Genomic DNA, 60,948 nt, shown 5'->3' on the forward strand with positions numbered 1-60,948 from the left:
TGGAAATTTACTTTTTTACTTCATCGTTGCGTCGCTCTTTAGTCTTTGGGTAAAAATTAAAAGTACACTAACAGTACAGATTAGTAGTTAACTTTTTTTTACATCACAAGCATGTTTATGACACATGTTTCAATAGTTTTTTTCTACACAGGAGTAGATTTTTTCAATCATTAAATATGATATTAGGCCTAGATAGACTGTTTCTAAACTACAGTTAATTATCTCTAATAGTTGCGATGAGTGAAATGAAGCCCGCCCATTTAATCGATGCCGAGAAAATTGCTTCCAAGTTAATGGCACCATCTTTCAAGATATCGAGATGTAAATACGTAAAAGAACCCCCGGATCAGCATCAAGAGTAGGTTGGAAAAATCGCCATCCTTCCGCGGCACGACAGCATGGAAATCTCGCGTGAATATTAATTAGCGCTGAATCGCAGACCGCTTCGGGGTTTTTTCTCCCCTACGCCGGGCTCGTGCACGGGAAAATGTCAAGGTTATAAAATCTAAAGCTACCTCCATGGGTTGGTGGAAAACCCCTGCGGGTGGAAAATCTCTCCACAACGGCAAGAGCAAAAAAAGACCAAAAAAACACACTTCCAACATCAGAGGGACGGTGTCACCGTTCGTACATGCGTGCGTGCGTGAGTGTCGTACCAGCTACCTCCTCTTTCCACCCCACCATTTTCACCCTTTTTCCACCCACCAGCGAATGGTACTGGCGTATAAATCAAACACTCGGCGACGGAAACGGTGGCGGCCGATTGTCCGCCCCAACGGTTGTGCCACCAAGACCTTGAGGCGCTATGGCGCTGCCGAGCCGGGAAAGCCGAAAAAAAAATGATGAAAAAGAGCAGAGAGCGAAGAAACAAAAAACAAGATCCATTCTGCACGCACGCCGACGGACGCGTGGGACTGGTGTTTTGTCGCGGAAAAGCTAGATTTATAGAAAACTCCATCCCACATCCCGATGGCAGCCCTCTGATGAGCGGACCACAATAACAGGCCACCCCGTTGGTGGAGAAACGCGCGATTGGAAGCCGCTGCCCAATTTGTTGAACTATCGGGCAAATATTTGTCCAAAACCCCGGCCTGAAACGCAACGTAATGAGAACCCACATGGGTCGCTATTGTGCAAACACTTGACAGGCGGATGGACGATGAATGTCGACGGTGTGATAGGCCTGGTGACAGCGCGCCTCTGTTATCGTTCTTCGGGAGTCGACCAATGCGCGCTCCTGTCACCGATAACGAGCCGTTGTGTGCCGTGTAGGTTTGTCACGGATGGGATATTGTAGGCTTGGTGGCTTACCAGTACTTTGGTGGTGCTGCCCTAGAATGAGGCTTGTACGGGACGAATGGATGGTACTTCGAAGAAGCTTTCCGTAGAAGGATCGTATCTTTCCAAACGTGCTTTATCAATGAGAACTTTCAAAACAACTTCACCGATATAGCACACGCTTGATTCCTTTTAGATACTATCTAAATTTAGTTGAGCAATAACATTGTCAACGTGTCTCAAATTTATCCGAACAAGGCTTCAATTTGAACAAGCTGCGTTTCCTAAACTCGTACCCTAAAAATCTCCAAGATTTTGGAGGAAAGAATCTAATAAAATCTGAACATTTTCTGCATTCCAACCAGTTGATGATGTTCAAAACTCCTTATCCTGCGGAAAAACTACTTGTTTATAACAAAAACAAGAAGACCATTTCCGTACAAAGGAAAATAATGCTCAAAAAAATAGGAATAGTTGAGACATTGTTTGGCAATTTTGTCCCGAAGCGCCTGCGTTGTGACGAAATTGCGCCGAATTAGAGTGCATATCCAAACGTAGCTCTTCCACATGTTGAAGGCCTATCACACGCGATGCTGTCGGCGATGATGGAAATGGTCGCGACAGCCAGCACGAAGCAGCTCGTATAAAATTATATTTAAAACATCATTCCGACGCCATCCATCCTCCGAGCGGAATCGCTGTTCCCTACCGAGAAAGCGTCTGTTTTCTTGTATGTTTTCGGGGGGTTATGCTGTTAATCGCTATTTGCCACAAAGGCGCCTGGTTTAAGAAGAAAACAAGAGCACTAACCGCAACCTTGCGTGGGTTACACGCAGCGTACCCTGTGGAGCAGTGACATTGAACGTGAGAACGACGCAGATTAACAACAAACCACCGGAGTACGGTGTTCGGATGGGTGAACAGTGCGCCTCAGTTGCTATCTTCCCTTCGTGCAGGTGTTGCTGATGTGATGTACAATTGCGAAACTCCTAAAGGGCTAAACCAAGGCAGCGAACTGGACACACAAGCGTAAACCTGTCAGAGAAACATGAACGCGCCATCTTGGTGCCAGTGAGACCCAAAATTCCTTCTCCCTTCGAGCATGACGCGATTCGGTTCACTTGGCTCCATTCAACCGGGAGCAGCCGCGTGAGCTGACCGGAAGTGTGCGCTCGCGCGTGTGTGTGTGTGTGTGTCTGGTCAGTGTGGACAGTGGAAAGTGACGTCATCATGCGGATACTCTTCCAGAACGAGCCGGTGTACGGTAACTACGAGGATTCAGGAGTCGCTACTAGTGCCGATGCGCACTCGCTCGTATTTGATGAACCTGTGACGCCTCCACCAGGAGATGGCCCTACGGGTACGACTCATCCGAAGGCCTCAAGGACGTCTGGTGCGGGGAAGGTCGCTGGATCGCCACTCGGAGAACTAGAAACCCTCGCAAAAGCACTAGCACAGTCACAAGGTGCGGTCCTTTCGGCATGTGGTGAGGTCGGTAAGGGTTGCAGTAGGGTCTCGCAACGTCCCAAAAAGGGCATAAAGGACGAACAAGGTGAACTACAGCCGAAGGTGAAGGATGAAGGCGAAAATGAAGATGACGACGATGAGGAGGAAGACGACGCCGACGAGGAGGAAGAAGAAGAGGAGGAAGGTGATGAGCGTCAAGGGGAGGTGGGTGAGCGGGGACATTCACCCACGCTACCTCATCTGTTGCTACACCACCACCATCACCATCACCTGCCGCATCAACAGCGAGCTTCAAGCCGTATGTCGAATACAAGCACGAGTACGATCAAGCAACACTACTACCCGGAAGGTGGCTGGGGCTGGATCGTCGTCCTTGTCGGTGTTCTGGTGCATGTCCTGACGCACGGACTGCAAACCGCTGTTGGTGTGTTGATCCTCGCAGCTGGGCGTTGCTATCGTGTCGAGTCAATCGCCCTAACAGGTGAGCTGCTTCTGCAGAAAGTGTTCAGGGAGGTATCAAAGGAAGATCAAATCATTCAGCTGTGTTGTAGCAAAATCCCTTAAAAACTGTTTCTTCTTCTCGCCTCCCAAACTTCGAACGACGTCCTGGCAGCATCTCGCAGGCGTTAATAAAAAACAACTAAGGGCGCCATTTTCGCTGCTGTAGTGGGGAAAATTTTTGATTACTTTCGCAAAGTAATCACATTGCCATAATTTCTCTCACCCCTCCATTGAGCCGGCCACGATTTGGTTGGATTTTTCCCATTTCCTTCGATTTCCCTGACCATGGGAGTTTCCTCGCAGGAATCTGCAAACTGTCTGTTTTTCCCGAGATGGGGAGAAATTTTCCATTTGCGAAACGATGACTGGTCGAAAAGCTAGCCTCTTCAACACTCCTCCCTCACCCCTTTTCTCCCCCGTGTAGTGCCGTCCTAAGCGTGCGAGATTTTCCGGACGCATTTTCCAGCACAACACACGGGAAAGCGACGTGTTAGCAGAACTTTCGGAAAAGCCCCGGGCTGGGTTCTGGTTTCGAGCTTCGGACATCACCCGATCCCGATCGGTGTATCGAAAGTGGTGCAAACTAAGCCGCTAGAAAGAGAGCCACCAAATTGGTATCGCATAATGCATAATTGTGCACTGGACCACCCAGGGTTGGAAAATCGTAGCATGCGAGCGATGAGCAGAAGTTAGCCAGTTGCAGGAATCTGTTTCGTTCAGGCCAAAATTAATATTCTTACCGCAAGAAAGCTCCCATACATCCACCAAATTGATCCATGTTGACCAAAAAACCCACCATTCCTTTTCCACGAGTTTCCGGTTGCTGCCTGGCTCCATCATCATTCGCACCAGTTCACCCAAAACCGCTCCGCTTGGGCATTCACCAACGAAACGGCCCGTGTAAATCGATGCAATTTATTTCACTGCCTTCTGCGCGAGCAAGCGCAGGCTTTCACATTCGGGTTGCGCAAATTTACGGCGAAATTTCCCCCCAAAAAAACAAGCACCAGCGCTATCTGGCTGCGTCTGGGACACGTTCGATTCTGCTGCTCTAAACCCAACCCCCGATGTGCGGTGCTTTTCATGATGAAAATTAATTTCAACCACCCTCGAAACCCGTTCATTGTGTTGCGAAGCCGACAATTTGTGACCGGGCTTTATGCGCCGGAACCGGAACGGTAAATTACAACTGGCGTCCCTGTTCGGGTACAATCTCACGCCGGTCTGGGGTCTCGTTTTCGGCACAAGTGCATAAATTTGCGACCGATCAGGGCAAGACAAATGGTGTCGTATTATTTTTTTGCCCTGCCTCCGCTCACCACGCCTCGTTTTTATCCTACCCGCGTCAAATAAGCGCATCCGTTCACGCTAGCACGCTCTGGAACGAACGCAACCAAACCGCGCACAGTACGCAGCCAGTTACACGGCACGAGCCACCAGGCGTCTCCATGTGGTGCTGCTTGATGCTACTTTACGATAATTGTCACATTCTGGACCGGTGCCGCGTGCGGTTTGCCATTTCAGCTAGTCCGCTTCGTTGATTTATCATTTGCTGCCATCGTGTCCCTGCTTCATGCAGGGTTTCTGTTTGATTTTTTGCTTGCTCCCATTCGGTGCCGGAGTAACGGAAACAAGGGAAGCATGAATTTCCATTCCCACTTGCGGCGGCACGTAAAGTATGCGATCATCAGCACCAGTGTCAGCGCGCGAGTGTCCCTGCGTGGAGGAAAGCCAACGTTAAGCCCATCGCCGTTTTTTTTTTACTTTTTTGTACAGACCTCCAAAACGCAAACGCCACGTGCCGCAAAGAAATCCTCGTAAGTTGTGGCTTTTGGGGGCGCCGAAGGATATAAAAAACACCCAGATGGAGGAAAGAGAAAAGAGGGAATGAAATTTAGCTACCATCGTGCTGAATTATGGCGTCAATCGAGTGTTTCAACCGGTGGTGGCATAACGCGCGCGACGCTGGTTAGACGTTTGAACGTCCAAAAGGTTGAGGGATAGGGTGGCAAAATAAGGGTGGAGGATTTACTTTATGGACGACACAGGAGACGGGTGCTGGCAGTAATATATTACACGCTTCAAGCGCTCATACATACATGCATGGGTGCTAAATTCATAATCTCTCTGATCGTCTCAGAACCAAACGCGCTCTGTGCATCTACGAGAAGCTTTTTCTGGTTCGGTGACGTACCAACAAGCAGCACTCTAATGTAATTAAACGAAGAAAGAATCGAATGACTTTCCCCAGGACTGTTAAAAGGGATCATAAATTTGGTGAAATATATTTAGAAATTATGTTCATGTGACGACATGTACGAAATGAATAATTAACGTTTCAAACGATTTTTAGTGAATTTTGAAAAAAAAATTATTTCAACCTAACTTTCCTTTACAAATTGCAGCAACAATAGATTACATTCTAACCAAATCATATAGCTGTAAAAGCGAGCACCAACGCTACCATATGCTGCTAAGTGTTGGCCATAATCTCTCTACACTCTGTTGATCACATGTGTGTAAAATGACACCATTATTTCTTTTAATGGTATTTTACCATACGTTTCTTTTCGCTTTCTCACTAGTGAACCGATTTGTGCATTTGTTTTAATTTTGTGTACAACGTATTATCTACTTTTACTGATATTGTAAAAGCCGCTTTAAAATAAACTTAAGTTAATTTATAATCTAAGCTGGAAAGTTGCTGTAAAAATCTGTAGCATAGCGGCTACTTTCCATTCACATCGAACTCGTTGCATATGGCCTGGCCAACACTTAACACTCTATCCCGAGCAAACTATTTCATCGACCACTTTAGCTGTCCACCCTAGCAGCCTGTTTCATTTTCTCCCCTTCTTTCGTAAGTACACGGCACACATAAAAATCGTAACGCGTCCCGGAAATGGGCGCACCTCCACGACCAGATACGGATCACATTTCCACCGTTCGCTGTTCCATCGGCGGTGGAAAACTCTGCTAAGCCTCGGCACCATTTCGACGCGACATATGGCCACGCTGTCATTAGAAGCGCATCGGTGAAAAGTTCATAACCAAGCCCAGCGAGATAGCTCGAGGGAAAATGTCCAACTCGGACGGCAGCGATTAAGCTGGAAAATAAAAATTAAAAACATAAAACATATCCTCCTTTTCCTTTCAATCCCCCCTACTAGGTGGCCGGGAAAACCAGCGCATCCTGAAACGGGCGGTGTATAAAAGTTTTAATGGCTTTTTTGTCGCCCCCTGGCCTGAATGGCCGTCACAAGGGGGTGGCTTTTTATGGACACTCGCTGCTATGTTTGCCGTTTGCCAAGTGTGTCGGTTTGAAATTGTCTTCAACACGGATTGCATTGATTTCCTTCCTTTTTTTTGTACCTCGGGATGAAAGCTGGACCGTATGTAGAAGGCAATGGTAGAACCCTCTGAAATGGCGGCGTTTCGATGGATCAGATTAGAAAGACATGGCCGTAGCATGTCTCCATTGCAATTTTCCACGAGCACATTAACAGTTGTAGCGTTTACTATCACTCCGGACAGCCTCGGAAGCACATGTTGTGTATCAGGTCAGTCCAAGATAGGATTCTGTTCGATCTACTTCAGCTAATTCTACCGCTTTCAAGCGTAACAACATCGTATTCCGTTTTATTCCCACAAACTACGAATTCTCACCGCCAGTCAATCAACTTCCGTGTGATGGCCGCGACAAAAGTGTGTGCTCAGCATTATTAACTCATCATTGCTATCTGCGCCACGATTCATCATGTTCGTCTGCGGATTCGCCATAAATCAACGCTAATCATTCGCGAATACATTCGCTCGTATGTGCAAAAACAAATAAATCCCGTCGCGTGAAGGGCGCGCATGAAGCCGTACCAAGCAGACAGAGACCGGGAAAAATGCCAGGATGCGAAGGATGAAGCCGTATGATGAGCTCCGGCGCCTCTTTGTGCAACGTCGGTATGGGTTTGGGAAGCGCAATAAAGAAAAAAGTTCGGCACATTAATACTCGCCGGCACATGGCGGGAGCACGGTTATGACAACTTGTAACAGTAAAAAAGATCTGATTGTGAGACAACGCTGCGAGTCGCGGGCGAGAACAGCTGCTTGGTACAGAATCCGAGCCATCCGATACATGATTTATGTGAACTGCATGGCGCCACTCAATGGGATTGGATTATCCAAGGGAAATAGGGAGAAAGGGTAGAGAAAAGAAGCATATCACGAGCTACTTTGGGAGTTTGTTCCAGCTGACGGGTGCTTCATCTGCGTGATGTTCGTGGTGCTCATCTACAATTATACAAAATTATCATGCTTTTTTTAGTTTATATTCTTGATTTAACTATTTATAGATTACCATATTTCGAGTCATACTTTAAGATGCAAGAGAATGCCACAATTTCAAGGATCTATCCGCTTTTTCCGCTTGATTTAAAGGCACAGAACTGAATCCACCAACCGCACTAAATTTAACCTTCCTTGTACATTTCTCATGTCCTTCTACAGGATGGCTGGGCGCACTGTCGACCGCTGTTGCTCTCTTCATATCACCTATAACCATCGCGGTATGCAAGCGAAAGTCGACACGCCTCACAGCTGTCATCGGCGGGTTAGTAACTGCCCTCGGTTGCCTGTTCACGTCATTCGCCTCCCAGTTCCACCAGCTATTCTTCAGCTACGGTAAGTGCGCCGATAATTGAAAGTAAATCATCAACAACACCACTTAAGTGCAACACACGCTCCTTTGCACGTTCGCACAGGTGCCGTCGTAGGTGTTGGTGTTGGTATGACACGCGACTGCTCTACACTGATGGTGGCGCAGTATTTTAAGAAGCGCCGAGAATTCGTCGAGATCTTCATCGTATCCGGAAGCGGGCTCGGCATCGCCGTCATGTCCGCCTTCATCAAGTCAGCGATCGACGCGATCGGATGGCGACTAGGGTTGCAGGCCGTCACTGGGACCGTGTTCATCACCTTCATTCTCGGGACATGCTACCGGTCGGCATCGCTGTACCATCCACAAAGGCGCGCTATCCTTCACTTGAAGAATCAGAAGCGCAAGATCAAGGACAAGAACAAGCACGACGATCGGCCACCCTTTTTCGACTTCAGCACGCTACGCAGCAAAACCGTCCGCATCCTGCTGGCGTCTACTGGTATCGGGTGAGTACTTCATAACGTCCAACACCTGCCAAACAACTACTTCGTTATCTAATCGATCTGTCTTTGCAGTGCGTTTGGCATCAACACTCCTATCTTCTACCTAGCGCATGAGGTGCAGAAAGACGGCATTGGAGACAAGGTGATGATCCTGCAGATCTACCTCGGACTAGCCTGGACACTCGGATGCACCGCGTTCGGACTGCTGGTCGTTCGAAACAGCGTCGAGTGCCGGATCGCTCGTCAGTACCTCTGCCAAACTGCGATCTTCATGTGTGGTGTTTGCATTCTCGCCCTCACCGCCGTCCACGGTAACTACCACGGGTACGTCATGTTCGTCTGGATCTACGGCATCTTCTGCGGCGGGTATCACTACTCGCTCAAGATGTACACCTACGAGAAGGTGCGGGCACGTAACTTCGCTCGTGCCTGGGGCTTCGTGCAGTTCGCGCAAGCCATCCCGATTGCACTCGGTGTGCCCATCTCAGGTTACATGAACGAGAACGGTTCCGGTACTGCCGGTTACTACTTCAGCTCCGGCTGCGCCATCGTTGGCAGCGTGCTGATGTTCCTGATCGACTTACATCGGCGGTCCGTGTCACGCCATAAACACACCAGGTACACAACGGTACACAACACCCTACACCGAGAAACCCGCTAACAATACCTTCTCTTCTATCCTACATAACCAGGGCGAATGGAACACGCCACCTGTGTGTTTCGGAGACGTGTCCTCAGCGGCGCAAGCTGTCATTCTCGCAGGAACCGGACAATGAACCGGGCATCATCACTGGCAACACTGCCATGATGATTGGTCCGGAGCTGCTCATACCACCGCTCAGCGATGGTATCGTGGAACCGATCAACGGTCTTGACAAACCAGAGCTCACCTGCATCTCTGAGGAGGGCATCGCTGACATGGACCTGCCCGACAACTTGCTCGACGATCTCGACTATGTCGGTGATTGTATCACCTCTTGCAACAAGGTGCGTTTCGGCGGGCGGTCTGTACTTCTGCGAATGTGTGGGGTTTTTTTTTCCACAATATACTAACACCTTTCCTTCTACCATTGGCTGTCATGGTTCACCCGGACAGGTGGAAAACTATCTCATGCTGAGTGAGTTCGAGAACAACCTCAGCGCCGAAGTTCCTATCCTACTGGACAAGCGCGGCCGTCGGTTGTCGCTCTCAAAAACAAAGGCCCTGCTAGGTGATGGGCGGCTTCTGGCCGGGGCAGGACCACCCTACCAACACCACCCCGAGTGTCCTGCCGAACACGCACCGGGGACAATAGTCGCACCACCGACCACCGGTCCAGACGTCAACGGGACGGACCCACGGCTCACCCTGTTACATCCTCACCAGGTACATCACCACCACCATCACCAGCATCACCAGCATCACCATCCGCAGCAGCAACACCAACACCACCAGCCGGTCAATGGCGATCTGGCCAAGAACCTGCCACTGTTGGTCACCAAATCCGACGTCGCCCCACAAAACACGATCGGTGGTGGAGGTGGTGGAGGAGGAGGAGGTCGAAGCGGTGGGGACGCTGGTGGGAAGCAGACGTCCGGGAATGGGAGTGGCGGTGGAACCGGCCCAAACGCCCTCCAGCCCCAGCAGCACTGCAGACTGAACAGTAAATGGCGCCCGAGCCAGCAGGTCGGTTTTCTCAACAACCGCGTTATATCTGTGATCGATGAAGCCTCAGTTTAGAGCGAGCGAGCGAGAGAATGCGCGAACTGGAAGACGAAGAAAAAAAGGAAAAGAGATGTGAACGATGAAGGACGAGGTGTACCAACTCTGGCGAGGAGAGTGCGCTTGGCGTAGAAGGACCCGCAGGACTTGAAGGAGTAAATGTTTAGTAAGCAACTATCAGATTGCCAGGTGTTGGTGGATGGGGTTGGGGTGCAGATGAACGCGGGCACACACATACACCACCCATAAATCGATCCATTTGTACATAGTGCTGACGTGCCCCTCCGAGGTATACTTCATCGATGTTTGCTGCTGCCGCACGATTTATTTGCGAGGCGTTCATCTTCCCGTTTTTTTCTGGTTCTTTTCGGGCGTTATTAACGCTTTTCTTTTAGTTTATTTTTCTGCGAACGAGCGACGGCCCCAGAGCTCCCGCAGGCTCTGAACGGGTTTTCGGTGCCATCCTTAAGCCTTGCGGCCGCTTCTGTCGGTACGATTGGCCTGCCTCTCCTCGGCCGCTCCACGGTTCCGAGTACGGAAAAGGACCGCCCGGAACTATTTGTTTTTTTCTTTTCTTTTCCTTCGCCACTCAATTTACCAAATGATGCTATAAAGTAATCGACTGTTAGAAGTTGCATAGGTTCGCGTACGCGGGGCGTACGGGTGGGGGTGGGGATGCACCCTGCTCTCACCTGTTTCTGCCCACACCGCCCGCTCGCCATGCACGAAGGAGATCGTGTAAGATAATTTATATGTAACGCTATAAACGGCCGTTTATAATCTACTCTTATAGTGCATATACTGATGTATACAAACCTATTCTATATCCATACTGTGTGGGGTATGCTATAACCGCGGGTTATTAGACCGAACCATCGCCAGCCTACTACTCCTCTACGAAAATCCGCGTCAACTGACAGCTAACAGTCCGTGGAGCCGATAAAGAGGGTGAAATAATGCACCCCAAAAACACACAGTGCTATATGCAGCCAAAATGCAACACCGTTAGTGAAATGCACCCGCAAATACTGATGGAATTGTTTTAATAAAAACCAGATAAAGCCATAACATTTACGTTTTTCTTGTGATTTACTACTTACGTGCAAGCGAGAATACTCTCTGTATTTTGGGTTTCTTTCCAGTGTTTAACAACGCAGAGAAACGGAACAACGAGCGCATCATTCTGTAGGTATCATTCTATTTCCTTTGCAAAAAAACATTTTCTATGTATAAACACGAGGAAAGAGGAGACAAATCCGAAACAGAAAACCGTGTACCTAGTGAAATACTTATTTAATAACTAATCGAAGAGCAGACCCTCGCTTAGCTGTTGGAGTTGAAAAACGGGTGGTATTTGATCCGTTTGCAAGATTTTTTGTTTATGTTTTTCGCTTTTATAGCTCGTTATGCGAACAGCGATAATATTCTACGTAAAACTATTCTTAAACTGTCCTGCTTATTATGCTTCTTCTGCCGCATTGCCGTTAGTATTGCGTGACATTTTGATCTAGGGAAAGAAGGGAAAGCATGCCTGTTTCGCTGCCAGAATATACAGTGGCACTATATTTACACACGATTTCGTCTTAATTGTGAGAAGTTTGCGAATTTGCCTTAGAGTACTACGAAAGAACCGAATCTTCATTCAATGCACTTTTTTCTCATTTGCTATACTAATAGCCAATACAAATTGTTCAAAAATGGAAGTTATTTAAAAACAAAACAGTTTTTTTAAGTAATTTAAAGTTGGTAGCCAGTAGAGTAGTTGAAAAGAAAAATAATAGTTGCTAGCGTTACTTGCTTGCTTGTCCGACACTGTGAGCACTGCTTAGCGGTTTATTGGCCTTTCCCAGTATTTATTTCCAACCAGAGGTTCTCTGACGCCTGCTCAATCCGTTTTTATCCATCTGCTACATACGGAAGCCGTAAACCAATGATGCGTATGTCAACAGCGAAGGATTAAGATTGAATATTAGAAAAAGGTCCTGAGGTTTATACTTCTTTCTTTCAAGACGAGAAAAAAATCTTCTTCTTTACTGGCCCGCTCTCAATTGAGCACATCTTAACGACATGGCCTACCTTGCTATGTTTAGCCAAGGTTTTCATGACTTTTTTAATTACTCGTAGTAGCTAGACAGTCAGTCCTGCGTACGGGGGGGGGGACAGACGAGACGAGATTCGATACCGTACAATCGTGTGTTTGTCTCGCACGCTAACGCTTCGGCTATCAAGCACCTCAAAAAAAAAGAATCTTATTCCCACCCAGAAAAAAAATCTTATAAGCAGTATTGTTATATAGCAAGAAAGACTAAAAACAACAGAGAACTCGAGAACATATGCTCGTTTTAACAGGTTGCAGATCGACAACCTCAACAATCAGATCGTAATCACAATTTCGTTTTTGTATAGACGAAGTCCAATTTAACAATGTCCAAACTTACTTACTTACTTATCAGGCGCTACAACCGCTTGGCGGTCTTGGCCTGCTCCAGGAGAAACCAGAACCGCTCGCGGTCGAGCGCCGTCGTCTGCCAAAACAACAATGTCCAAAACACCTTGTAAAATTGAACGAGAAGTACCTGAAGTAGTTGCACCTACTTCGAGGAACCCACGTCGAAGACAGGGGAGTGCGTCCAGAAACAAGACGTGGAGCGAAACTCCGTCGTACTGTTTTAATTTATTTCGTTTGTATTAGATTAAGGTATCTGTTGTTTTACGTAATAAACTATTTATAACGATACAGTCTAAAAGAGAAACACAACAGTGGCGACGAGAAAAAAAGTAAAATCGTGAGCGTGCTACTAGATCGAATTAAATCAGCAGGTTAGCTTCACTCTTATCTGCTTCTACAATGGCGAACAAGAACGAGCGCCCGTCATCGCGCAATGCCGACGCGCTAAGTGATCAATGCATGACCGTGGGATTTATTGAAGAACTATTTCGGCAGCAGCAAGGTATGTTCATCCGTCTTCAAGAAGCGTTTGTGAATGAACATGGTCATGAACATGAACATGAACATCAAATGAACATGAACAAAGTGCTGAAAATTTTTGCGCAAAAAGAAGAGGCAGAGTACGAGCTGCGGAAGAGGCAAGTAGCGTGTTGGCTATGCGGTGAGACGCATTACGCACGACAATGCGATGCCAAAAGTTCCAAGTGCGAGAGAACCAGGAAAACAGGACATCGAACAGGGTTCTGTTTGTCCGCAACACGCTACGGAAGCGTGAGACGCTCCATAAAGATGGTGTCACTATTTGGTGTTGAAAGCAACCCAAAGAGACAGGTGACCGTTACAATGAATGAAGTCAAGGTAAAGTTGATGGTAGATTCAAGCGCCGACATGAGCGTGGGATTTATTCAAGAACTATTTCGGCAGCAGCAGAGTATGTTCATCCGTCTGCAAGAAGCGTTTGTGAATGAACATGGTCATGAACATGAACATGAACATAATCATGGCCATGAACATCAAATGAACATGAACAAAGTGCTGAAAATTTTTGCGCAGAAAGAAGAGACAGAGTACGAGCTGCGGAAGCGGCAAGTAGCGTGTTGGCTATGCGATAAGACGCATTACGCACGAAATTGCGATGCCAAAAGCTCCAAGTGCGAGAAAACCAGGAAAACAAGACATCGAACAGGGTTCTGTTTGTCCGCAACACGCTACGGAAGCGTGAGACGCTCCATAAAGATAGTGTCACTATTTGGTGTTGAAAGCAACCCAAAGAGACAGGTGACCGTTACAATGAATGAAGTCAAGGTAAAGTTGATGGTAGATTCAGGCGCCGACATGAGCGTGGGATTTATTCAAGAACTATTTCGGCAGCAGCAAGGTATGTTCATCCGTCTGCAAGAAGCGTTTGTGAATGAACATGGTCATGAACATGAACATGAACATAATCATGGCCATGAACATCAAATGAACATGAACATCAAATGAACATGAACAAAGTGCTGAAAATTTTTGCGCAGAAAGAAGAGACAGAGTACGAGCTGCGGAAGCGGCAAGTAGCGTGTTGGCTATGCGGTAAGACGCATTACGCACGACAATGCGATGCCAAAAGCTCCAAGTGCGAGAGAACCAGGAAAACAGGACATCGAACAGGGTTCTGTTTGTCCGCAACACGCTACGGAAGCGTGAGACGCTCCATAAAGATGGTGTCACTATTTGGTGTTGAAAGCAACCCAAAGAGACAGGTGACCGTTACAATGAATGAAGTCAAGGTAAAGTTGATGGTAGATTCAGGCGCCGACATGAGCGTGGGATTTATTCAAGAACTATTTCGGCAGCAGCAAGGTATGTTCATCCGTCTGCAAGAAGCGTTTGTGAATGAACATGGTCATGAACATGAACATGAACATAATCATGGCCATGAACATCAAATGAACATGAACAAAGTGCTGAAAATTTTTGCGCAGAAAGAAGAGACAGAGTACGAGCTGCGGAAGCGGCAAGTAGCGTGTTGGCTATGCGATAAGACGCATTACGCACGAAATTGCGATGCCAAAAGCTCTAAGTGCGAGAAAACCAGGAAAACAAGACATCGAACAGGGTTCTGTTTGTCCGCAACACGCTACGGAAGCGTGAGACGCTCCATAAAGATAGTGTCACTATTTGGTGTTGAAAGCAACCCAAAGAGACAGGTGACCGTTACAATGAATGAAGTCAAGGTAAAGTTGATGGTAGATTCAAGCGCCGACATGAGCGTGGGATTTATTCAAGAACTATTTCGGCAGCAGCAGAGTATGTTCATCCGTCTGCAAGAAGCGTTTGTGAATGAACATGGTCACGAACATGAACATGAACATAATCATGGCCATGAACATCAAATGAACATGAACAAAGTGCTGAAAATTTTTGCGCAGAAAGAAGAGACAGAGTACGAGCTGCGGAAGCGGCAAGTAGCGTGTTGGCTATGCGGTGAGACGCATTACGCACGACAATGCGATGCCAAAAGTTCCAAATGCGAGAGAACCAGGAAAACAGGACATCGAACAGGGTTCTGTTTGTCCGCAACACGCTACGGAAGCGTGAGACGCTCCATAAAGATGGTGTCACTATTTGGTGTTGAAAGCAACCCAAAGAGACAGGTGACCGTTACAATGAATGAAGTCAAGGTAAAGTTGATGGTAGATTCAAGCGCCGACATGAGCGTGGGATTTATTCAAGAACTATTTCGGCAGCAGCAGAGTATGTTCATCCGTCTGCAAGAAGCGTTTGTGAATGAACATGGTCATGAACATGAACATGAACATGAACATAATCATGGCCATGAACATCAAATGAACATGAACAAAGTGCTGAAAATTTTTGCGCAGAAAGAAGAGACAGAGTACGAGCTGCGGAAGCGGCAAGTAGCGTGTTGGCTATGCGGTAAGACGCATTACGCACGACAATGCGATGCCAAAAGCTCCAAGTGCGAGAGAACCAGGAAAACAGGACATCGAACAGGGTTCTGTTTGTCCGCAACACGCTACGGAAGCGTGAGACATAAAGATGGTGTCACTATTTGGTGTTGAAAGCAACCCAAAGAGACAGGTGACCGTTACAATGAATGAAGTCAAGGTAAAGTTGATGGTAGATTCAAGCGCCGACATGAGCGTGGGATTTATTCAAGAACTATTTCGGCAGCAGCAGAGTATGTTCATCCGTCTGCAAGAAGCGTTTGTGAATGAACATGGTCATGAACATGAACATGAACATAATCATGGCCATGAACATCAAATGAACATGAACATCAAATGAACATGAACAAAGTGCTGAAAATTTTTGCGCAGAAAGAAGAGACAGAGTACGAGCTGCGGAAGCGGCAAGTAGCGTGTTGGCTATACGGTAAGACGCATTACGCACGACAATGCGATGCCAAAAGCTCCAAGTGCGAGAGAACCAGGAAAACAGGACATCGAACAGGGTTCTGTTTGTCCGCAACACGCTACGGAAGCGTGAGACGCTCCATAAAGATGGTGTCACTATTTGGTGTTGAAAGCAACCCAAAGAGACAGGTGACCGTTACAATGAATGAAGTCAAGGTAAAGTTGATGGTAGATTCAGGCGCCGACATGAGCGTGGGATTTATTCAAGAACTATTTCGGCAGCAGCAGAGTATGTTCATCCGTCTGCAAGAAGCGTTTGTGAATGAACATGGTCATGAACATGAACATGAACATAATCATGAACATGAACATCAAATGAACATGAACAAAGTGCTGAAATTTTTTGCGCATAAAGAAAAGGCAGAGTACGAGCTGCGGAAGAGGCAAGTAGCGTGTTGGCTATGCGGTGAGACGCATTACGCACGACAATGCGATGCCAAAAGTTCCAAGTGCGAGAGAACCAGGAAAACAGGACATCGAACAGGGTTCTGTTTGTCCGCAACACGCTACGGAAGCGTGAGACGCTCCATAAAGATGGTGTCACTATTTGGTGTTGAAAGCAACCCAAAGAGACAGGTGACCGTTACAATGAATGAAGTCAAGGTAAAGTTGATGGTAGATTCAAGCGCCGACATGAGCGTGGGATTTATTCAAGAACTATTTCGGCAGCAGCAGAGTATGTTCATCCGTCTGCAAGAAGCGTTTGTGAATGAACATGGTCATGAACATGAACATGAACATAATCATGGCCATGAACATCAAATGAACATGAACATCAAATGAACATGAACAAAGTGCTGAAAATTTTTGCGCAGAAAGAAGAGACAGAGTACGAGCTGCGGAAGCGGCAAGTAGCGTGTTGGCTATGCGGTAAGACGCATTACGCACGACAATGCGATGCCAAAAGCTCCAAGTGCGAGAGAACCAGGAAAACAGGACATCGAACAGGGTTCTGTTTGTCCGCAACACGCTACGGAAGCGTGAGACGCTCCATAAAGATGGTGTCACTATTTGGTGTTGAAAGCAACCCAAAGAGACAGGTGACCGTTACAATGAATGAAGTCAAGGTAAAGTTGATGGTAGATTCAAGCGCCGACATGAGCGTGGGATTTATTCAAGAACTATTTCGGCAGCAGCAAGGTATGTTCATCCGTCTGCAAGAAGCGTTTGTGAATGAACATGGTCATGAACATGAACATGAACATAATCATGGCCATGAACATCAAATGAACATGAACAAAGTGCTGAAAATTTTTGCGCAGAAAGAAGAGACAGAGTACGAGCTGCGGAAGCGGCAAGTAGCGTGTTGGCTATGCGATAAGACGCATTACGCACGAAATTGCGATGCCAAAAGCTCCAAGTGCGAGAAAACCAGGAAAACAAGACATCGAACAGGGTTCTGTTTGTCCGCAACACGCTACGGAAGCGTGAGACGCTCCATAAAGATAGTGTCACTATTTGGTGTTGAAAGCAACCCAAAGAGACAGGTGACCGTTACAATGAATGAAGTCAAGGTAAAGTTGATGGTAGATTCAAGCGCCGACATGAGCGTGGGATTTATTCAAGAACTATTTCGGCAGCAGCAGAGTATGTTCATCCGTCTGCAAGAAGCGTTTGTGAATGAACATGGTCACGAACATGAACATGAACATAATCATGGCCATGAACATCAAATGAACATGAACAAAGTGCTGAAAATTTTTGCGCAGAAAGAAGAGACAGAGTACGAGCTGCGGAAGCGGCAAGTAGCGTGTTGGCTATGCGGTGAGACGCATTACGCACGACAATGCGATGCCAAAAGTTCCAAATGCGAGAGAACCAGGAAAACAGGACATCGAACAGGGTTCTGTTTGTCCGCAACACGCTACGGAAGCGTGAGACGCTCCATAAAGATGGTGTCACTATTTGGTGTTGAAAGCAACCCAAAGAGACAGGTGACCGTTACAATGAATGAAGTCAAGGTAAAGTTGATGGTAGATTCAAGCGCCGACATGAGCGTGGGATTTATTCAAGAACTATTTCGGCAGCAGCAGAGTATGTTCATCCGTCTGCAAGAAGCGTTTGTGAATGAACATGGTCATGAACATGAACATGAACATGAACATAATCATGGCCATGAACATCAAATGAACATGAACAAAGTGCTGAAAATTTTTGCGCAGAAAGAAGAGACAGAGTACGAGCTGCGGAAGCGGCAAGTAGCGTGTTGGCTATGCGGTAAGACGCATTACGCACGACAATGCGATGCCAAAAGCTCCAAGTGCGAGAGAACCAGGAAAACAGGACATCGAACAGGGTTCTGTTTGTCCGCAACACGCTACGGAAGCGTGAGACGCTCCATAAAGATGGTGTCACTATTTGGTGTTGAAAGCAACCCAAAGAGACAGGTGACCGTTACAATGAATGAAGTCAAGGTAAAGTTGATGGTAGATTCAGGCGCCGACATGAGCGTGGGATTTATTCAAGAACTATTTCGGCAGCAGCAGAGTATGTTCATCCGTCTGCAAGAAGCGTTTGTGAATGAACATGGTCATGAACATGAACATGAACATAATCATGAACATGAACATCAAATGAACATGAACAAAGTGCTGAAATTTTTTGCGCATAAAGAAAAGGCAGAGTACGAGCTGCGGAAGAGGCAAGTAGCGTGTTGGCTATGCGGTGAGACGCATTACGCACGACAATGCGATGCCAAAAGTTCCAAGTGCGAGAGAACCAGGAAAACAGGACATCGAACAGGGTTCTGTTTGTCCGCAACACGCTACGGAAGCGTGAGACGCTCCATAAAGATGGTGTCACTATTTGGTGTTGAAAGCAACCCAAAGAGACAGGTGACCGTTACAATGAATGAAGTCAAGGTAAAGTTGATGGTAGATTCAAGCGCCGACATGAGCGTGGGATTTATTCAAGAACTATTTCGGCAGCAGCAGAGTATGTTCATCCGTCTGCAAGAAGCGTTTGTGAATGAACATGGTCATGAACATGAACATGAACATAATCATGGCCATGAACATCAAATGAACATGAACAAAGTGCTGAAAATTTTTGCGCAGAAAGAAGAGACAGAGTACGAGCTGCGGAAGCGGCAAGTAGCGTGTTGGCTATGCGGTAAGACGCATTACGCACGACAATGCGATGCCAAAAGCTCCAAGTGCGAGAGAACCAGGAAAACAGGACATCGAACAGGGTTCTGTTTGTCCGCAACACGCTACGGAAGCGTGAGACGCTCCATAAAGATGGTGTCACTATTTGGTGTTGAAAGCAACCCAAAGAGACAGGTGACCGTTACAATGAATGAAGTCAAGGTAAAGTTGATGGTAGATTCAGGCGCCGACATGAGCGTGGGATTTATTCAAGAACTATTTCGGCAGCAGCAAGGTATGTTCATCCGTCTGCAAGAAGCGTTTGTGAATGAACATGGTCATGAACATGAACATGAACATAATCATGAACATGAACATCAAATGAACATGAACAAAGTGCTGAAAATTTTTGCGCATAAAGAAAAGGCAGAGTACAAGCTGCGGAAGAGGCAAGTAGCGTGTTGGCTATGCGGTGAGACGCATTACGCACGACAATGTGATGCCAAAAGTTCCAAGTGCGAGAGAACCAGGAAAACAGGACATCGAACAGGGTTCTGTTTGTCCGCAACACGCTACGGAAGCGTGAGACGCTCCATAAAGATGGTGTCACTATTTGGTGTTGAAAGCAACCCAAAGAGACAGGTGACCGTTACAATGAATGAAGTCAAGGTAAAGTTGATGGTAGATTCAGGCGCCGACATGAGCGTGGGATTTATTCAAGAACTATTTCGGCAGCAGCAGAGTATGTTCATCCGTCTGCAAGAAGCATTTGTGAATGAACATGGTCATGAACATGAACATGAACATAATCATGGCCATGAACATCAAATGAACATGAACAAAGTGCTGAAAATTTTTGCGCAGAAAGAAGAGACAGAGTACGAGCTGCGGAAGCGGCAAGTAGCGTGTTGGCTATACGGTAAGACGCATTACGCACGACAATGCGATGCCAAAAGCTCCAAGTGCGAGAGAACCAGGAAAACAGGACATCGAACAGGGTTCTGTTTGTCCGCAACACGCTACGGAAGCGTGAGACGCTCCATAAAGATGGTGTCACTATTTGGTGTTGAAAGCAACCCAAAGAGACAGGTGACCGTTACAATGAATGAAGTCAAGGTAAAGTTGATGGTAGATTCAGGCGCCGACATGAGCGTGGGATTTATTCAAGAACTATTTCGGCAGCAGCAGAGTATGTTCATCCGTCTGCAAGAAGCATTTGTGAATGAACATGGTCATGAACATGAACATGAACATAATCATGGCCATGAACATCAAATGAACATGAACAAAGTGCTGAAAATTTTTGCGCAGAAAGAAGAGACAGAGTACGAGCTGCGGAAGCGGCAAGTAGCGTGTTGGCTATGCGGTAAGACGCATTACGCACGACAATGCGATGCCAAAAGCTCCAAGTGCGAGAGAACCAGGAAAACAGGACATCGAACAGGGTTCTGTTTGTCCGCAACACGCTACGGAAGCGTGAGACGCTCCATAAAGATGGTGTCACTATTTGGTGTTGAAAGCAACCCAAAGAGACAGGTGACCGTTACAATGAATGAAGTCAAGGTAAAGTTGATGGTAGATTCAGGCGCCGACATGAGCGTGGGATTTATTCAAGAACTATTTCGGCAACAGCAAGGTATGTTCATCCGTCTGCAAGAAGCGTTTGTGAATGAACATGGTCATGAACATGAACATGAACATAATCATGACCATGAACATCAAATGAACATGAACAAAGTGCTGAAAATTTTTGCGCATAAAGAAAAGGCAGAGTACGAGCTGCGGAAGAGGCAAGTAGCGTGTTGGCTATGCGGTGAGACGCATTACGCACGACAATGCGATGCCAAAAGTTCCAAATGCGAGAGAACCAGGAAAACAGGACATCGAACAGGGTTCTGTTTGTCCGCAACACGCTACGGAAGCGTGAGACGCTCCATAAAGATGGTGTTGCGTATGCAACGGTTTGTATTAACATTGTAACTTATGGTCTGGTTTCGTTTTTTGGTGTCCTAAATAAATGTAGAGAACGGAAATGGAAAAGGCCCGAAGAACGAAACCCGAAATAAGCAAAGTCGTAAAAAACGCAATAAGATCATAAATGTACAGCGTAAAGAGCACAGGACACACTTTTCGCAAAGTTTCGCAAACTTGTTCGCAAAGGGAAGCTACGAATTCGGAAGAATCATTCCCTTGCCTTCCACTTAATCTTCGCGAGAGATTTAAGAATCGGCGCTCCTTCGCACGACCGATTCGTACGGCGGGATAAAACCCGGTTTTGTTACCCCGTAGCGTAACAAATGGTGGCTCCAGAGAGGAACTACAAACATCTCGCGCGCGGTTTGTAGTTCTTTAGATCGAATTTGCGATCAAGTGAAGTGTACTATCACCCGAAGTATAGCAAGTGAAGTGTGCTATCATCAAAAAAATAGCAAGTGTTCGTACAAACTACTAGAACGCCGAATTGCGTGAAGTGATCTCGGAAGTGTAGTACATGCAGCTCCAAAGGTGGACTGGCATATCAACGAACAAGCAGTGGTCAATTCGGGAGCGATCTACAAGGAAGACGCTATTGTGTTGTTACCAGAATACGGACAACACGTCAAGTGCCGCAAAGGTGTCACAAGGTGTACCGCGGGCGTTCCCAAAGCACCGCAAACAATCGACTAGGGTCGGTAAGTTTGTCATAAGGGCTGCTAGTTTCCAACAAGAGGGAAACAAGGAAATCCGAATTCAACGGAATTCGGATCAGGTAAATTAGTTAAGCAAATACTAAGGGTGATTAAGTTTGAAAGTACGAATATGTCGTACCAGTATAAACCAAACAAAAGGGGTGCATGTAGGATGTGCCAAGAACCCGATGAAAAGGACGGGTATATGGTAGAATGCTCTGAGTGCGACAGATGGTTTCATCCGTCGTGCGTTAAACTGAGCAGGAAACCAACCAAGGATGAGAATTTTCTCTGTCCGAAGTGCATAGCGATTGGTAATGAAATCAATCGCTTGCAACAAGCTGCGCAACAAGCTACGCAACAAGTTTCGAGCGGAAAAGGACAAGATTCCACGGAAGCTTTAGTGGAAAGAATCTGTCAAGGTCAGCAGAAGCAATTACAAGAATTAACAAAGGTCTTAGGTAGGATTCATGTGAAGGAAGAGACTAAAGACTTAGATTGGACGATTTTTTTAAAACGACAAGCGTTGATGAGTTTGCCGAAATTTGGGGGAAACCCCAAGGAATGGCCGAATTTTTACAAGGCATTCTACAACAACGCAGGGGGCATTCAACAATCTTGAAAATTTGAATCGCCTGCAACAAGTGTTGTATGGATCGGCATTAAGAACGGTCCAATCACTTATGTTAGATTCGGAAAATATTCCGATAATTTTGGAAAGACTGGAAGAAAATTATGGCATTCCAGAACTGGTCTATAAGGAGTTATTAAAAGATCTCCAGAAAGTCAAAAAGGAATCAAAAAACGTTGTAATTGAAATGGCTGAATGCTTAGAAAATTTAGTTATCAACGTAACGATTTTGAATCAACCAGATTATCTGCGTGACCATAGGCTTGTTGAAGAACTAGTAAGGAAATTGCCTTACAACTTAAGAGTTAAACGAATTGAGTATGTTTTAAACGCCCCTGAACGCTTGAAAGTTCAAACGTTAGACGATTTAAGCAGATGGATGAAACCATATGCGAAAACATATATGGCGTCAACGGAAGAAACTCAACATAAAGCCAGTGTTAATATACATAACCATCAGCAAAGAAAGAGAGTTGATTGCCAAATATGCAAAGGCAATTATAGGTTTGCTGTTTGTTTCAGGTTTAACAAACAAAAGCTGTTCCAAAGATCAGAAACGGCAAGAAAGCATAATATATGTTTTGGTTGCCTTGACTCTACAGTCCATACCATGATTAACTGTCCTAAGACAGAAGCTTGCGGGATTGATGGATGTGTTAGCAAACATCACAAAATGGTACACTCCAAAAGCTACAGACCTTACAGAGCAAATAACCACGAGGGCGTAGAACAGGTTGTGGAAAATATTAGGGAAATAATATTGCATGAATTAATTTAAATTGGCTAGGTAACGTTACATGCATGAAATCTTTCAAAAACAATAACTGCACTAGATCTCTTTTGACAATCGACACCGAGCAATGTAAAATGAACGTAAAATGAACTATGTAAAATGAACTCTCCTGACAAACGAATAAACAGTAGCAAACAGAACAGCGCCAAGGACACTCAGTTTTTACACGATCACGGTAACGGTAAATTTTCCGAATATCACAGCCAATACATTAGTGAGAATTTCTCACATTTTGGTCCTTCGAACCGGATCGTGATTTCGGAAGTTTACCTTTTCATCGCTCTGAATCAAGAGATCGGTACAACGCTCTGCATCAAGAGCCAATCTAGCAACACATCGTTCGCGTCGTTTACCGCCATCACGTATCGCCCTGCACCAAGGGCAACGACCTACGATAGTGCGCCATCGCGATTCAAATTTTGCGTCAAAGTACTTTCGCGTCGGTTTTCGTTTCGTGTGTTACTGCTGTGTTACTCGTTCATATCATGGACAAAAAGATTAAAGCCTTTCAGCTTAAGAAGAGAATTGCTGTCGAAAATATTTGTGCGATTGAACGGTTCCAGGCGCAGTTTGCTGGAGATGACGCCGAGCAAATTCCGGAGGCGTTAGAAGGCCTCGAGAGACACTATACAGATTTCTTCGCCGCGATAGCGAAGTTGGAGGAACTCGACGATAGTAATGAGACGATCGAGTCATGCATCATGGAACGAATCAATATCGAAGAGCGGTATAGGAAGATAAAATCTTTCTTTCGGAAACATCAACATAAGGAAGAAGGTGCTGTGAACGAGACTACAGGGTTGACCTCTTCCACGTTTGCGTTTGGACGGCCAAATACAGCACACCTTCGTCTTCCAAAGATCGAGTTGCCGACATTTGATGGAGACCAAACAAAATGGTTAACGTTCCCCGACCGTTTCATCGCGATGATCGACGCTTTGCCGGAGCTTCCATCGATTACAAAGCTCGAATATTTATTATCGTCACTGAAAAGAGATGCGGCACTTCCTTTCTAGCACACACCGTTAACAGCAGACAACTATTCAGTGACGTGGGCCGCGCTTCTTAAAAGATATGACAATCCGCGTTTACTCGTTCGTGAATATTATCGTAAACTACACTATCTTCCCGGAGTGCAATCGGAGTGTGTGGACAAACTAAGAAATCTAGTGGACGAATTTTCGCGATATGTGAGCGGGTTTGCGAAGTTAAATGAGCCGGTAGATTCATGGGACACGCCGTTTTCGAACATGCTGCTCATGAAGTTAGATCGTGCTACTCTCCTCGCGTGGTAAAAGCATTCGGTACACTTTACGCGGGACAGGTACACAGACGTGGTACAATTTGTTCAAGACCGAATCCAAATCCTAAAATCAACGAACAATTTCGCGAGTGATACAGTCGATAGTTCGAGAAAGGTGGCCGGCACCTTTCGTGCACCACCTCCACGTCGGTCGATCGCTAACGCAGCATCTTTGCGATCCTCTCCGCCCGGTATGATAAGTTATCAGTGTCCCTTGAAATGAGTGGACGGTCACGCTCTCCGAAGCTGCCCAGTATTTTCTGGGAAGGACGTACAACAGCGTCGGGAAATTGTTGCATCAAAGCAGCTGTGCTGGAATTGCCTGAGTGCTGCTCATCAAGCAAAGGCTTGCAAGTCGGATTATTCAAACGTGAAATAAACATGAAATGGAAGAAAATAAATCAAACATGTTTTTTCAAGTACTGCCAGTAACTTTAATGAATAGAGGTCAAAAGGTAAAAACTTATGCATTTTTGGATACAGGATCATCAGTCACATTAATGGAAAATGAAACCGCAAAACAATTGAATTTGACGGGAAAAAATGTGCCGCTTCACCTATCTTGGACCCAAGAATTTTCATCCCATCAGGAGGAAAGCCAACAAGTGCAATTGGCTATTAGAGGCCAAGGGAAGAAAACTTACAAACCTGAAAATGTAAGGACGATTAAAAATTTAAAACTACCTTTTCAGTCATTGGACTACGAAAGCCTATCTAGACAATATCCTCACCTAAAGGGCTTACGTCTGAAAGAGTTCAATAAGACTCGTCCTACCATATTAATCGGGTTAAAATACAACCAGTTATTAATGGTTCTTGAAAATAGATATGGTAAACCACATGAACCCATTGCAATGAGGACTAAGCTAGGATGGTTGATTTTTGGAAAGCTTACATCAAATGTGGCAGTCTGATGACTCTCATGGTTCAATGGTCCTGAATGGGTCAATTTCCTTATCCGATTTCAATATATACACGCGGTATTTGGTTTCTCTGTACCGATGTAAAGGCAAAGATATGGAAGATATGACAAAGAGTAATTGAGAAGAAACTTCAATCGAGTTTTAATGAGAAAGTGGAATTTTCCGAGTGAGCTTCGCCGACCCATGTAGTGCCAAAGAAAAAGGGAAACCTTCGAATCCCCAGGAACTACAAGCCTACGGTAAATCCAAGAATGATCGTCGACGAACACCCTATCCCCAAAGTGGAGACTATTTTCAACCGCAGTAAAGGAGCCACTCTGTTGCGGATTTCGATGAAAAGTGCAGTGAAAACGATTATGTCATCGTAGTGTAAGCTAAATTCCAACATTCCTTATATTGACCACGAAGCGTTGTCTAACATTTGCTGACCACGTTAGAGCCACTAGCGTGAGAACCGAATTAGTTATGCGACGGTTACACTTATGCAGCAGTAATACAATATGCTTACCGATCGTCTTACGATATGCCGGATCAAGAGCGAACACGTTCTCTACTCTCATGTATATGGCTAACGTGGTTTTTGGAAAACCACCTATAAAATAAGTCATCGTCAGAATAAAGAGGCAGTCTTAAGTCAGCAGTCACCTGTGAACATTATTTTTGAACAGTGTTTCAAAATCCGAACATTCTACGTGGTAAACTGCCACATTGTTATTTAAATGTGTACCGTAGGGTCTAAAGGACGATCTGGTGTTACTCGAACAACGTAGATCACGTCCAGACTAATAGAGTCATGTCAAACGGAAACAAAGAGAAATCCGATGACGTGAACGACGAAAATCAATTAAAGACCGATGAAGCTAAGAAAGTGGATGATTCGAACGATGTTTCGAGGAATTCATCTTCAAAAATTAGCCTATTCGAATTAATCTCACACTTGCGCATCACTTTGCAAAGTAGGGCGCAAGTAGAAACTTTGATATGCCCTTTTCCTGCGGCTGACCTGCTAGGGAAAGGTACTTATCAAATAAAGGTGATCGATGCCATAACTCCAGAAATTAGAGTCTGGTTAGATGAACCTAATGATTTGAGATATATGATTCACGAGTGCGCGAGACGAATTAATTTCAACTCAATAGACGGATATCTATCTGCTTTAGTTTCCGACTTTAGAATTGAGATGTCGTCGTCGCTCACCCTTTTACGCGAACCGAGGAAGGTCTCTCTGACAATGGGAGATCAATGTTATGATCCAGAAAGCTTGGGATTCCCCGCGGCGAATGTTTTATCGAGCAGCGTGCTAGATGAAAGACTTCGAGCTGTTGCTAGCGCAACGGATAGGTTCGAAATAATGTATGGCATTGTCATGGTTTGTCGAAAGAGAAAAAAAAATGACATAAAATAAAAACCAATTCAGAGCGGCTCGACAGAGGAAACCATTGATAAGGCCAAGAAAAAGGGAATTCTAAAACAGGAAAAGGATAATAAAAGACAGACCGCGACGTGTGAAAGCGACTGATCCAACAAGATTGCTGAGAACATCTCTGCAAATCTCATATAGATCAAGAAATTTGATCTATTTCTCCTAAAGGTGAAGCTTTGTGATAGGACAGATAACTGCAAGAAGAAAGATCTTGTCCAATAGGTATATACCTTCAGTTTTCAACAAGAAATCTGTCACGCTTGCAAGCCATTTCAAGGAAAGACGGGCGCATCTTGGGTATAGGAAAGACGAAAGAAATCTTATCCTATTAGGAAAATCCTACTCTTAAATAAAAGTGAGGCTCAAGTCGTAACCAAATTGATAACCATAAAAATGGCATCAAAAGGATTAAAATACTTTACCGATAACAAGTATGGCGCTTGCCGACTGTGCGACAGGCCAGACGAAGCAGAAAAAATAATGGTGCAATGTGACGAATGTGACAGATGGTTCCATTTGTCCTGCGCCAAACTAAGCGTACCACCGGCAAAAGGTGAAGAATTCCTTTGCATAAAGTGCAAAGCCGATCGTTCAAAGATGTTACCACTTCCTGACGATCGTACTCAAGATCCCAGTATAAAGGCTTTAGTCGAAGCACTAAAAATCAACAGCATGAGTGAAAGCACTCATATCAAGCGAACAACGCTAATGAATCTTCCGTATTTTGATGGAAAGGCAAGGGATTGGCCTAAATTCAAAAAGGCTTTCGAAGAAACAACAAATGAAGCTCAATTTAGTGATCTGGAAAACATGAATAGATTACAAAAATATCTAAAAGGAGACACTGAGAAGTGTACACGGTCCCTATTTTTAGACCCTCAAAACATTCAAGCCATAATGAGGAGGTTAGAAGATCTCTTTGGACGCCCTGAGCTAATTTATCAGGAATTATTGAAGGAGATCACAAGGATTCGCATGGACGATCACTAGGTTCCAGAACTATCTGACGCTCTTGAAAACCTTGTTATTAACATTCAAGTAATGAATAAGCCAGCATACTTATGCGATCACCGTTTAATCGATGAGCTCGTGGGTAAACTACCCAGGCATCTACAGGCAAAATGGATAGAACACAAAAAAGATATCGAGAATATTGAAGCTATCACATTACTCCATCTATCTCAGTGGTTAGTGCCAATCGCGAGCACCATACGCCAAATGCCTACGAACAACGACCGACCTCGACAGTCAGTCAATATACACGATCCCAGACCATAATATCGTGCAAATAAACCACAAAATGACCGAGTGAGAAATAGTTACTCTTCTATGACATGGAAGGGACCTATGAACAACAGATCATTTAAGCCGGTATATGAAAACACGACGAGACAATCAACGCCGTGGACTCCAAAATGCCCCTTATGCAAAGGTTCTCACACATTACTCTGCTGTGAACAATTCCAGCACCAAAACGTCGAAGAACGTCATGCGGTTGCAACCCGACTAAGGCTAACCCGATAAAGGCAGCAGTCACCGCACGCAGGATTGCAACGCAAAGAAATGTGACTATGAAAACTGCAATAGGAAACATCATCCAATGCTACATCGTACTAAACGAACAGAGGATGCAACGGTCAACTACCACAAAAGTGAGGGTAAAGTGTTTTACCAAATAGTTCCAGTAGTCCTTAGTAATGGGAAGAGGAATGAACAAACATATGCCTTCCTCGACACCGGTTCATCGCTAACACTTATCGAAGAATACATGGTCGATAAGCTGCAACTACGTGGACGAAAAGATCCGCTCACTATGACTTGGACGCAAGAGTTTTCCAAGCAAGAAGATTCCAGTAGACGTGTAGCATGCACGATACGAGGAAAAGAAGGGAAAGGCACCTACCATTTAAAAGGAATAAGAACAGTCAAAAATCTACAATTGCCTACCCAAACAATGGTTAAAACCGAGTTAAACATTAAATATCCTCATTTAAAATCAGTTCCAATAGACAATTTTGAAAACGCCCATCCAACAATATTGATTGGGCTGAACAACAGCCACTTGATCATGCCCTTGTCGAGAATCTCAGCAAAACCAGAAGACCCAATTGCTATAAAGACAAAATTGGGCTGGATAATTTTTGGCGTAGATATGAAAGAGAACGAACGTCAACCAAGCCATGTTATGATCCACAAGAACGAGGAACTAATGAACGATATGATTAAACAGTACTTTACAACCGAAGACTTTGGAGTGAAAGTAACAAAGGCTCTGGTATCGCGAGACGAAGAGCGATCAAAAGAAATCCTAGATAAAACATTAACCAAGAAAGAGGGAAGGTACGAAGTGGGATTGTTGTGGAAAACGGATAATGTAGCATTCCCTGAAAGTTATAACAATGCGTTACGCCGCCTTGAAACACAGGAAAGGCAAATAAAAAAGAACCCGCAACTTCAAGAGTGGCTGAAAGATACATTCAAAGAATACGAACGCAAAGGATATCTAAGGAAACTCACATGGGAAGAATCCATACTGGCAACACCCAAAACCTTCTACCTCCCGCACTTCTTTGTCATAAACAAAAACAAACCAAAACCGAAACCAAGGTTAGTCTTCGACGCGACAGCAACAGTTAAGGGTGTTTCCTTAAACTCGGCATTATTATCGGGGCCAGACGAAATGGCACCTCTATTTGGAGTTCTTTTGCGTTTCCGATAAGGTAGAATTTGCGTAACTGGTGACATAAAAGAAATGTTTCACCAGATACAAATTAAAAAAGAAGACCAAGACGCACAACGTATCTTGTGGCGAAACTGTGAAGAAGGTACCAACCCAGAAGTTTACGTGATGCAAGTGATGACATTTGGAGCAACATGCTCACCAGCATGTGCACAAGCTGTAAAGAATCGGAACGCAGAAACACATGAAAAAACCCATCCACTAGCGCTGAAACCAATTATTCATCAACATTACGTCGATGATTATTTAGATAGTTTCTTCACGATGAAAGAGGCCATCGACACCGTGAAGCAGGTGATTGAGGTCCATTCACTTGGAGGGTTTCATATACGAAATTTCACCTCCAACAAAAAGGAGCTGCTGAACTCCATTCCAAAGGAAAGGCAGCAAGAACGAGAAACTACTGTTGTCATAAAAGAAAAAGATACAAACATCGAAAAAGTTTTGGGTGTTCATTGGAATACAGACACCGATAGATTTGGTTACCAAGTGAAATTGTTAGACACAGTAAAAGATAAAAAACCAACAAAAAGAGAGGTTTTAAGTTCTGTTATGAGTGTGTTTGATCCGCTAGGGCTCATTAGCTACCTAACAATTCACGGTAAAATTTTAATGCAAGCCATGCATACATTTACCGATGATTGGGACGCGGAAATTCCTAATAATCTCCAGAACAGATGGATCGACTGGATGAAGCTTGTGTCTAACGCTAAGGACTTAGCAATTCCTAGGCAAATCGTGGAATACGATTACGATCATCTAGAACTTCATACCTTCGTAGACGCCTCGGAAGACGCCTTCGCGGCATGTGTATATGCCAGAAGCCGGTCAAGGACATGTTACGTCGTACGCTTGATAGCCGGGAAAGCACGTGTTGCACCAGTGAAAACGTTGTCTATTCCCCGATTAGAACTTCAAGCTGCTGTTCTAGGAGTTAGACTAACAGAGTCTATAAAAAAGGAACTGCGCCTTCCCATACAAAGTGTTACTTATTGGAGCGATTCACAGACTGTATTAGCGTGGATCAACAGCGAAAGAAGGAAATACCATCAGTTTGTTTCGCATCGAATAAGCGAAATTCTTGAGTCATCAAGCACGAACCAGTGGAGATATGTTCCCACAAAACAGAATCCCGCGGACATAGCCACTAAGTTAATCAGCGATGCTCGACCGTGGTTCAACGGGCCATCATTTCTCGAAGAGGATAAAGTACATTGGCCGAAAACGCCCACTAAATCACCAACCAACGAAGAACTCCGGATAGTTGCTGTTCATAGAGAACCGCAAAGAATAATCCCAGAAGATCATTACTCGTCTTGGAGTAAGCTAACAAGGCATTTAACATACTTTAAAAAGTTCGTCGATTTCATCCAAAACAAAGGAGATTTTAACAAAGTTATTCGCGGACAGGATACCCAAGTCGTTGAGAACGTCCTCTACAAATAGGCTCAGTGGGAAGGTTTCCCAACTGAGATGAAACAACTAGCAGAAGGAAAACCGGTACAAAAAGCAAGTTCTATTCTTGCTTTAAACCCATACCTGGACGAGGACGGAATTATGCGGTCTCGTGGAAGATTAGAAAACATACAAACTATAGCTACAAATGCTCGGATGCCAATAATACTACCACAGAAACATCGCATAACAAAGCTGATTGTGAGGAATTATCACGAAAGATACTTGCATCAAGCTGACAATGCAGTAATTGCGGCAATTCGTCAAAAGTTCTGGATCGTTAATCTAAAGGTCATCTTGCGGAACATAAAGAATTGTTGCCAAAGGTGTATATTGCGTATGGCAAAACCAAAAGCCCCTCTAATGGCTCCTCTACCACAATTCAGGGCACAACCCTACAATCCCCCGTTTCTACATACGGGAGTGGATTATTTTGGCCCCCTTGAAGTTACTGTAAAACGTTCCACGGAAAAACGATGGGGAACAATTTTCACGTGCATGTCGACAAGAGCTGTACACATCGAGCTAGCTGAAAAGCTAGACACGGACAGCTTCTTGGTGTGCCTGAAAAATGTCCAACATCGTAGAGGGAAAATCGCCCACTTGTACAGCGATAATGGTACGAACTTCGTCGGAGCAGAAAAAGAACTAAAAACCCTTATTCATGACATTGACAATCGCATGGGTAAGGAAGCGAGTTTAAACTATCAAATCGATTGGCATTTTAACCCACCAGCCGCACCACACTTCGGAGGATCTTGGGAGAGATTGATCCAAATAATAAAAAAGCGCTCCGGTACATGTTCGATGAATGGAAGCACAGAAAACCTTCACCGGAAACTCTTCGAGCCTCCTTGATACAGATAGAAGCTATGATAAATGCAAGACCACTAACGGATATACCGCTATCTACAGAAGAAGATGAAATACTAACCCCCTTCCACTTTTTAATAGGAAGAGGAGCAGATACCATACCACCGACGTCTATGTGGACCTCGCACTTAGACAGAAAACAATATGTGCTGTCACAGCACTATGCCAAGCTGTTTTGGGATCGTTGGAGAAAGGAATACCTTCCAACCCTAGTAAAACGCAATAAGTGGACAAACAAGGTGGAGCCTATCAAAAAAGGCGATATCGTTGTACTAACAGATGACAACGCTCCACCAGGAAAATGGTTAAAAGGAAGGGTAACTGAAACTTATGAAGCTCCGGATGGACAAGTGCGTTCCGTCGATATAAAAACCCAACATTCGGTTCTTAAGAGACCAGCCGTCAAAGTGGCGGTGATTAACGTTGAACAAAAAGAACATCTTCTCAATATAAAGGAAAAACCTATGCAAACCCCCGCTGAGTCCCCACGAAATGAATTAACCTCCTTAAATTCTCAGGTACCTTACGTGGTAAACAAACGCAAACGACGCGTTGCGCCATGCACCTGGGGACACAAACTGTTATTGCTGACCACCGTGTTAACCATCGCTATTCCTATCAACGGCTACAAATTACAACCGGCGGACGAAGGAGGAATTATACTAAACCACGTCGGGACATGTGTAGCTCAGCGAGGTTCCTTGTCGAAACGCATCGAGACGGATATTAGCCCAAGGGCAGATATCGCAACTATGCACAAGATGAGGTATGATTTAAGTCAGTTATCTAAAGAATTAGTAGATTATTCTCAAATAAGTAAAAATATGCTAGGAGATGCCGTCATGATGATCCGGCAACAAAGTATGAATGTTGAAAGAGAAATACGATTCACATCGAGAGTAAAACGAAGCAAAGGCTTATTAGGATTCCTAAAAGATATGTTAATAGGAGGAGATGAGATAAAAGATGAGTTATCAAAAATGGAAACATTAGAGCAAATCAAATACAAAGAAATATTTAGTGCTCTTCGAGCAACCAATGAAAACTCTCAACGAAACGTGGAAATGTTTAAAAACAAAACGAATATTCTCAAAGAAGAAATAAAACAGGCAAATTCGATACAAAAGCAATTTTTAGCCAGAATTCGATTATTAGAATTGACTCAAATAGCCCTCCAAGTAATATCATCCATTGAAGCCAAATATCGGATGATGAATATTGAGCCTCTAACTCTCACAGAAATAAATAAAATAAGAGATGAGTTCTCAAGAAGTATTCCCGAAAACCATATGATACTGGGACAACTTGCGTCAATAAAATTCTATGAAGAATCTGATAAAATAGTGATTGCAATAACGATGTCAATAATTGAAACAGAGAGTTATGAAATCTTCAAAGCATATCCTGTTCCAGATAGGCGAAAAAACTCAATCATTTCATTAAAAAATACGGTAGTGGCAATAAATAAGCACGGTGAATACTTCTACCCAGAAGAAATGAAAAAATTAAACGAAACACACTACATCGAAGATCACCCAATTTTATTAAAAGATGAATCATGTGTTGTCCATAAGTTATTGAAAAATAATTTAACCACTTGCATGACCGAACCAACAAAACCAACATACACAAAAATATTTCATATGAAGGAAGCCAATTCCGTTTTGTATTATACGGACAATCTAAACAATCTTGTTTTTCGTTGCAACAATCGCACGATAAAACTTATCTACTACGCGGCTTTAATAGAGCTAGATACAGGATGTACACTGTACTCTAATGAAATTATAATAAGAGCAGAGATAGCTAAAGAAAATCTAGTGAAACACTATTTCATAAAACATGCCCACATAGAAAATGAATCGGAAAAGATTTCAGTAAATAATGAAGATCAAGGAACGACAATCATAATATCATTCGCAATTATTATACTTTTGATATTACTAATCACCACAGCAGTTTTGTTCTATTATTTCATATATAAAAAGAAAATTACAACAGCAAGAACAGTTCCTCCAGAAGAAGTTGAAATGAATAAAGTATCAATAAGAAAACATTTCAAACCTCGAGACAGGCGTAATTCAAAGGAATGAATTACGAGGGGGAGAATGTTGCTAGCGCAACGGATAGGTTCGAAATAATGTATGACATTGTCATGGTTTGTCGAAAGAGAAAAAAAAATGACATAAAATAAAAACCAATTCAGAGCGGCTCGACAGAGGAAACCATTGATAAGGCCAAGAAAAAGGGAATTCTAAAACAGGAAAAGGATAATAAAAGACAGACCGCGACGTGTGAAAGCGACTGCGTGAGATGCATAAAATCAACAAGCACGCGGATGCGTGGCTACGCCAAGCAAGGCGCAATGCGAATGCATAATAGCAGATATCGTTATCCTAACAAGTAATAGCGGATGTCGTTATCCTAAACAAAGATAGATACATCGAGCAACGCTTAGGACCCACGTCTTAAGCTCGCATACAGCGACAAATTCCCAATACGATACCAACACATACTATTGCAAATACTAGTATATAAGCCAGAATTTCACTTTAAATAAATGAGTGTCGATCTAGAGCTCGAAAAGAAAGGACTTGTTTTTTTACTTTAAAGGAAAGAACGGAACTCTCCCCTCGGCTAAGACGGCACTCATCAGGGTACTCTGCCCAAAAACTATCCGAAAGTTCTGCTGAATTCGGAACCCCCCTTCTGCGGCATAGGCTCTCCAAAAGGCGAGGAGCAACTAGCGGGAAGGTAATAGGGATCCAGTGAATTCTGCAGACAATTGATCTAGGGCAGAGAGACCCCTCTTAAAATTGCTACGACCTGAGGGCAGCTTCGAACAGCTGGGCCATACCTTCGCGTGACCCGTTCGGATGCCCCGCTCGTAACACTAAGTTATATAAAAAAATCATTTCAAAAGTGAAATAAACAATGCAAAATCACACTGAGATCAATATTAAGATTTTCCTACAGGTAAGGATTTAGATTTTAAAGAGCAATAGGCGAGGATGATAATCGTATGAATTACTGCGTATAAATATCAGAAATTTACCACCCGCCCTATGCACGATACGGTTAAGCAAGAAACAATATTAGTGAAGGAAGCAGCTTCCTCGTAGCACGACTAGACAAGATAAACTATTAAATGGGATATAAAAATCTCATATAATGGCGAAATAATGTGTAAATATAGCAAGCGAATTTAGAATCTAATACGAGGAATATATGCAATCAGTTTTCCCTAATTTCATCTCACTATAGGAGTTAATTTAACTACGCTCCTAATCTTCTTTCTGCTGATGATTTTTTCCTTGTTTGTAGCTTACACAGTGTTTAACTGATTAATTATTAATAGGTACCTATTAGTGTGTTAGTGTATATTATTTTCCTAATGTATCACACTGATTTGATCCTCAACTCGCTAATAAAAAATCAAATCAAATAAAAACTACAGACCTTAACGCCCTTGTAGCAGGCTAGTAGCAGGCATCTTCTTCCGGTACTGCATCATGGACACTTGGATGTCCCACAAATAGCAGAAGTTAACGCCGAACGGGTGTGCGGCTTAAAACCGCCGCCGGGAAGAATACTTCGATGAAGAGGATCCGCGCGATCGGGACCGCGATCGGGATCGCGAGCGCTTGCTAGGCTCAACACGCCTGCGATGCGAGGACTCTTGTGAACGCGAACGTCCTCGCGAGCCATACCTGTCACGGTCATGCCGGTGGCTACGTTCCCGGTGGCGTGTGCTGCGTTTGCTTGACGTGTGCCGCCTGGAGGACCGGCTGCCCGAACGAGACCCACTATCCGATCGATCGCGTGACGAGCGAGATGACCGCGAATAAACCGAACCCGACCGGGACCCGCTCGAACGGGAGCGAGACGATTTCGAACGGGAACGACGACGGTACTTCCGGCGGTATTCGTCGTCGCGATGATAATCCCGTGACCGATTGCTTCCGCCACTCGTTTCCGTGCCATATTTGGGGTTACGGTGTGACTCGTGCCGACGGGAACCACCTGGTGATGGCGGCAACCGTTCACTGGCGTCGCCATCTTTGGCTTTCGATACTACCTCCGCTTCCAGAGATATCCCCCGTCGGTTGGTTTTTCGACCATCACCCTCGCCGGTCGAGTACTCCGGGCTGTCCGACCGCAAATGACGCGACTCGTCGACAGACGACTTAGATGATGGCGTTTTTGCACCCGTAGGTTTCGGTGTCGCTGAAGCAGGGCTTGGGAGAATTTTGTAAATGGTTTGGCATGTGTCTCTGATCCGACTGAGCCCCGGATCTGTTTTGCGGAGCCCCAGCTGAACGGCCGATTGCGCTAAACCAATCGATAGCGGCTTGGCTGTACCAGCGACGTTGCTTAGAGTGTTGGTGGGTGTGCCAGTCACGGGAGCCGTTGTTCCCAATCCACCCTCTTTGTTTGTACTCGCTGTTTTAGATGCTCGCAAGAAGGAGACGTGAGTCATGTGTGTTGAACGCACCGTATCACACCGATCACTGAAGCGTGATATTCGTTTATCGCGTTGCCTACGCGCGACTGTGAATGCAAAAACGTGGTGTTATTTGCTGTTCAATCCACGAAACGCATATGCACTTTATGTAACAGGCTTTAAAGCTTACCACTATCATGGCTCATGCTCGCATAGTAAGCTCCTCGATAACTAGGGTTGGTAAAACTTAAAAGCTCTTCCGCAGAACCACTGCCCAAACCATCGCCAGAATCGACATCCCCATGTAATGATGATTCGCCGCGGTGTTCGCGCCTCAGGTCGAATAACGAGCCGCTTTTTTCATCACATTTTTCCTCATCTGAATCACCATCCGATTCGTCATCCGGTGTGCTTTCTTTTCGCTCATTCTTCGACACGACGACTGGGTAATAATCATTTGTATTTTCGAGCCATTGCTCAATTTCACTAGCAATTGGTATAAAATCATTCTGACGGATGCGAATTTTTTCCTGTAAAAGTAAGCAAAGCCTTAGGAAAAAGCCATGAATCATTTGTCTTAAATAAATACCTTTAGCTGTCGAAAAACTTCCGAATCGGAAGTGTCTTCCTCGGACGATCCGCCTTCGGCGGCAATGTCCGAGTCATTAACAGCACTTTTGGTTTTGTTGTTACGGCTATCATCTGCAGGATCATCTTCATCATCTTCATCATCATCATCACTATCACCATAAATGCCCAGTCCTGTAATAAGCGTCCAATATGCAAAGAGCTTTCATATTATTCAATTGAACACGAACGTGAAGGTAGAGTTATAAATTAAAAACAAGAGCAATAAATAGCAACCGTTTCGCTCTCCAAAAATTACACGGATATAATACACGGGGAACCATCGAACTAAGTACAACAATGAGAGAAAGCACCAACCATGTCCCCATCTGCTTTGTATAGATTACATCGTTTGGAAAGAAACTAGTCGCTATCTACGAGACGATGATATTTTTACCGGTTATTTACAACTTCTGCAATTCTGTTAAGTAGTGACAAGTAATGATCGAAATGGAAAAAAATATGAATCATACACTCGAAGGTTTTTTTTCATGTTAGTCTTGCTTGAAAGAAATTTTTATCTCATTATTTAATTATTGTAAATATGTTCAAATGTAGATGAGAATTAGAAGCATATTAAGTGAACGCAAAAATAGTTTTATAAAAAAGAAAAAAAAACACGATTAACATTTGTTACCAAATTAAATACACACATGGCATTGCGACAATATGTTTAATAAGCGTTAAATAATGTCGCAACTTATTTACAAAATAGAAAAAAGGAAATAGAATATATTTATGAATGTTTGAATATCATGTTCATGTTTCGCCTACAAGAATCCATATGCATATTTTGCGCTATATTTGTCTAATTTTTTTTGCAATCCGATAAACTACGTACACGCTTACAAGCTTTTAAAATTGTGCGTAGTCTCGAATTTGTTAACGCAGGCTTCATGAAACATTGTTCATATTAAGCAACGATAGAAACTAAAACGCTATTGCTGGCTACACTACACTAAGGGGCAGCCCGGAACAAACCGCGATCATAACTATTTTTTATCATAATTAAGCAACAATTTACTACAAAATAGGTTTGAAAGCGCTTTTATAACAAAACTAAACATTTTTCGATGTTTTGGACATCCAGAGGGCGCCACTGTGCATAGTTTTTCCTCGTTTCAGGTGCATTTTATATCAATTCCTATAGGTAATAATGTTATTTACAACGATTTTTGCTTTAAATTTGAGTCCTAAACATGTTGAACGCTTTAATCGTCTCAAACATACAAAAAAAATAAAAAAAATTTCAAAAAACATATTGTCATGAGGTTATTTATATATCATATGATATTCTCTCTTTTTTTGGTATTTTAATTGTATTTATGTACTATATATACTAATTCCAATAAAGTAAAGGTGTGCATAGGTGATTATATTATGTACTTTATCCATGCATTGTATCTAACTCAAGCTTATGTATCAGATGAATGCACATCCAGCTCGTAATCGCAATTGTCGTTGAATGCAAAAATAAAACCAACATTGATTAAAATGTTAGTTTATATGGAAAAAATAATCAATCAAAAGATATTAATAGCTTCACTCTTAGTAGCTATATTTCAAATTATTATGTTTCTACTCCGTAAAATCAATATTTGATAGTACAATAATATATTCAAATTGTTTGTTTGCTACAGGAAAAATCATTGCTTTTTTTAAGCTTTCCCCTTGCCAATGTATCTGCTTCTTTCTTATGCAAATTGGATTACTACTAGTCTGTAATCCTTTTTCTTGTAGTTCGATTTACCCGTCTTCTGCTTAGTGATATCTAGTATCTGCAACAGCATAGTAAATATATTCATTTACAACAAAAAGGTAGTATATTAGATCTCCAAAGCATCCCAGATGGATATTAAACAGCAATGATATCATATCAATCATGTGAATTTATACAGTGGTATGACCAATGGAATATGCAGAAAGTTATATTGTTGATTAAACATAAAATTGTACATTTGCATGGGTCTTATGACCGCCCTTGCCCCTACGTGCACTATTGTGAACTATTAAGCTAAAACAAGATAAATATTTATTTTGGAATAATTACCTAATCCTCCGGTACATGTTGCAAGGCCTTTTTTGAATCGTAGGGAAGCAGCTTGCTTAGCTGCTGGTATTAGTCCAAGTATTTTCAAAACGCAAAAAATATAAAAAGATAATATTATTGTTATGGCAGTAAAATGTCACGTGCATGTAAAAATGCTACATTACCTTTCCGTTTTTGCACGTTCCTTGAAATTTCAGTTGCAATAGACTTCAATGCTTCGCCTGTTGTTTCCATCAGAATTTGTGTCAAAATTTTTTTAGTCTGCGGATTTTGACAGCAATCGTGCGTGTTAAAATAATACCAAATATTGAGTATAAGAATAAACAGCATTCGGCACCACTCTCCAGACCAGCGAGAGTGAATCAAGACCTGCCATCTGAATACAGACCATTTTCTCAATTTCATCAATACTCGGTTTCAATGGCCGATTTTCAGGAAGCGTTTCTCCGTGGTGATTTTCTGTTTTGAAGACATCTTCATCTACAGGCTGGAAGCAGTAAAATAACGTTTAGAATTCAACAGTCGAATAATCCTTGTAATAACAAAGAACAAAATAAATTTATTACTTCATCTAAAAAGAAAATCCATTTATATTTGAGTATAAGTTGATATTAGTTCACATCCGCTACACTTACCGATAACCGAAAGAATTTATTCCGAGTCTCAACATCCTTAGCCTTCTGCTCCTGCTCGAGTTCACGCTCGTACTGTCGTAGTTTTTCTCGCTCCATCTTTTCTAATCCCTCGCGAATCCAGGCAGGAAGCAATTTTCGCTTCGCCTCGTTTATTGATGACGATCCAACACCTAAGTTACACTTTACATCTTTGTGTGTAAATACTGCCAGTTCTAGCGAGGATAACTCATTCATAGTTATCTCTCGGTCCATAAGCCCCGGTAATCTTGACGATGACTGCTGTTCTGCACTATCCGGATGTCCATGCCTTACCAGATTTCGCTTATTCGAAGCCAACGAGTTTACCGACGTGCCCGAGGTTTGGGAAGAATTTTTCGACATACCAGGCGGGTAATGGTGACTATTTTCGATCTGCCATATTCCACTGCTGGCTGAGCCCGTGGCAAATGCATTCAAGCTAGGACTATCCACCGTGGAAGATCTCATGTCGCGATGTCGTTCTTCAGCGCACTTAGTGAGGTTATGGTCGTCTGGGACATTTATCTGATTTGGCGGATGTATTGCCAGCGATGAATTGTTCATATGAGACCACGTACCAGCTGGAGAAACATTCCAGTCGACGTCCAGGCAGATTTGTCCGGCTATGGAAGGAGGCATTGGTGGCACGGGCATATCATCGAAATTTTCATCTTCTTTTTCAACTTCCATCGGTGCTTCGCCCTGCTCTTCGTACGCTACTGTGGTTTCTAGAGATGTATTAGACACCAACGAAGCGTTGGAAGCAGTTTGCACGTCGTCATCCCTGTCGAAAGATGGCGGCGGCGGCGGTGATGGAATGAACGCCGAGTCGGGTTGCATCCACGACTCTCGCATTTTAATCCACCGCTGCGCTATGACAGCCCAGTCGATTTGATCGTTGGGCATAGATTGATATTGAGCTAGCAGGTGGGCATTATTACCCGATAGAAACGTCTCCCGGTCGAGTCTATCAGGCATCAGGGCGGCGTAAAATTGATTCGCATCTGCCGCGCAATTGGCGCTAGGGACGCCATTTTTGTTCATTTTTAGGTTAAGTATTAGGTGATAGTTGGAACTACACCAGTGAGCTACGCTCTTTTACACACGATTCACAACACATTGGCGATTGTAACATATGCGGCAGATTAACTACTTTTAGCAATGCACTGCACAATTCAGCACTATTCGATCAAAAAAGAATACGGGTTAGCGCTAACCACGCCACTTCTTCGCGAACCTTTTCAACCAAACGACTGTTACGGAATGACAACTGGTCTCGTTGCTCAAGCCGCAGCTGCTGGATTAGAACGAACCAAGGTGATGAAAAGTTATTCTCGCAGCCATCATGACAAAACCTTCCTGTCACTTTTTAAACTCAACTTAATCGATATACTTGATATAAAACATTAATTATTGTCTATTTGTACAACACTTTTTTTAAGCTTTAGACAATTCATAGCCACTGAAATTTTGATAAAAACTCAATGTATACCCTCCCCCCCCATTTTTCGACAGGACCCTGAAAATTTGACGTATGGAATGGTGTCATATATTAACAAATGGGTTAGCTCAAAACTGTCTTGTTTACGTTTATTCAACTAATAAATAAAATCATATGAGTTTCTAAAACATAGAAATCAGTAGAAATTAGAGTAATATAATTTCTACGTTGTTATTTTAACCAGACGTTATTTCAAGGATGCCTTTCAGTATTCAAACAGGTGCTTTTTTACAAATCTAGTCTTGTGTTTGGGAAACTTTCCATGGCTTTCATGTATTTAAGCCCTCGTCACACAGCATTGTTGGTTTACAAACTGATTGATTGTTGGATAAAAGGGGGTGTGGGGGTTGGGAGTGGAGTTTTATGCAAAATATCAACCCCTCCACCACCCAAAAACCCCGTCAACCCACCCAACAACCCGATTTGCAATCCGATTGGTGATTGGGGAGAGAGGTTTATGCAAAATGTAACCCCCCCCCCCTCCAACAACCCAACACACTCATTAACCCCCCCCCCGCCATCCAATTAAATACGTCTTTACCGAAATATTTTTTTGGGAAATACTATATTTACGGTGAAATTTGTTCGACAGTATTTAACTTTACCATGTAAACAAAACTTTTTTGAGCTAACCCATTTGTTTATACATGTCACCAACCATGGATGACGTATACATGACAGCGCTCAAACTGTCAGGGTCCTGTCATAAAATGAGAGGGATATATATTGAGTTTTTACCGAAATTTTAATTATTTTAAAGTGATTTTCACATTAATTTCATTTGAATTTTAACATGGCATGAAATCTAACTATTGTCGATAGGTTATTTATTATTATTATGCGATTTGTGAATGACTATTTGAAATCAAAGGCACCTTATTTTTTAAACTATTTCTTTTATGCCTTTTCTCGATTATTAGCTAAAAGTTTTGCATTCCATAATCTCCCATCAGGATATAACGAAAGCATAAAGCCCAAAGTAAATAGAGATAAGCTCTCCCAAGCTATGTCAAAAAACATTTTGTGAAACTTAACTTGTATATATTTATTTTGAAACCAAAATTTGCCTAGCTTATGCAAAAAAGCTTTTTAAAAATAGTTAACAGTTTTCTTGGCTGTGTGCTATTCAAATTTATCGAATTAATATCGTAGAAGTACAATCTATCATTCTGAAATCACCTGAAAAGTGCAAAGAGTGTAATGCTCTGAAGCAAGGCTATAAAAATGAACATTGTGTGCGGTTGTGACGTTGTGTTGCTTCAAAACTGTCAAACAGCTGATTGCATATTGTTATGTCGTACTGCGAAACGCGATTGCTAGTTTCGTCCATCGTATGTTTCTAGGTACGTACTGCAATTATTACTTTTACTTCTTAGCAAAAACCGTCATCTAAGCGATCGCTTTCGTGTTTGATCATATTTTATCCGTTGAATTAACCAGTTTGACAGCTACCGTCGTAGCCGAGTGCCGACGACAGCGAAGGAAAAGATTCTGTCAAAGTGAAAAGTGCGAAAACAGACACACATAAAAACACCACTCTTCACCGAAGTGCAAGGTGCGGGCAACTATCGTCGAGGTTTTCGCAATCCTTTCGCTGAGTGATTTTGTGTTTATTTTCACAGTTCCAACAGCAACCAGCAATAACGCTTTGTGCGGCCACCGGCAGGCGGGATGGCATTTACGGTGCTAAATGCGGTCGCGAAACGGGCCGCATCCAATGTTTATGTAACCGGAGGGCTGCTGAAAAATGTCGCCGCTTTATATAATGTGCAGCCAGCGCGCTCCGCGGGCAAATGGTTCCCGGACGAAGAGTTCATCGACCAGTTTAAGGGCCCCGTCATGTACCCGGACGAGGTGACGTCGCGCTGGAAGCTGCCTCCCTGGAACAGCAAGATAGCTCCGGTCGAAAAGACGGTGCGTAACCTTAGCCTCAACTTCGGCCCGCAACACCCAGCCGCTCACGGTGTGCTGCGATTGGTGCTAGAGCTGGACGGCGAAACGGTGATGCGAGCTGACCCACACATCGGGTTGCTGCACCGCGGCACCGAGAAGCTGATCGAGTACAAGACGTACACGCAAGCGCTGCCCTACTTCGATCGGCTCGACTACGTCTCGATGATGTGCAACGAGCAATGCTACTCCCTGGCGGTGGAGAAGCTACTTAACATCGATATTCCGTTGCGCGCGAAGTACATCCGCGTGCTGTTCGGCGAGATCACCCGCATCCTTAACCACATCATGGCGGTGGGTACGCACGCATTGGACGTCGGTGCGCTGACGCCCTTCTTCTGGCTGTTCGAGGAACGCGAAAAGATGATGGAGTTCTACGAACGCGTGTCAGGTGCGCGCATGCACGCCGCCTACATCCGGCCGGGTGGTGTGTCGCAGGATATGCCCCTCGGGCTGCTCGACGATATCTACGAGTTTGCGTCCAAGTTCGGCGAGCGGTTGGACGAGGTGGAGGACGTGTTGACAACCAATCGCATCTGGGTGCAGCGTACGGTCGACATCGGAATCGTGTCCGCCGAGGACGCCGTCAACTACGGCTTCAGCGGCGTGATGCTTCGCGGTTCCGGCATCAAATGGGACTTGCGCAAGGCGCAACCGTACGATGCGTACGATCGCGTCGAGTTTGACGTCCCGATCGGCACCAAGGGAGACTGCTACGATCGCTACCTGTGCCGTATCGAGGAGATGCGCCAATCGTTGCGCATCATAGACCAATGCCTCAACCAGATGCCAGCCGGCGAAATAAAGACGGACGACGCCAAGCTCACGCCGCCGTCACGCGGCGAGATGAAGAACTCGATGGAGGCGCTCATCCACCACTTCAAGCTGTTCACGCAGGGCTACCAGGTCCCACCGGGTGCCACCTACACCGCGATCGAGGCGCCAAAGGGCGAATTTGGGGTGTACCTCGTATCGGACGGCTCGAGCCGACCGTACCGTTGCAAGATCAAAGCGCCCGGATTTGCGCATCTGGCCGCTCTCGATAAAGTCGGCCGTCATCATATGCTGGCCGATGTGGTGGCCATCATCGGCACGCTTGACGTAGTGTTCGGCGAGATCGATCGTTAAAGCGTTACGCTTCGTACTACTTTCGTTTTATCTGTTATCTAGCGCCGAAAACGAACATCCGACTCGGCTCCGGCGGCCAATCCGCAATCAAATGCATCAGCAACCGAACGCGAGTCAATGCAACTCAACTTATCTGCGAATTTCAGCGCTACTACGAGGTGAAGATGGGAGCAAAATTACTGTCCACATACCGAACGAAACGCCACCCTGCGGTTGGTGTGCAATACACGAGTTATTATAATCGAGAATAAATAATTACTGAAACAACACTCGAGCTTTTGGTGTTTTCTAAACTTCTGCTACGAATATTTACTTATGAACTTCCCGTAAATTCATGTAAACTTTCTCAAGTTACCTTTGGAAAATGGCCTCTGAAAAATGACTGTTTGCCTCTGTTCATCTCCAGATTTGTAGACGTAACTGACCGGATGAGATGTCGTTGCTACAACGGTCAATTAGACGAACCCTACACACCGTCTCGCGGTACAACGATCCAGGAAAACCCAAAGTATCCGAGGTGCTAACGGCTTACCTTAAGCAATGCAATGAACCTCCTTGGACATCGTATTTCATAAAGGTAAGTCCTAATCGTCCTAACCTTAGCCCATTTGCTTGCTGCACTCTTGAAACACTCCACCTAACCTTCACGCACCATTACAGCACAGTGACGTCCGAAACGACCAGTTCGGTTGGTCACACTTCAACTGGACGCTCGATACCGGCACCAATTATCACATCCTGCGAACGGGCTGCTATCCGTACATGAAGTACCACTGCACCAAGCGGCCCTGGCAGAACCTGACGCTCGAGGATCGGTTCTTTCGATGCATCAAGGTGGCGAATCTTGGCCTGCCGCAGCTATTCTACGGGTTGGCTGCCGTTTTTCTCATCCGGCACGTCGAGCTCGTTAAGGTGGAAAGTGCAGCAGCACCGGTGCCTATTTATTTCCTGTACGCGGAAGACAAGGGCTCATTGTACTAACGATTAGAGAAGGTTAATTGTACTAACGATTAGAAGGCTGTTAAAAACAGGCCCAAACTTCCAGTCGTTGGTGGATCAGAAATGAATTTCCAGTGGTTTTTTTGTTTCAATTTTCCTTGTATTTATTTTCCTGCTGTTGCAAATAATACATTCTAACTTTCGTTTGTTCTTTTTTATCCTTGATCCTTGGAGCATCTCCCGATGGTTCGCTCTACAGTGAGTGTGATCTAGTAGGCGATGTTTATCGAACTACTACACAGGGTCTCACGATGTTACGAGCCGCAACCGTCGCAAGGATCTTGTGTACTAACCATAGTTCCGTGCTTTTGGGAGCTGAAACAAACAGTTTGCACGTTGTGCTCGGCTAAATTAAAAAAATAAGTAATAAAAGACAAATGCTTCCTAAACCATGGTCCATATTGCGCGCCGGGGAATGGATGGGTGACAGAATTACTTTCTACTCTAAACAAGTGCATTCAGCGGAAAGGACAGAGCATAGAAGTAGGGAATGGTGCGTTGGTTGCCGTGGAGCGCGACAAAGCAGTATAATAAAGTAACTTCTGGTTCTTCCCCCAACTAAACAACGCTAGCTGCTATAATCCGATTCGATTGGTACTATTTTAGGGGAGCAAAAACAAAAACAACAAACGAACTGTTGTACTAGTACCTAAAGTAAAAGTAATAATACCGTAAAGATTACCGTGATAATTGAAAACGGAAGCGTGCCGATTCTGCTGTAATAAGATTGTTTTTTATATATATATATCGCTCTGTCCCTTTATCGTTTATGTTTTCATTTTGTTGTATACCCATTTAACAAACATTGTTACTATTCCAAACGTTCCACATATTCCTGTTTCGTCGAACGTTTGCGCTCTTAACGTGGAACATGTAACATCCTACGCGGTTTTATGTACTGGATTCGTACAGTAAACGCGTACTGCTTTGAATTCTTATATTTTCCGTCGTTCCTGTACATTTACTAATATTTTTTGCTTCTCACTTCGCTAATCCGAACTTCATTCTCACACCGAAGATACGTTTTTTTTTACAAATTTTGCATCGCTCTTTAACAAATCTTTTCCCCGCCCACGGTGCGTTCCCAAGCCACTGGCAATCGCTACCGATCGGGGTTCAACAGTAACGGCGAAAAAACTCCATCATGTGCAAGAAGTTCGCTTCAGTTTTCCTTAATTGACCGTGAATAGAATGTAATGCAGTTGGAAAACGCCGCACCTTATCGAGCTTTGAAAGTATATCGCTTATCGAAAGGCCACTCACAGACTGAACGTACTGGGCAAGTGAGTGGAGAAACCCAACTTGAACGAAAAGAACAAAACAACCCACAAACTGCCGTTTACACTGGGTCGCCAATGTACCTGTGGTGAATTAGTTAGTTAACGGCTAGCATCTGTAGTTCACCAACGTCGGTAAGTTTAATAACAACGTGGAAGCAGCGGATGAAACATTCGTTACATTCTATACATATTTATCGAAGGTATATCCTTTTTTTTTTGTTTCGGTGGCCAGATGCTGCCATTCTTTTCTGTTCAACAATTTGCTGCTTCTTAGTTTGCTGTAGATTTTGCGACACAGTCTTGCAATAGGCCTATCGATTACTAGACATACTAAGCTTGATAGCGGATCCAACAAAACGTGTTGGAATCGCTTGCGTAGCATAAAATCGACCGCTATCGCTATCTGGATGATCGCGAAACGATCGCACAAACTTCCGCTTTGTTCTTCATATTCCAGTTGAGCACACTTGCTTACGCTAGCACGTTTTTATCAATTCATTCTATTTCGTTTAATCGATCTAAGCTACCCCTAAATGCTAGCGCGTATTATATCTTCTCTTGGAAATATGCTTCGTTTCCATAGCATGGTTTCTTTTGCCTTCTTTTATAATATTGGTATGGTTGGGTTCAATAAGTAAATCTTGTGGCTCTCGGCAAGCTCGCATTCGTTTCGTCTGCTCGGTTGTTTTATCTTCCTTTTGCAGCACATCAATAGCGTACAGGTTTGCCCTCTCTTCTGGGCCACTCTGCAAACGCTTTGTTTGTTATCCTGTTTGAGTACGTTCGCTCTTCTGGTCACATTATTTTCGCTATAGCTCACGCACCACCCCATCTAGTTTGTGATGTTTTGTTTTTTCTTTTTAATAAATTCGCTGTTTTCTTCCCTACAATCGGTTTTCGCAATTTCTTTAACAGTTTTAACACGAGCTTCCGTTTGTCTGTAAGATTTGCACCTGGTATATGAACAGAAACAATGACAGAATACTACTACCGACACTTCGGTATACGCTTGCAAGGACGAGTGGTTATCTGGCTTTCATCCGTAAGTAAAACAATCACTGCTCGTCACCCTCGGAACAGTAAGATATAGTCAAGTAAGATATAGTACATCGGTTTTAGCATAACGCGCGATGTTGCCTGCAACTGCTGCTATCTCGAAACGCGTCCTGTGCGCACTACCGGAAGCAGGTCCTGCTCACCACGGTGCAAGCGTTGGCGGAAAAGTAGGATCGAGACGGGGCGTTGCAGCACTGGTCGCAGTGCGGCCGCATGCCGAAGAGAAGCGCGCTTGCTATACTAATACCTGTAGTAGTTCGGCTTGAACGGGCCCGCCTTATTGAGGCCCATGTACCGTGCCTGCTCGTCGGTCAATTCCGTCAGATGCGCATCCAGCGTCTGAAGGTGCAGACTAGCGACGTATTCATCTGCAGGAGAAGAAGAAATCGTGTAAATCATGAGCAAGAAGGTCCTTACTGAGCAAACATCCCTGCGCCGAACGTACCCATCTTCTTCGGCAGCAGATAGACATCCGCCTTGTAGCGCCCGAGCGGGGCGTTGAACAGCTCGATAAGGGCAAGCGCTTGCGTGGTGGCCGAAATCGACGCCACAAACGACGAGATGCTCGAGCAGGACAGATTCACCAGTCTACCCTCGGCCAGTAGAATGATGCGCTTGCCATCCGGTCCCGGCCAGATGATGTGGTCAACCTGCGAGCGCATCTTCTCCCACTGCAGCTCGGACGTGCGCAGGCTGTTCACATCGATCTCGGTGTTCGAGTGGCCCATGTTGCACACGATACACCCGTTCTTCATCTTGTCCATGTGCTCGCGCGTGACCACGTTCTTGTTGCCGGTGCACGTGATCACCACGTCCACGGTACGGATCACCTCGTTCAGTTTCACCACGCGGAATCCATCCATGCACGCTTGCAGCGCGCAGATAGGATCGATCTCCGTGACGTACACGATGCAGCCGAGTCCCTTCAGTGCCTGAGCACATCCCTTGCCGACCTCACCGTACCCGCACAGCACAATCTGCTTGCCACCGATCATAATGTCCGTCGCTCGCTTTAAGCTAAAAAAACAACAACCCCCCGACACCGTTTAAAATCATATGTTGCATCCTCACACGATCCTCCACGCTCACCTGTCAATGACGGACTCCTTGCAGCTGTACAAGCTGTCAAACTTGGTCTTCGTGATCGCGTCCTTCACGTTCATCGCCGGCACGGTAAGCTTATTCGTCTTCGACAGCTGGTACAGACGGTGCACACCGGTTACACTCTCGTCCACGATGCCCTTGATCATCTTGAACATCACCGGGTACTTCTTCAGCATCAGGTGCGTCGCGTCACCACCGTCATCCAGGATCATGTTGGGCTGCCAGTTTTCGGCGTGCACACACTTGTCAATGCACCACCAGAAGTCTTCCTCGATTTCGCCGCGCCAGGCGAAGATCGGGACGCCACTTTCGGCCAGGGCCGCTGCAACTTCGTTCTTCAAAAAAAATCAGAAATATACGCAAGTTAGTGGAGCAGCGTAAATCATCGTCTGAAACGTCATCGGACCATTTTCATGTGGTAGCAAAAGAAAACACAATCTTTCCAAACACCCATCGGTTGTGTGCTCAATGGGAAAGATTAAAACAGACAGTTTAGGTGAGAAAAGGGCTCAAAAGTGTGCAAAGTCCTCTTCAAACACACGCGGATCGTTAGTACAAAATCCCATCGTCAGTAGCGTGCTGGAATACAACCAGTGGAATGTTATCTACCAGCCCGGGGCCTGTCTTCGTTGATGCTTCTGTAAGTGGCAGTGCCGACAGAAAAGTTTGAAGGATTTCGAGATAAAAATCATTCTGTAAAAACGGGTACCTCTAACACCTGAGGTGTCTAGGATGAATCTTCATTGTGTTCAGGCAATCCAACTGAAAATGCAACTTATTAGCCCCGATGGAAAGTGAGGAGCCACCCGAGCTGTTGTGTTAATAATGGCAGTAGGATCAAATATCACAAATGCGATGGCATACAATAAAACAGATAGCGGGTTCTATATTTGCCAAGCAAACTCCCGGACCACAGTGGCACCGGGTGCACGTGGTGTATCCTAAAACCTCGTAATAATCAGATCACATCGGCCCAGTTAGGCGCCTGAGGCCGTGCCTTCCACCTTGTGGAGGAGTTGCAACTGCAACTGATCGCCCTCGCAACCAGCACTAGCTTTATCACAGGTGTGAAGGGGAAGATGACACCCATTTGGACGCGATATAACCCTCAAAACACGTCATTAGACTTGAAGATACCGAGCGACAGTTGTGTAATAAAGCAACCCCTACAAATATTATGGGGTCGGGACAGACGTGGCACGAGGCCAGAGGTGGGGCACCACCCTCCAACAAGGCAGTGATGCTCTGGGAAGGCAATTCATTATCTTTCATCGAGTAGGAGAAGTTCTGTTGGCGGTTTTTTCTCCCCTCCAACTCGGGTGACGTCCGAAAACCCGCGCCTATCTGTTTGCCCCATCTTTATCTTGGTGATGTCGTAAATTATTCTGAGAGTGAGTGAGAGAGAGAGAGAGAAAGAAAGGCAAAAAAAAGGCCAGACAAACCCCCCATCCGCGCTGGCCGAACCCTGCAAATGACCGCCAACCTGCCCTCGCCCTACTTAGCCACAAGTGCTGCCCTCTGTGGCGCTTTTTTTAAGTGGTTACTTGCGCAGGGAACAGTAATGATGAACTAAAATGGACGCATGAAAGCCTTCGCGGCGATTTCTATTGGCACGATTTCCGGCCAGAATCCCCTTCGAGTGGTCCCATGATCGATTGACGATATTGTGGCTTTACTGTGGTAGGTACTGTGGCCGTAGTACATGATAAATAAGCAGACAACGCGCAAAACGAGGCAACAAGCGCAACCGTGGGTGCTCTTCACGTACTGGCACAAGTGTGGCGCAACACCTCTCTGCTGTACATGTTGCAGAAGAGAAAAAAAGCTAATCACTCAACCTGCTGTAAAAAAGGGAACGGGAATAAAAAAGAAAGACAAATGGCGGTGTTTTGTTGGAAGGGGATGGACTTCAATCAAACCACACTCCTTGAAGACCCACACACATCCAGAGCTGCCGAATCATCGCCGACTCCACTGGCGGCTCCACGACAACCCAATTCGACAATTATTAAACGAATGCGCGAACGAGAAGCGCCAGCTAATTGCCACCCATCGGCGGCAATTTACACCCGGCAGCGCGTGCTATCGCAAAAAAAACCCCGATGGTGGCCGGAAATTGCGCAAAATGGCGCCCGCTTGACGGTCTGCCACCATCTCACACGCATGCAACCCAACCCTGGACCGTCACTAGAATGATCGCATCGCGCAATCGGCAACTGACCTGCGTCGAGTAGATGTTGCACGCCGCCCATCTCACGTTCGCACCGAGGCAGATGAGCGTCTCGATCAGGACCGCCGTCTGGGCGTTGACGTGCGTACACCCAACGATGTTCGCACCCTTCAGCGGCTTGTCGTCGAGGGCCTGCTTGCGCAGGGCCATAATGCCCGGCATCTCCTGCTCCGCGATCTCGATCTCGTGCCGCCCGAACCCGTGCTGCTTGATGTTGCGGACGCAGAAGTCGGCGTAGCCCTTCGAGTTCTGCTGTACCTTGTCGCGCGGTGACAGATCGTCCTCCTCCGAGCTACTTTCGGTGTACGAGCCTGCGTGTGGGGGGTTGGGTGTGGCAAAGAGGTGATCAAGAGGCACAAACGAGCGGTTAGTAAAGGGTTTCGGTGGAGCGTGAGAGCTGGTGGATTACAGCAACCCCAGACAAAAGGATGCTGATGGAGGGTGCTAAAGGTGTTGATTGTAGAGAGGCTGGCTAGCACAAAACTTACTCATACTCATCTTGGTGTATAGCTGGTAAGTCTGCTGACTCGTGGAGCTGACGCTGGAACCTACTTCTGCACTCTCTCTCTCCCTGGAATGGAACTGTTCGCTAGGTTTGCAAAGTTTCTCACACTGCGATTCACTTGCACCTTGCACTTTGAGCAGACACCTGAGGTAGGTACACCCAAGTACACACTGGTCTTTAGAAATTCTGGGAAAGATAACTCACAATTAACGTCACTTCACCAACGACTTGTGCACGATCTAGAAGATCCCAGCAGATCACTGGAGATCACCGCTGTCCGGTGTTCACAGGTTGATGGTTAAGCGAAGATAGCGATCGCAGACACTACCGTTGACTCTGGAGCACCTTCCGCAGAGGTGTACTAGCCGATCGTCCGATGTTCGAGGTCTGTACTCGCCGAGCGCCTAAGCGACACTGCTAATCAATGCCACGGATCGTGATAGCATACATATATTTATATATGTGTATTGTCACTCCTCACACACACACGCACACACACACACATCTACAAGCACGCTTGCTCGTCGGTACGGCAACCCCTTCCTGAGAGGGTAGACCTGTTCGTCTGTTCGTCGCGTGGTTCTTCCCCCCGTTCCAGTGTACCAGATTCCCTTCCCCTCCAAAGGCTCAAAAGTACTGCAGGCACCTTCGCGGGCTAACAAACTGGCGGACCATTCGATTCCGGTGCCCTTTTCCTGAGCACGATAGGGTGGTAGAGAACTTGACGGATGGGTTGGTGGTTCCAAGCACGTTCGGTCAACTACGTCAGCCCTACGCGCTGGATCGTGTGATGGCTCCGGTACGAGGTTCCTTGCGGTGGCGCTAAATTGGCCAAGCTGTGTGCGAAGAACGAGATAAGTAAGTACGATGAGTGGACTTCCCTTCTTCCCTCCCATCCCAGCCCAACCCCACGCTTCCATGCTGGGGAGGGAAAAGCGCCTAGAAATGAGCGATATTCTTGGCCTACGCAGTGAGTGTTGTTTGAATACCTAATTACATTTTTGGTTCATTTTTTTCCCCTTACTATCTAACACAATTAAAAGCACACCCGTGGCCCCATACCAACACCTTCCATTGTCCCTTGTTTCGCGTTCATTCGCTCTCCCTTTCTGCCTTTTTGGTATATGACGTTTAATATGCTCAACATGCTCAACATGTTGGACTCTAACTCATCTTCCATTTCACTGTTTGTAATCCCCAAAGCCCCAGCATGATCCTGACGGAGCCCAGTATGTGACAAAGTAACGTAATGTAACGGCAAAACGAAGCGTTCAATCAGCCCGGCCTAAACAGAAGGTTAAGCAAAATCCACCTGATCACCTGACAGCTCAAGTCCGCGGGCGTACCGATCGCACCCGAGGCACGTCTAGACGGGGGCAGTCAAAGCTGTCGTTCGCAATTTCCAACGATAGAGCGGGCGGAGTCCGGTGTGGGAAGTTTAATTAAAATTCACGACTTTACCGGCGAAAACCTCACGAGCTGATAACAGCAAAATAAAAAACCCCTCGTACGTCCGAGGGCGAAGCGTCGGAACCATTCACAACCATGCTGCCGGTGCCGCATGCAACGAGCAGCATGTAACTTCATTTTCGAACACCTTTCCGTGCATGCACCTGGCAAAAGCTGGCGATAACAAAACGCCAATAGAGGTGGGGGAAAAAACGCTGCAAAGAATAACTTCCACGGTGTCTTGAGGTGTCTGAGGATCGCGTTGTGGCTGAGTAACAGTTACGCCAGCCTGGTCCCAATTAAGTTCCACTATTGACGATGTTGGTTCCCTGCACAGCCAGAAGTGGGGCGTGAGGTTACTGAGTTATAACCCAAAATCAATTTGTCACATGATGGAAATGCGTGATTGCCTGCAGTTAAAGTTTGCCACCTACAACGAACCGTTTGAGGTCGGTTATGGCGACGTCTCGGTCGCAATATGAGGAAGATACATATGGTCGTTTATATGGCCACTTTTTTACAACCTCCAAATGGTTCCTCCGATCGATCAATATCTTCCCATCTCAGCTGGGCGGTATGGCGCGATATTGGAGGGAGCGTTACTAACGGAAATGGGAAGAAACCGAGCAGCGGGAGCTTTCCACCATGCATAATGTAACGCGACCCTTCCAAGCCCTTGGGAAGGGGACTGTGGATGTGCTGTACATGGTAGGGAATATGCTGTGGCCGATTGCGAAACGTGCGATCGTCCCCATCATCCGTCTGGCTGTTTATGCCGGAGCACATCACCCGTACACGTCGAGCAGATGTTCTAACCTCAACCTCATTAAAACGGTGCCAACGGGCGTTGGTGAATTTGTTTTTTTTTTCTTTTTTCTTTCGATTGCATTAGAATATATTAGCATCACATGAGGGTGTTAGGAATGGAGATTGTATCTACCTCCATCCTCCGGAATATTTGCTTATTTTTTTGCTGGGCAAACTCGAAGGAACTACCTCCATAAATGGCGGTTACTTAGAGCAGCTTTTTCAGTTTATTCTTTTGCCGATATATTCCGATTTACACCCGAGTTTCATTACACGATGCATTTGTTTGAATAACAAATGATTCGTTGTATGGTTGTAGCACTTTGCGGGCACTTTTACGATAATTGAAGCGTAAAGCGAGCTTTAAGGGTAAATTGAGTTTTATATCACCATATCTTTATATTGAAAAAGAAGGCCAATAAACAGAATAATAGCGATACAAAAAAATAGATGCTTCACCGGAAATAGAGCCCAAAATTAAAGACACTCCATACCACCCTTCCCACCCAATGCCCAAAAGCAAATTCCGTTCACACCGCCGCTGCTAAAGGTGTTAATAACCCGCTAACCAAATGGCTATTCACACTTTTTATTTCACCTGCAGCTCCACCCCTTTTGGGTGGGTAGGGGGTGCTTTTTTATCGCATAATAGAGGTAAAAAAGCAGATGAGTGTGAAAACGATTGTGCTCCAGCGCCTAATTGTAATATAATTTTCAACTACAACCCAAACTTCCTCCCATTCTTTAACAGAATTTTAAAGTCCTCAAAAATGGACGAATCGTCGATAGAATATAAACGAATCTAACCCCGGTAAGGGGGGGGGGGGGGGAGTAATAATTTGTTAAAAAATTTAATAATTTGTAAACTTATTTTACATTGGATAAATCTCTTTCATACCACATTACTGGTTGTTGAAAAATTGCAAAAAAAAGAAGAAAATATATTTTGACAATTTGTTCTATTTTTGTAAAGCACATTTTTAATATAAAAAAATCGTTTTAGCATAACTTTGAGCTTTTTTACTCGAGCAAAATAAATCGTACTGAAAACTCTTCCACCCGGAGGGTTGTTATTTAACGGCATACATCCCATAGGTGGTTTAGACCAAGTTTCCATAGCGCAGAACAAGCACACGGGCTCTAAACGACCACAAAAGCCATCAAATGCCCAACGGAGGACAAACAGAAACGGTTCAGAAGGCCGGCAACGGGCCCCTTTTCGTAAGGGTGTCGATTTGATCCAACCGCATGCGGGGACCGTGCGGGGAAACGCAATCACGTTATCAACACCCACCCTTCCCCACCTCCTTCGCCTGGGCAGTAATTGGTCGTCCAAAACCACCACCACCCCGAACCAATCGCCGGTAATTGAAAAGCCTCGTCGTCAGCCCTCGGGGCCAGGCGCTTTATCGGTTTACGCTGGAATTGGTTCGCATAGAGTTGGGCACCAAAATGGGCACAAATCTATTAGCAAAGGGGGGGGGGGGGGGGCGCCTGACGATGCGTTACAAATCACGGGAAAAAGTCACAGTGCCCACAATTTTCCAGTGAGCAACATGACTCGGTAACGGTTCGTATGCAGTTCCCGCTCTCGCTCGTTTCTGCGGAAAGATAGAAATGCATTTAAACGGGGCGCTTTTGAAAGGTGTTTAACAAAAAAAAAGGGTAGAACCGCCATGTTCACTCACCCACGTGTTGCCATCCCCCGGAGCATGTGTGAAATGTGCAAAATGATGCGTTGCAGCTGTACAAAGTGGCCGGCATCACGTCACCGACACGTGCAGCTCATTAATACGAGAAACGTTGGTTCCCCGTTGGTGGGCAAAAATTTGTACGATAATGCACCCCCAAAACCTCCCCCCCCCCCTTCGGCTGCACTTAGATGCACCAGGCTCCACAAGTGGGTCGGACATGCTGCACCGGTGCATGCTTGATGGTTGGGCGCGTTTAAATTGGTTGATTGAATACCGCAACGTGGACACGGGCTGCGCACGGGTTTGTTCCCATTTCTGGTGCGTGATGTTGGAGGGGTGAAGGGGGGCCGTGGTGCTCTTTCGCACCGAAAGAACACCTCCCTCTTTCTGCCGATGCCAATGCCAATCCGATTCCAATCAAGTGGCCACTCCAGTGCAGAGTGCAGTTCCAGCGTGCCATCAAACAAAACGGACCGCTTCCTGACGGGCTGCTCGTTTGGCAGGCGTATCGGGCAGCTCGGAAAAACAGCTTTTCCAGCACCCACAGATTCGGTTATGCAATCGTAACGCAGCTGCATGCTGTTTGTTTCGTTCTGACGCATCAATCAACATGGTGCAGAGGTGCATACATCCCGCTTCTGCTTCTGCCCCTTCACCTTCGTGGAGCTGTGGAAAATGCAGTGAGGGAGGGCCAGGAGAGAGAGAGAGAGAGAGAGAGAGAGAGAGAGAGAAAGGGAGAGGGTTTGCCAACAGGGCGAGATGCGCTGGCGCTTCCACATCCAAGATGCTGCCGAATGGGAGGGGGCAAACTTATTGGGAAAAAAAGTGACAAAATTAAAGCAAATTTTGGCGACCATCAGCACCCCCCCCCCTGCCTCCCCTCCCCATCCCCCGCTTTGTCGCGTTGGAGCTCCATTTTGTTCCCATTTAGCGATGGCCTTCGGCGGAACATCATGCGATGGAAAGACACAAACAACGCAAGGCCATTTGTGACCTACATTCCGTAATGCATTTTAGGTGATGCACTTTTTCCACCTTTCTGAGGCAGAGCAGGCAGCGGGTGAGGTGTTGTTGCTTTTTCTAGCTCAGCACAAGCAATCCAGCACCAGCGGTTACATCAGTGCAGAGTAGTCTCGGGTTTATTCGTGTTGTGCACCCAACATTACATCTGTAGCATACCAACGGACAGAATGTACCACCTTTATGGCTTCTCTTACGAGCATAACCCGAAAAACCCGATGCTACCGATGACTCATGTGGTGGCATGGTTCCCAAGGGCCCGCTGGAGCGTCACGGACCTTCGACCAGCGATCCAGCACTCTCAACGGTGCGTAAATGCGGAATACCGATAAGTGAAATTTGGGTTTCCTTTCTTTTTGTTGCTGTCCATGGTTAATTAACAAACACGTTGGAATAGCAAAATGGAGGATCATCTCGCAAATGATACGAGAAACCCTCACCCAGCAATTGGCAACGCAACCATACAATACCCAAACACACGTTTAATGATGAAGCTATCGTCGCTCGAACGGCTATTTCCTACACTTTAGCGACCACTCCGCAGATGATTACTGTTTATTCGATTGTTGAATGGTGGTACAGATTGCACAAAACACAGTACGTCGTTTGATTATTCACTTCAAACAATACAAACCTTGCCGGTGTACAAGCAGAAATAACAAAACGTTTCAGACTTACATTTCCTACACGACAGAAAAACGAACCGCTCATGAACTTTCTCACTGGACAACTGACGCGGATGAATGCAACAAAATATAATGCTACATTTGTCCTGCTCGCACGCGTACGATGTATTCAGGCAGTGCAGCTATATTTTATTGCTACTACAGGTATAGCCAGAAACCTGAATAATGGTAACGCTCGTGAGATTAATGAATATTCTGTGTTTTTCGAAATATAATTCGTACCATGCTTGATAATGGTTTTCATTAATAAATTAATTTATATTATTGGTACCTTCCCGATACTTGTTTGGCTTTCATAGCTGTCAAATTCGGTTAGCAGTATAGACATGTGTTAGTGGTGCGTTGAGATACGTTTATATTGACAAGTTTAACAACCAACTTGCATTTTATACTGGTTATGGCGAATATTATTATTTGGCGTTTAATAAAAGAAATTCATTTACAATATTTATTCATACTAAACATATGCACATTTTTATAATAAGTGATCGTGAATAAATCTACTTTGCCAAGTTACGCATATGACAAAGAAAACGCCATAAGGTTCTCTACCAAACCGTTTTTATAGTCATCAACATCAAATTAAGAAGCATAAGAAGCAACTTGTTGTTAGACCACACTTAGATACTGTTTGCCGGGATTGTTTGGTCGGAGTTGAAGTTGGAATGTGAAGTGATCCCGGAGAAGGTTTTCCAAAAGCAATCAAACCCAGCATTCAAAAACAATCAATTAGCAATAAATCAACTTGCCGCTTGTCGGGAAAGATTAGCAATGTCTTCAAACTTCCGTCTCGGGGTGAGCGCCAATGCTGTAAATACACATTCAGTAGTAGTAAGTATGAACCACATGGTGCTAGTAAGCAATGCAATCTACTCTTTCTAATCGTTTGAGCGATATACTGTTTTCTCAGTACCTGAATTTCTGCGACATATTAAGCTACCGACAACCTCTACGGTGCTTGGAGCTGCAGACGTTCTTTGAAAATACCAGGTACGTATGGGCTTGTAACGGCTGTAACTTTTTTCATTGCTTACCAGCTAATTTATGTTTCTATCATCTAGCATTTCAGATCTGCACAATCTCTTTCCAACATTAATAAACGCTATTTTTGATCTGCGCGGTCCGGGATGGAATTTGCGAAAGATAACGCGCGAGACCGCACCCGTTGAGTTTGATACGTTGCACGATTTCTTCTCACCACTATGCGGTCCGATGATACGGTTATGTTACCGTTTAATGGACACCGCTAAATATGAAATTCCAATTTCCTGTTTGCCTGTAAAATGCTGTTCATTGCATTTACGAGCCATTCTGTAACATTAATTTTGACTATTTGTGTTTTAGATAAAATTGCAACATATGTTGATCTATGGAAAATACCCTTCGTTTTACGCACAGCGAGTTATAATAGACGTATTCAGTCGGCGAGTCGTCGGATTGAAGTTAAGTATGTTCAGCCATACCCAATTTGATTGTATTCGATCGTTAACGAGTGGCTACGCCTGTTTTCAGATTCGTTCGATTATTTCCTGTATTATTTTGCATTGTACGGTTTAATTCCGTATCATAATCTGTATCCTATGGTAGCGGGACCTCGGACGATGCATGTACCACAGAACGAACGCCTAGAGACAATTTATCTGATGCTGGCGGCGAATTTTTTCTGGGTTTTCGTACCGAGCAATCCAGACGTATATCTGTTGGCACCGCAAATTGCACCAAAACCTGCATCCACTCCTGTGGTGCGCCCCGGGAAAAAGAAGTGTGTATGACCCATACCCCCCCCCCCCCCCCTGTGTCTGTAACGTTATTGTATGTTTCGTAATTGTATGTTCCCCAGCAATCCAGCGAAAACTCTCAAGTATTTGCTGCCACAGCGTTTGCTACACTACTCGCAGCCGGAGACGAAAACGCACACAACGGAAGATTTGGCGCAGTTGTTCCACTGGCGCACCGAAAGCATCATCTACATTGTACTGGACACCTGGTTTGGAATAGATGACGAATCGTCCGGTGTCTTGCCGCACATCGATCTAGTTCGCTACATCCGCATGTTTGTGAAGCAGCTACATGCCTTTACCAACTGCACAGCAATGGGCCCGGACACGCAGGTTGAGACACTGCGTTGCGAAGTGGCCCAGCTGCTCGGTCCGCGCATTATTACTTTCCTGCGGACGCTGTTCATATCGTGGCCACTGGACAACACATTTACGGATGTACTCGAGCTATGGTTGAGCTTCATCCAGCCGTGGCGCTACGTGGACGGTAAGCCGCGTACGAAAGACTATGACCAACCGGTAAACGACAAGTACCGACCATTCATTGCTGCGAATTTGAACGCCTACTGTGAGCTGTTTGCCCGCCTGATGTCTCGGTTGGCAGAATGCGAAACTCTCTTGCAGCCGCAGACAAACTTTCTCTTCCGCACGCTGAAGGTGTTCGGAAAGGGCAACCTGCTGCAGCTGCTGCGCCAAGAAGAAGAGAACCCGCCACGTACCCACACGCAGCCCAATCCATTCGGGAGCCTTTTGGTGAACGTTGGCAATAAGTGGAACCTAGACGCGTTCCTCGATGATGAAAGCGAATATCTAAAGATGTTCTCGAGCGAGCTACGGACCGTGCTGGAGGTGGTGATGGTGAAGTTGAGTACCGAGATCACCGCGAGGCGACACGTGGCTGCCCAGCTGAAGGTTGAAGAAACAAACACGTTCAGCTCGTGGAAAAACTGGGTACCAAAATCCCTCGCCCGGTGCATGGAGCGCGAGAAGAAGCTGGTCGAGGTAAACGAGGAACTTGGTCGGCTCGAGTTTACTGCCAGCATCCTCGAGCAGGGTTTCGGCATCCTGCCGGTGTACGATTACCCCGAAGTACACAAGGAATCGTCAGCCAGCGAGACCTCAACCATATCACAATTAAGCCCCTTGGACCCAACGCACATCGGTGATCCGGCGCTTAAGCCGATTATCAGCACCGAGTGCATCTTTCTGGTGCGCTTTCTGTATCAGGTGAGTCTAAAGCTAAACATAATGTTTGGTGACGAACTCAGTCGTCTCTGGGACCACGGCGGTACGCTAGGTGCGATCGCTCGCCGGCTGCTGGTTCCCCCGTCTACGATCGTAAACTTTGACTTGGCACAAAAAGGCATGTGCATTGAAAAAGTGGTTAAAACTAAACACATCGGACCGCGCGTGTGCCTGCGCTTTTTAGGCTCGTACACGTCGATTGTGACCATCTGCAGTTCGTTTCTGCTGGGATATGTCCTGTTGGGTGCCCCAAGCTTTGGCTTTATCGCCCTCATCCTGGTAGCGTTTAGTTACGCTATGCTGACGAAGCCGGAAAACGTTTACGAAAATCTTATGAGCAACCAATAGCGGCTGCTAGCTTTCCAGCGCTATTAGCGATAAAGTACTACAGAAAAATAAGTTGGAAATTTGAAGCCTAATATCACACGTCTTTTCAGCAGAGTAATAAGGTGCATATTGCAGCACTTTTTAGAGTGTGAGTGTGGATATATAATGGCAGGAAAATGCCGAATTACAGAAAGGTTTCATGAATAAAAAAGATTACTTGTACATAGTTTTGTATATTTGGCCGCATTACTATTGTGACAACAACAGGCTGCTAAGTTCATTCATTCTCACTATCTTGAGCACGGGAACTCATAGTCAGTTGAGCAGTTGATTCTTAGTAAAACCGATGAAACATAATGAAAAGCATTTACCGAAGTGTGGTAAAAATCGAACGGAGAACGAGCGTCTTTTGTTAGCGACGGGAATAACTTGATCCATTATTAATTATTATTAATTAACCGTACTTCAACCATTATTAAATCGATATTTCTTGTGTACTCTATCCATGCGGACGAAACGTAACAGAAAATATTCCTAATGGAAAGAATC

The 60,948-nt window shown here is 45.0% G+C and overlaps 6 protein-coding genes across 7 annotated transcripts; 4 read left to right on the plus strand and 2 right to left on the minus strand.

Moving 5' to 3' along the window:
- Positions 1 to 2,508: 2,508 nt before the first annotated feature.
- LOC128728715 (monocarboxylate transporter 8-like) lies at positions 2,509 to 11,162 on the plus strand. Its single transcript, XM_053822352.1, has 6 exons — positions 2,509 to 3,226; positions 7,747 to 7,920; positions 8,001 to 8,403; positions 8,473 to 9,018; positions 9,093 to 9,387; positions 9,497 to 11,162. Exons 1-6 carry the CDS (start codon positions 2,509 to 2,511, stop codon positions 10,118 to 10,120), a joined length of 2,760 nt encoding a protein of 919 aa, XP_053678327.1. The 3' UTR covers positions 10,121 to 11,162.
- A 24,164-nt stretch (positions 11,163 to 35,326) lies between these two features.
- On the minus strand, positions 35,327 to 40,684 carry LOC128728551 (arginine/serine-rich protein PNISR). The gene is made up of 7 exons (XM_053822179.1): positions 39,623 to 40,684; positions 39,152 to 39,248; positions 38,988 to 39,050; positions 36,900 to 37,072; positions 36,501 to 36,840; positions 35,863 to 36,417; positions 35,327 to 35,385 (listed from the first exon to the last, which is right to left on the minus strand). The coding sequence occupies exons 1-7, from the start codon at positions 40,682 to 40,684 to the stop codon at positions 35,327 to 35,329; spliced, it is 2,349 nt and encodes a 782-aa protein (XP_053678154.1).
- A 1,766-nt stretch (positions 40,685 to 42,450) lies between these two features.
- Positions 42,451 to 44,482, plus strand: LOC128729324 (NADH-ubiquinone oxidoreductase 49 kDa subunit). Of its 2 annotated transcripts, none has more exons than XM_053822997.1 (2): positions 42,451 to 42,484; positions 42,764 to 44,482. In XM_053822997.1, exon 2 carries the CDS (start codon positions 42,813 to 42,815, stop codon positions 44,217 to 44,219), a length of 1,407 nt encoding a protein of 468 aa, XP_053678972.1. In that variant the 5' UTR covers positions 42,451 to 42,484; positions 42,764 to 42,812; the 3' UTR covers positions 44,220 to 44,482. The 2 variants fall into 2 exon arrangements, with proteins under 2 accessions (XP_053678972.1, XP_053678971.1); XM_053822996.1 differs by lacking the exon at positions 42,451 to 42,484 and adding an exon at positions 42,623 to 42,696.
- A 170-nt stretch (positions 44,483 to 44,652) lies between these two features.
- LOC128728553 (uncharacterized protein C15orf61) lies at positions 44,653 to 45,200 on the plus strand. The gene is made up of 2 exons (XM_053822181.1): positions 44,653 to 44,796; positions 44,880 to 45,200. The coding sequence occupies exons 1-2, from the start codon at positions 44,653 to 44,655 to the stop codon at positions 45,198 to 45,200; spliced, it is 465 nt and encodes a 154-aa protein (XP_053678156.1).
- Positions 45,201 to 45,302: 102 nt separating this feature from the next.
- On the minus strand, positions 45,303 to 51,757 carry LOC128729121 (adenosylhomocysteinase-like 1). The gene is made up of 5 exons (XM_053822771.1): positions 51,377 to 51,757; positions 50,880 to 51,199; positions 48,644 to 48,993; positions 48,000 to 48,571; positions 45,303 to 47,922 (listed from the first exon to the last, which is right to left on the minus strand). The coding sequence occupies exons 1-5, from the start codon at positions 51,384 to 51,386 to the stop codon at positions 47,795 to 47,797; spliced, it is 1,380 nt and encodes a 459-aa protein (XP_053678746.1). The 5' UTR covers positions 51,387 to 51,757; the 3' UTR covers positions 45,303 to 47,794.
- Positions 51,758 to 57,820: 6,063 nt separating this feature from the next.
- Positions 57,821 to 60,451, plus strand: LOC128728555 (sphingomyelin phosphodiesterase 4). The gene is made up of 6 exons (XM_053822183.1): positions 57,821 to 57,844; positions 57,960 to 58,039; positions 58,111 to 58,327; positions 58,394 to 58,496; positions 58,562 to 58,811; positions 58,890 to 60,451. Exons 1-6 carry the CDS (start codon positions 57,821 to 57,823, stop codon positions 60,418 to 60,420), a joined length of 2,205 nt encoding a protein of 734 aa, XP_053678158.1. The 3' UTR covers positions 60,421 to 60,451.
- Positions 60,452 to 60,948: the final 497 nt, after the last annotated feature.

Source organism: Anopheles nili, chromosome X (assembly GCF_943737925.1).
Source record: "Anopheles nili chromosome X, idAnoNiliSN_F5_01, whole genome shotgun sequence".
NCBI lineage: Eukaryota > Metazoa > Arthropoda > Insecta > Diptera > Culicidae > Anopheles > Anopheles nili.

Bases quoted from the DNA above. Each gene is read 5' to 3' on its own strand.
- LOC128728715 (XM_053822352.1), top strand. From the start codon at position 2,509: ATGCGGATACTCTTCCAGAACGAGCCGGTGTACGGTAACTACGAGGAT. The intron at 7,921-8,000 runs GTAAGTGCGCCG...ACGTTCGCACAG, and splicing joins CCAGCTATTCTTCAGCTACG to GTGCCGTCGTAGGTGTTGGT. The intron at 8,404-8,472 runs GTGAGTACTTCA...CTGTCTTTGCAG, and splicing joins CTGGCGTCTACTGGTATCGG to TGCGTTTGGCATCAACACTC.
- LOC128728555 (XM_053822183.1), top strand. From the start codon at position 57,821: ATGTCTTCAAACTTCCGTCTCGGG. The intron at 57,845-57,959 runs GTGAGCGCCAAT...CTGTTTTCTCAG, and splicing joins CTTCAAACTTCCGTCTCGGG to TACCTGAATTTCTGCGACAT. The intron at 58,328-58,393 runs GTAAAATGCTGT...TTTGTGTTTTAG, and splicing joins TTCCAATTTCCTGTTTGCCT to ATAAAATTGCAACATATGTT.
- LOC128729324 (XM_053822997.1), top strand. From the start codon at position 42,813: ATGGCATTTACGGTGCTAAATGCGGTCGCGAAACGGGCCGCATCCAAT.
- LOC128728553 (XM_053822181.1), top strand. From the start codon at position 44,653: ATGTCGTTGCTACAACGGTCAATTAGACGAACCCTACACACCGTCTCG. The intron at 44,797-44,879 runs GTAAGTCCTAAT...GCACCATTACAG, and splicing joins GGACATCGTATTTCATAAAG to CACAGTGACGTCCGAAACGA.
- LOC128728551 (XM_053822179.1), bottom strand. From the start codon at position 40,684: ATGAACAAAAATGGCGTCCCTAGCGCCAATTGCGCGGCAGATGCGAAT. The intron at 39,249-39,622 runs GTAAGTGTAGCG...CAAAATCCGCAG, and splicing joins ATAAATTCTTTCGGTTATCG to ACTAAAAAAATTTTGACACA. The intron at 39,051-39,151 runs GTAATGTAGCAT...GACTAATACCAG, and splicing joins GAACGTGCAAAAACGGAAAG to CAGCTAAGCAAGCTGCTTCC.
- LOC128729121 (XM_053822771.1), bottom strand. The intron at 48,572-48,643 runs GTGAGCGTGGAG...TTGTTTTTTTAG, and splicing joins AAGGAGTCCGTCATTGACAG to CTTAAAGCGAGCGACGGACA. The intron at 47,923-47,999 runs GTACGTTCGGCG...CTTCTCCTGCAG, and splicing joins TCTGCTGCCGAAGAAGATGG to ATGAATACGTCGCTAGTCTG.